This window comes from Acipenser ruthenus, chromosome 11, assembly GCF_902713425.1.
Source record: "Acipenser ruthenus chromosome 11, fAciRut3.2 maternal haplotype, whole genome shotgun sequence".
NCBI lineage: Eukaryota > Metazoa > Chordata > Actinopteri > Acipenseriformes > Acipenseridae > Acipenser > Acipenser ruthenus.
Window position 1 is genome coordinate 26,054,364 of NC_081199.1, and position 71,335 is coordinate 26,125,698.

Consider the following 71,335-nt stretch of genomic DNA (forward strand, 5'->3'; position numbering starts at 1 on the left):
AAGAGAATTCTACAGAGAAAGTATAGGTTAGTAATGATACAGAACTGCATGACTTACACTAGAGTTCTTAACATTATAATTGAGATTTGCAATGAATAGGATTCCTCCACCTAAACTTTATTTCTTTCCCTTTATTTGTATTTTTTTCCATGCTGCACTGTACCTGTCTCACTACACTCAGGTCAGAAATTGCACCCACCAAACACCATGTAAACATCTTAAAGACAATGGGAGGCTATTGATGTTATTGAACACTGGGCTTTAAGACCATCCCCAAAGCTTATTTCACAAACCACAAAGCCACAGCTGAAATGACAACATTTATCCATTGAAAGAAATACTTAATACCTTCTACATTTTCTGAATATGTTTTCTTACCTGTTTAATATCATGTGCTACTGTTGTGTCTGCTTAAATCATTACCTATCAGGCTTCCTAACTAATGTCATTTTTAACCACTGGGTCTGAAAGACACATTTCTGAAGTGTGGTGGTTTTAGAAAAGACCACCTGGGGTGAGCAACTGCAATTTCTGCACCCTCCTCTACTGTGGCAACTGAGAGTGAGTGAATGGAAAATCTTTATACTAAACCCCAGTGTCAGGGGAGGGGCATTGCAGCTTCCCAGCCCTGGTGGCGACGTCACTTCACAAATTCAACTTCTAGAAATGGTTGAGAACTGACGTTAGATACTGTGCCCTGGTAAATAAGGAACTACAATTGAGAATGGTAGAGAACACATAAAACAAGCAATATGTAAACAGGTACAAAATGAAATATTAAGAAAATATTCCTTGTTTCTTCGTACACTCACATCGCCTGGCAACAGCCACGGACTTACCTGAACTGGAAGTGCACAGATGTGTGCAGCCAGACCCAAAAGAATGAAGATGATGGAGGAGCTCATGTTTAAAACACCGCACAGCTACCGCACAATGCAAACTGGACTGCTTACGCTCCACCAGCTGAGGACATTTATACTCTTCTGAGCTGCTTGCGTTACGCGGGAGGGATTTGCTGATTGCACTGGTAGCCTTTCCTTTTCAGACTGGCCAGGCACCCCCCTATACTTACTGAACATTAATGGCTATAACTATACCCTGGTGATGCCCACAGCACACCCAGTAGTTGGTATCCAGCACTTGGATAGATGACAGGCCCCTGGAATTTAGGTGATACCTTTTCCTATATCCTCTCAATGCAGTGCGGCTTGATTAGGGCTCTGGTCAGACTACGTGCAGTCTGCTGCAGATATTAATGATTTTAAAATTAATGTTTTTGATTATGCAATGATGTTCTGAATGGATCAAATGGGCAGCTAATTACATCTTGTCCACTAGGACTCCCCTTCAACATACTACAAATACAAGAGATTGGGAGTAAAAGTTTAATTCCTAAATGCATAACTAAATGAATTATATTAAATTAAAATAGAACAATGTGGGGTTTATTCAGTTGCTTTAAAAGGTAACGTCCGTTTGATTCATTCAAGACTTCCTTCTACAAATATAGACCATCCTTACTGCCCACTGCAATCTTTTGATAGACACTCTTTTTAGATCAAATAAACAGGTCCCCCCCCCCCCCACCACCTGCACAAAAAGTACATTGTGAATCCAGCGTAGTTTACAAATCAATCCGACTTCTTCCAGTTCTCTTTAACATGTTAAAGAGTAAACTAAATCACCACTGGCATAGTATGTTAAATATTACTATATATACTATATATACACTGAATGTACAAAACATTAGGAACACCTGCTCTTTCCATGAAATAGACTGACGAGGTGAATCCAGGTGAAAGCTATGATCCCTTCTTGATGTAACCTGTTAAATCCACTTCAATCAGGTTAGATGAAGGGGAGACAGGTTAAAGAAGGATTTTTAAGCCTTGACACAATTGAGACATGGATTGTGTACTGTATGTGTGCCATTCAGAGGGTAAATGGGCAAGACAAAAGATTTAAGTGCTTTTGAACGGGGTATGGTAGTAGGTGCCAGGCGTGCCGGTTTGCGTGTGTCAAGAACTGCAACGCTGCTGGGCTTTTCACGCTCAACAGTTTCCCATGTGTATCAAGGATGGTCCACCACCCAAAGGACATCCAGCCAACGGCAGGCCAGTGGTCAAAAACGGCTCATTGATGAAAGAGGCCAAAGGAGGCTGACACGAATTGTGCAGAGCAACAGACGGGCTACAGTTAGTCAGCTGACAGTCCAGTACAACATTGGTGCCGAAAGACCCATAAAAGAATGCACAACTCGTCATACCTTGACACGAATGGGGTATGGCAGCCGACGACCTAACAGAGTTCCACTTCTTTCAGCAAAACATAAGAAACTGCAGTTGCAGTGGGCTAAGGAACGAAAACACAGGACACTGGAGGATTGGAAAAACATTGGCTGGTCTGATGAATCCCGGTTCCTGCTGTTTCACGCTGATGGGAGGACTAAGGTATGGAGAAAACCACATGAGTACTTGCATCCATCATGCCGCGTGTCAACATTGCAGGCTAGTGGTGGTGGTGTGATGGTGTGGGGTGTGTTTTCATGGCACACATTGGGCCCCTTGATAAAAGTGGAGCAATGTTTGAATGCCACAGGATATCTGAACATCATTGCCAATCAGGTGCATCCCTTCATGGCAACAGTGTATCCATCTGCTAATGGATTTTTTCAGCAGGATAATGCCCCATGCCACAAGGCTAGGATTGTCCAGGAATGGTTCCACGAGCATGACAGTGAATTCAGCTTACTGCAGTGGCCTGCCCAGTCACCAGATCTAAATCCAATTGAGCATCTGTGGGATGAGATGGAACGAGCTATTCGGAGTAGAGATCCACTGCCACCCAACTTAACACAACTGTGGGAAGCATTGGAGTCAATATGGGCCAGCATCCCTGTAGAACGCTTTCGACACCCAATGCATTCTGGTAAGCGTAGTCCTGCTTCTCTTAAAGGAAAGAATGGTACCTGAGACAGGTCAAACGTACCAGAATGCATTGGGTTGACAGGTAAAACGTACCAGAATGCATTGGGTTGTGAGTTGAAAAGCCTGAACTGTCCCAAACTATCCCAGGTAACACAGGGCCATATGGTCAACTTAACTATACTGTTCACTTTAAACATAAACAAGGATTGATCTGGCAGAAGTGCAGATTCATCAGAACTTCTGGATCTATACTATTTAAGGAGAGTTTTAAACATATGTTTACATGACTTGATGAAACGTTGTACATGCAATCAAACATTACACTTATAAGCAACAAATGTCAGCTTCCAAAGATTATACAGCGTCTGTGCAGGACTCACCCTGCTTTCGATTGTTCTGTACGGGATACTGCACATGTGGTGGTCAAATCCCACTCTAAATATCGGTTGGCCACACCCCACAATCCCTAGGAAAACAACACAAAACAAGTTTGAACCTTTAATAACTTACTCATGCATATAAAATAACATACCAAAGATCAAATGGCTATGTATTTGAAGCACTTTGTAGTATTTGTGTTGTGTAGCTTGTGTGGCAGTTGGCTGACAGTGGCATTAACATTCCTCATTTCTCATCAATTCTCGCCGCCTCATATGGTTTAGCTTTTGAATTTTCTTTCGTTCCCCCAGCATTAATTGTGAAATCACCTTAGATGTGGTAACTCTACGTGTCACTTCAGTGGTTACTCTACATGACACTTCTTGGCTGTGAAATGTTCTGTAATGAGAGGCGACGATTTCTATTTGACTTCATAAGCAAAGCTAAGCTAAACCGCACAGAGTGGACGGAGTGACCAATATGCAACTATTAAGCAACATCAAGAAACATCTAAAACACATTTTGAAAATGTTCGCTGAAATCAGACTGGTGAATGTGATTTTATATAAAATCTTAAATTCAGATTAACAAATTCTTGCATATTCTTTTTCATATAGACAATCTAGAACTGTTTTATAAATATCAATACAAGATAGTATGAGTTGATCACTTCCCTGGAATATAAATTGAGAAAATTCTGAAAGATTTTTACTTCAAGGGAACAAAATTAAATTTCAATTCTAATATAAAATGCCCAAGTGTTGGTAACTGTATTGAGTGGGTTTTAATGTTCTCCCAATTTGGAATGCCTAATTTTTCTCCTTCACCGCGGCGATTCCCCATACAGCTCAGAGACCCGAGGCTCAGTGGGCGTCTTTTTACACCCAGGAACCTGAGAGTGGATGTCTGCAGGCTACCGGCCTCTGGAGGACAAAGACCAGCCCAGCAAATCTCTGCCCCCAAGCTCACTTGGCCTGTAGGGATCACCACAGAGCGGTGAGGAGAAGCAGCCTAAACTGGATCTCACCTCACCAACCTTGGGAGCGCCAAAGCCAACTCGTCCCCCACCCCACCACCTGCTGCTGAAAAGACTCCTATCCGAGTAAACTGCCACAGGATTTAGTAATGGGGTTCGCTTGGGCCGCACTTTGTACCAGGCAATGGAAAAGCAATATCCATTCAGGTCTTTAATGATACATGTTGAATGTATGATGCTCCCAGTTTTCACTCTCACAAATGCTGGGGTCTGGAAAACAGTTGCATCTCCCACTGCTAAAAATACAAATATGAATTAACTAGCCAGTAAAGGTATTTATGAACACATTTTTTCATAGAATCACTTTCAAGTACTTTAAAAGCATTAAGTATATTCTAAATGGTCAATTTATTTGATGTATTTTATGTTTTAAGAAAGGAAAAATAACTGGCAGTTCAGCATGCACATTTTAATTAAAGGAAGAAAGCATGACTAGACAGCGTTTAGAAACAACTAATTGAATGCAATTACCTTTTTTTTTTTTTTATGTGACCAAAATTGTATTTAGTGTTTAGTTTCTAAGGAATTTTGACAATACTAATTTCTGTGCAAGCAAACTAAAATATCCAGAGGAAAAGAAAGAAAAAACCCACATTTCATATTGAACATTTACACTACAATATAATAATGAACAGGCATTTATTTTAATGTTTGACTTAACAGTATCTAATTGACAATTTTATGGCGAATACAATAGTTGAAGTAACATAATAATTGTTAAATCTTAGCTGTCACAAAAAACTTCCTAGGCTAAGGTATGCATCAGGCTGAATAAAATAAAGATTGTTACCTTGTAAAGTGTGAGATATAATAATTAGAACACACTGCATGATGAAGATAAGATGAATGTGAAAGCAACAGTGGGAGTGAATGTTTTAATGAGTGAGGCTTTTCATTTCTCAGTGGTTTGATAATCAGGGGTCTGATTCTATGTTGTGCAATGCCATACACAATGTGAAGACCACTTGACAGATTAAATTATTTCAACCTTTAGTTTTTTTTTTTTAGTTTTTTTTTTTTTTTTTAATCTCAGAAACTACATGGCCTAATGAACAAACTTAAAAGTAAATAAATGTCTTACACAATTTGTGTGCTACCTTAGTTGCCTTTAATTCTGAAAACACACTGTATGGTCAATAGGTAAGAGTTTGCCATCTTCTAACACCCCTGTGTTGCTAAGTTACAGGACCCCCCCAGAATGTTTATTTCCTGTTCTGTATCAGCTGGTGTCAGTGGACATGCCACTTAAAAGTCCAAGCCATAGAAAACAGAGGAGTCAATTATTTTTTTTGGATGAAGACAGTTTTATTGCAGAATCCCACAATGCACTCCTTACTACATTGTCCATGCTGACGTCACTCTGAACAGCGCTACCATTTCAAGCCACTTTCAATCACCTTTGCATTTCTACTCAAGCTAGGCCAGTTGTGGAAAGAGGCACACAGTAGTTAATGATTTGGTAGAGTTAGTCCTCCACACATCAGCTGAAAGGGTATTTCCTGGCAGCCATTTTGAGGCACAGGGTGGACTGTTGGCGACAAGCAATTACGAGATAGAAATTAGAAATTATCCAATAATTTTTGTTTATCATACTAATATTATTCCACATGTAATATTCCAAAATGATTTTATGTAAACAATGATATTCCATTCCCAAGTTTTCAATAACCACAGACATTATGGCAATATGCAAAAGATGGAAAAAGAAATACAAGAACTGCAATATGATCAGTATGTTATTTTTGGTATTCATGGCATGTATGGTATCAGATTGTAGTTTTTTAAGTATACCTTTAGATAGACAGGTCCTCCTCCAGGCATCTGATAATATCCTGGAAATGAAACTCAACATGATTTCTCTCATCCATGTCCTATTATAATCACCCAATCAGACAAGGACAGAGCGAATAACACCAAACCTATGTACAATTGGGTGCAAAACAACCACAATCCCAAGCTGAATAAAAGAGTTGGATGTGGCATCGCCCTCTCATACAAGGGTTTGGCACACATCGCTGTTGTTCTCTGTAGTGGAGTTAAAAGAATCATTGCGGTCATGGAGGAAAAAAGAGAAATATACTAAAGGGGATCCGTTGGCTCCCAAGACCAACTGTTTTATAACCATACACCTGTCTACAGGGACAGTCCAAAACCACCAGGCTATATTGAACACTGTTCCGGATAAGGTAGAAATGTAGTCCACCACAAACCAGTAATCTAATTAATGAGGCATCACCAGCAACGATATGAGAAGATTGTCTGCCTCTAATGCCAATCTCCTTTTAAATACTCCTGGATAGATGGAGTGCAAAGGCCAAAAACAAACAACTGCTAGAAAATACCTTCCAGGGCAAATGTGAGAAATTCCCAGTGTCCTGGGATAGGTATCCACTGTTACTGTGTGTTCCATAGTCCTGATACAAATGTGTGTCTGCTGCTCAGTGTATACTCTTCCAATAGCTGAAATTCTAAGAATTGTGGAAAACAGAGTTAATCACCAATTCACAAACATTTACAGAAATCAGGACCTCTGCTATGACAGACTTGTCTATATTCCTAAAAAGCTCTTAAAATGTGAAATAGAAAAAGTGAAATAAAAAAAGTATTTTCCAATGGTTTACTCTTGAATCGATGTTAGCCTGGCTGTTGTCCAAAGAACCCCAGGGATCTCATCAGAAAACTATTGCCCCTCTGGTTTGATCAACTTTGTCCAGACAGCTGCAAAGCAAGTGGGGGGATTAATTGTTTTGTAAATATACAGAATCTAACAAAACTTAAAAAAAATTTAAAAAACACATGTAAAATATTACACATATTCTTTAAATCTTTGATGAAGCCGTTGCAACCATAAAAAAAAATTCTGATTATAATAAAACAGGCAGAACATACACCAAGCAGATACTTCTACCCCCTCCACACAGAAACCCACTCACAGACCCTCACCTCTGCATTTCTCTTCAGTTCCTTAGACTCCAACTGAATGACCAAAAAAAAAAACAGGAGTCCTACTGTGTGAGAGGCAGCAGAGTTCTAGTGATTGAAATGGGAAAGAACAAGAGGAATCTGTGTCAGACTTTTGAGTATTTTACCGTATTGATCAAACAATTACTTCTGATTGCGATATAGACAAATATAAAATAGGTGGAACTCAGACTTTGAATACTATAAACAGGTGCATAGTAAGCCCCCCCACCCCACCCCCAATACCCTCACTTGTGCATTTCTTCATAACTCCTCGGACTCCCCTGAATTGTCTCAAACCAGGAGTCCTACTGTGCGCGAGGCAGTGGGTGGAGTTCTGAATTCAAGGCAAAAGGAACAGGTGTCAAAACTAATGACACAAAGGGCAGGCTTGAAGACATAATCCAAACATTATTTTACAGCTTGGATTTAAGGAATTGTGAACTTTAAACTAAGGTAGAAAAATCTACAGGAAAAACATATTACCTAGTTACCTATATTACCTATATGTCTGTGAAGTAAAAGCTTTTAAGAATTAATTCCAACTCAGTTTAATAACATTTAGGCAGGGATTCCAAAAATGTACTGTATCCTTCAATAGCTCAACCAGGGATCAGATAAATCAGGGTTCAGTAAAGAAGGACACTGAGCTGCATTCGTATGTGTGACAACTGATTAACAATTCACAAAATTAACAAATTTAAAAAAATTAATACAAGTGTAGGTTCTGATGCCCTCCAGAAAAAAGATTGTGCATAAGCACCTCACTGTGTCGGATCTCAAAGCAAGCGTGGGTGCTGGAAGTCTTCCTGCACTCCTACTGCTGAGATTCCTGACACAGCGGTCCTCACATCCTTCAGCACTCGCTCAGCGCACAGGGGGCTGCTTTCCCCTCCTCCACATGTGGTTCCTGCCCCCATGCCATTGCTGGAGAAGAATAAGGATAGGTGAGCACCAAGCATTTGTAAACAATCTGGATATTATTACAGGTTTGCCAGACATAACTCTTTTGTAACAACAGCTTTCAATGTGAACTAAACCATCTTTGCTTACTGTTCAGTTATTTGCGTTGATTAAGGTATCAATGGATCTCAAATTCAATCATGTTTGGGATGAACTTAAACAACTTCGACATCACTCGAGACACCTTCCAGCACCTTGTGGTCTATGCCACAATGTGTCAAGGCTGTGATCAGGGCAACACACTGATCCATTTAAAAGTATATCTCTGTCAACAGTCTGGCTCAATGCAACTACTACATATTTGTTTCAAGTAGTGTCAGTCCTTACCAGTTGACACCTGGCTTCCAAGGTGGCTGACCAGACTGATGAGCCGATAGGAGCTGCAGAGCTCTCCAGTCTGTGGGAACAATAAACAGGCAGGCATTACCATACAACAATGATGACATATGAACTAGCGCTCTTCAAATCAAAGCACAAATAATACAAAGTTAAATCAGCTTGTTTTTCTACATTGGGCCCTGCACAAACACACACACAATATGTACAACAATGAAACAGGCAGAACGTACACTTTGAATACATAGGTGCTGATCCCAAACAGACACTGCTACCCCTCCTCCACACAGAAACCCACTCACAGACCCTCACCTCTGTATTTCTCCTCAGCTCCTCGGACTCCAACTGAATGACCAAAGAAACAGGAGTCCTACTGTATGTGAGGCAGCAGAGTTCTAGAGATTGAACTGTGAAAGAACAAGAGGAATCCGTGTCAGACATTCATTCCTTTGAGTATTTTATAATACCGTTGTTGACCAAACAATTACTTCTGACTGCGATATGGACAAAAATAAAATGGGTGGACCTCAGACTTTGAATATTGTAAAGAGGTGCATAGTAAGTCCCTCCCATACCCTCACCTGTGCATTTGTTCATAACTCCTCAGACTCCCCTCAATCATCTCAAACCAGGAGTCCTACTGTGAGCGAGGCAGTGGGTGGAGTTCTGAATTCAGAGCAAAAGGAACAGGTGTCAAAAATAATTACACATAGGGCAGGCTTGAAGATATGAACCAAACATCATTTTACAGCTTGGGTTTAAGGAATTGCATGCTTTAAACTAAGGTAGATAAATCAATAGGAAAAACAAATTACCTAGTTTATACATCTGTGAAGTTAAAGTTTTTAAGAATTCTTCCCACTCACAGTTTAATAACATTTAGGCAGGGATTCCAAAAATGTACTGTATCCTTCAATAGCTCAACCAGGGATCAGATAAATCAGGGGTCAGTACTTCAAAAAAGGCACCCTGAGCTGTAGTCACAGTATGTGTGACAACTGACTAACAATTCACAAAATTAGCAAATTAAATTAACTAATACAAGTGTAGGTTCTGATGCCCTCCAGAACTAATGCAAAAGATTGTGCATAAGCACCTCACTGTGTCGGATCTCAAAGCAAGCGTGGGTGCTGGAAGTCTTCCTGCACTCCTACTGCTGAGATTCCTGACACAGTGGTCCTCACATCCTTCAGCACTCGCTCAGCGCACAGGGGGCTGCTTTACCCTCCTTCACATGGGGTTCCTGTCCCTGTGCCATTGCTGGAGAAGAATAAGGACAGATGAGCACCAGGCATTTGAAAACAATTTGGATATTATTACAGGCTTGTAAGACATAACTTATTTGTAACAACAGCTTTCACTGTGAACTAAACAGTGTTTTCCTACTGTTCAGTTATTTGCATTCTTTGTATTTATAAAGGTATCACTGAATCTCAAATCCAAGCACGTTTGGGATGAACTTAAACGACTTCACTCGAGACACCTTCCAGCACCTTGCAGAGTCAATGCCAAAATGTGTCAAGGTTGTGATAAGGGCAACCAGTGGGATGGGCAAACCCAATATTAGGTACATGCTCTAATAAGGTTGCCAGGCAGAGTATGTAGGTACTATATTGTTTCAGGTATGATGACCTTATATCATAGCTATAGTTTTATATAGCTGGTGTAGCAGCATAAAAGGCATCACTTACTTTGGCAAAACATTATTCCACAAAAGTAACTTATGCATGCAGATGGCCAATAAGTGCACTTACTACTATCATCTTTATGAGGAACAATCAGGCTGCATGCACAAGCCTGCTCGCTCCTTTCGGACATCCTCGTATGCCTTCCTGCAATAAAACAGATCCACCCACACGTATTAGCTAACAGCGGTTTAACACTTTGCGGTCCTATGTCGGACGTGGTCCGACATTGCAATTTTCCCTTTTCGGTCCAATGTCGACATCATCAAAAAGCCACAAAAAACAAGTCTCTAGCCGTTTTTTCTCCGGAAAAAGCCGAGAAAACCAATAAAATGACCGAGTGAGAACGATATGAGCGGAGAGAACCCGAAAAAAAGGGGGCGTATCTCATGGATACAGATAGCCCCGGCATCACATAGATAACACGGACATAAACAAAGAAGATAGCTGCTTCTGCATCCAGCGCTCAAAGAATATCACAGACATTTGCAGAGCTTTTTTTTAGATGTTATAGTAATAAAATAATGCCTTGGATCGCACTATTGAGGAGTTTGGTGATAAAACGAGTGATCAGGAGATGATTTATCGGTATGCACTACTATCAAGAGGTATGTGAAAAAAACAGCGAACGAAGGGTGGGGCGGGGCTGGAGATGAAGTACTGAGTGTCCTGTTTATATGCAGTGCCTTTTAAACCTGTTTTACTGTGAAAAAAAATACTTTTAAACAGCGCGTCTAAAATAAACTGTGCGTGTGAAAATAAATTGACCTGACGCGCTGAATAAATGGACCGCTAAGGGTTATTACTATTATTATTATTATTATTATTTATTTCTTAGCAGACACCCTTATCCAGGGCGACTTACAATTGTTACAAGATATCGCATTATTTTTAAATACAATTACCCATTTATACAGTTGGGTTTTTACTGGAGCAATCTAGGTACGACCCTCCAGTCAAGAGTCCAGAGCCCTAACCACTACTCCATACTGCTGCCCTAATACTACTCAGAAACCTGACACACCATGTGTGATAATATACAGGTTATTGATTTTGTGTTTGCTGATTTTTTATTTTCAATCAAGAATACCTGTCTGATGCTTGCATGTGCATACTGTAGTTACAGTGTTTGCCAAGTAAAATTACCCTGGATAAAAAGACTAGAATAAAAGCAAGTTTGGATATAGATTATGCATTCCTTATATTTAAACATGTATCAGTTAGGCAGTAAGTTAAAATATCACAAATGATGAAGAATAATAATATCCCCTAAACAAATAAAACAGAGAGATATTATATATGCAAGTACTTCAATTAGATTGTTAAGCGTTTGACAATACTTAAGTAAAAGCTCCTGCATTTTGCAAACTCAATTCCATCGCCCCTCCTTTTGCAGTCCTTACTTGTGCATATAAAAGAAGATGTATCCGGTACACTTCCGCTTTGCCTGCACAGCCGACTCATCAGTCTCTGAGGCCTTCTCGTCATCATAGGTCAGCCACTTGTCAGCCAGGAAGTCATATACATCGCTGATGTAATGACCTAGGGGCAAAGGGGAAAAGATTTTTCAAATTACTGTAACAACAGGCAGTGTAATAGATAACAATAGATGCAGATATGCCACAGGAATAAATAAATGAGTTCCTCTGAATAGCAAATCCAAACCGCTACACTATTAACTTCATACTTTCAGCTGCTGTAATTCTAGCAGTTAATACAGTGGCATTCGACAGAAATTAGCCCTATGTTAACACTACAGGACATTATCCAAGCTGTTCTGTAAACAGAAAAGTGATCAGTAAGGACTCCATTTTCAACTTCCCAGGTCTTTTGACCAAAAGCAAAACTCTATTTATACAAAACCAGACTGCCAATTACCCAGTAGATCCAAAGTAACCAATATTAAACATGCTGAACCCCAAGAACCAGACCGATCCATTTAAAAGCATATCTCTGAACACAGTCTGGCTCAATGCAACTACATATTTGTTTCAAGTAGTGTCAGTCCTTACCAGTTGACACCCGGTTTCCAAGGTGGCTGACCAGACTGATGAGCCGATAGGAGCTGCAGAGCTCTCCAGTCTGTGGGAACAATAAACAGGCAGGCATTACCATACAACAATGATGACATATAAACTAGTGCTCTTTATATCAAAGCAAAAATAATACAAAGTTAAATAAGCTTGCTTTTCTACATAGGGCCCTGCACAAACACACACACACACTCCAATACTCTCACCTCTGCACCACTCCTCCCCTCTTTGGACTCCACCGTGCTGGTATTCATGGAGTCCTCGTCTACGTCGGGCTCAGTTTCAGTGTGGTTTAAATCTGATAGACCAAGAGAAACACAAGAATGCTAACAGAGATCAAACAGGAATGCTATCTTGCATAGCTCCCAAATAAGATTACTTTAGCTTGTTTAAATGAATATATTTGAACTGTGTAAAGAATTATTGTATTTCAACTCTGTCATCATTAATATATTAAGATAACTATTAAAAAGACTGAAGAAGAAATACAAATGGTTATAAAAGAAGCATACACAAGATTAGTAAACGTGTGCAGTCCTCTTTCCTACATCTGTTTACAGGTATGGAAAAGGGTAAAACCAACCCTTTATGGTTAGAATTCCAAAAGGCAATACAGGATAAACATGCAGTTAACCCACCTTGGAGACTCAGAGCAATTGCTATTCTGAGGAGCTCCTCTTCTTCTTCTCCCAGCTCCTCCTCATCAGCTCCCTGTAGGAAATAACAAGCTGTCAGTGACATTTAATTTGGTCATATAAATCTACAAGTGGCCCAAATGGAATGGCCCAAACAGATATGCAGCGGCAGCCTTGTTTCAGGCTGGACAGTTCAGTTACTATAGAAGTGTAGATGAGCACGGCTGAACAAGACAATTACTAAAGAGAAAAAATACTACTGCTGAGTCGCTATGTGTGTGTGTGTGTGTGTGTCTGTCTGTCTGTTATATACAATTAGCAACATGTCTCCACTTTGTGAATGTGTCCATACATGCATTGTGCCCACCTTCTCAGATCTGTTCTTTTCCAGTGGTTCAGAAACCTGCAAGCTATGCATTTTGCCAGGGTTCCTGCAATAGGCACAGAAGAATAACTAATAATGGCTTTGAAGGTGAGCCAATTTTCTCAACTGAAAAAGATGGCAAACGATACATAGAAAAACAGGGAAAATAATAATCAAAAAGTTTCAGACTTACAAAGCTGTTTCTGCACTGTAGTCCAGGCTGCAAGGAGGCTGTGTGTAACGACTGCAGTGCGGGAGCAGGCTGAGGCATGATGGGATGCACACCTGCTCCTCCAGCTTCCTGTTGACTCCCTGTAGGGGGTCAAAGCTGAACCTCTTCAGGTGGAGGATAAGAACCCTGTATAGGGAAAGGAGGGTGAGCTCGCTCTCTGAACAGCTTCTACAAATCCTGCTCGGATCAACTACCTGCACTGTGTCCCAATTATATAAAGGTACATTACAGGCTTGAAAGAGCTTGATACAGTGACATCTTCTGGTGGGTGGCAACCGGGTAAACTTAAAACATTAATTTATGACCTGTGACACTGTTTTAGACTGTTAGGTAAAGATCAGGCACAGCTGCTCAGGCCCTGTTTAAATCCATGCGGAAGGGTTAAGCCTACCTAGGAAGTCTCCTGAACTTGGGGGCAAGTGTGGAAGAGTTCCCTGAGCACTTATTGCAAGAACGCTCTATATCCTCCACCTAGCCAAAGCAAAATGGAAACTCATCACTGCCTAAAAAACTAAGTTCAATTAACTTAAATCGACAACAAAACTGGCAATGTGTTTGCAACACCTTAGACAATGGAGCTGAATAAGTACTGTACATATTAAGTGTGTTCCTGATAGGAGTTAAGTTTCCTGTTGAAAAATAAATTTGAATCTTTCACTTTATACATGTCTTCTCTACCCCCGGTGTGTGTAGATACAGACCTTGAAGTAGTGATCCAGGCAGTCCTGTATTGAGCATCCCGGGAGCATACTGATGGACAGCATTGTAAAGAGCTCTCGTCTTACACTGAAGTCTCCACACCTTATAAACAGAGAAAGGGGATTTCAAAAAAAGGGATCAAATCAAATTCAAGCTACTGTGAAAATACAAATACTCAATAGTTTACAATGCAAACAATAAAAAAAACTTTTAATGACATCCATGTAGAGTATTAACTGACCCCCTCAGTATCTGTACAGCAATCCAAAGGAAGAGCTGGAGTGCGGCCACAGTGAGGACAATGCTTACCCTGTGCAGGTCATCTTGTACTGCAGCTGGAAGTCCATGTTGGTAATCACAGGACAGGAGTACATGGAAAGGGAGATACCTAGGCTTGTGGCCTGGAGTTCCTCTCCAGCCATGACCAACTTCTCCCCGTCCTCTTTCAGCTGGACAAGGCAATGGTTCAGGAACTCATGGGCATCCTGCAAAGGAAAGACCGTTCTGTCAGTTTGGAGGCAAACCCAAAAAACAAACAGGTCACCAACACACACAATGAATAAGTTTGTGAGGGTCAAAAAAGAGATTGCGCTTTACATTTGTATCTCATGTTTAATCATTTAGTATAATCCTCATTCTTTAAACGCAATGTCAGTACTACAGTGTAATTGTGACTCCCCCAAAAGCTGATATGCGGTCTAAATTGACGCATCTTCAGCACACCAGAACTCAAAAGAAATAGCAGATACCCATTTTAGCTTATAATATGTGATGTAATGTAGAATGTATCCTTCTTGTTAACAATACAGAAACATTTCTTCTTACAGTATTTAAAATGTTTTTTTTTAGAATGAATCAATTTGTGTGTAAAAGTGTAAAAGCTCTTACGTGCTCCGAGTATCCAGAGAACATTACTGCACTGGCAGACACGGCGTCTTTCACCCTCCGCTGAAGCAGTTTTTTTGCTTTACCCCGACACTGGTCCTTTGATGACATCAGAGCAGTAAAGCATCTGTCAAGTAGAAGAAATAGAGAAATAGTTACCACAAACAAACAAAAGCAGTGACAGTTTATGGAAATGTGGCTAGCAAGTTCACAGTGAAGTGTACAGTAAGGGGGATTATTGGTATATGAAACAAGTAACACAGAATTTAATTTTATCACACGTTTAATATCATCTGAACTGTCTGATAAACTCCACTGGATACAGTGGGAAAAACCCACCTAATTCATTTTTGATAGCTAAAGCATCCATTGTATTGAGAATCCTCTAAAATCGGTCAAACTCTTGGCTATTCCAAGTCTGAGTTTATGCTGTATATTAGGTACCTGAGTAGCCCACTCGGTGGCATCCTCCTTAAGAGGCTGTTTTGCCTGAGGAGGTCTGTGTAGAAAGTCTGCACAGAGAACAGGCACTGCAGAGTGGCATTCATGTAGCATGTGAAACCCAGGTTGTACAGCCTAAAATAGGAAAGTCACAGTTCAGTGAGCAATAGAGAAACCATCACGGCACAAATGCTAAAAGAACGAAACTCGTCAAATTCTTTAACAAACATTTCAAGAAGACGTCTTTATCAATGTCCTAGCCCTTGAAATAAGAACTTTATAGGCATTGTCACATGGAACTTTGCCAGTCAATAAAGTTAATGAACTAGAACACAGGGCATGTTCTATGGAATACAGTAGCACAATACAGTACAGTATATAGGACCTCAGGAAGCTTCCTTACCCACGTAATTCCAGTGGGGGGACCTTCACCAGATTGCAGAATATGATGTTGTTATAGGCCGTGCTCTTGGTTTGTAGGAACCTACATGAAAACATACCAGACAATCCATGACCGTTACTACAAATTGTGGGACGTTGTTTAATCTTTATCCTATTCTTAAATGACACTCCTGCCCACTACACATACACAAGCACATGAAGCAGGGCTGGTTATATATCATGATAAAATAGTCATCGCATGTAAGTTATTGGAAAGAACAGAAAATGTAACAGTGGCAGGCCAGGGAATAGTGTTAGATTTACTAGACCATTAACACCCACATGGAAAGATACCCTGTTTACATTAAGAGTTAACAAAAAAGATGTACAATTACCTGTCCAATAAAGAGGAACCCTCCACATGTGACAGTGGAATCACCTCTAAAAGAAAAAAAAAAAAAACACAAACAACAAACCAAGATTATTTTTATATATCTGTGTGGCGGAGTGTCCCGCCCCTATATTTATTAGTGCACTGTTTTATTATTATTTCTATTATTGTTTGCAGCGCGGATAAAAGCGCTGCGTATTTGTTATTGTTTTTGTATTTTTAAAAATCCTGTGAGGATGCGTGACTGATCAGCTAGTGATTTATTTAGCTAGCTGACAGTCACTCATCCTTATTAAACTTGTGCAGACGGTGACCATCTCCCGAGTTAATTCATTGATTAATTGTTACTAATCGGGAGATGGTCACTGTATATAAACCTGCAGCTCTCTACCTGCGGGGAGGGTGTGTTAGGAGTGAGAGCGGAGAGAGCGAGGAGAGAGAAAACGAAACTAAGAAACAAATGATAAGCGTGCTGGTTCACACCAGTACGATAATTATTTGTTTAAATCTTTTGTTTAGTTGGTTTATTTAATAAAACGCTGAGCGCCGTAGTGCTCAGTTCCACCATTCCATTCCTTGTTTGGTTTCCATTTACTTCCTGGTCCGTGACGTCACCAGTCACACTCCACTCAACAGCTGCTCGACCACAATCTGACAAATGTTTTAATTGATGTTTTTATTATCAACGACTGATAATGAAATACTAACAAAGTAATGCTGCAAGGGGTTGCCCACAAAAAGCAGTATCTCAGTGAGTGACAGGAACGCACAGACTAAAGGACTTCCTGTGATATAACTAAATATAAGAGTACAGAAAAAGGCTGTATCTAAGTACCCTGTAGTATTTTAAGAAATAAATAAGCAGGTTAAGATTTAAAATAAGATGGACCTCCTCACCTGAGTGGGTCTCTGCCTTTTTGTTGCTGGTGCTATTAGACACAAACAAACACACAGCATTTTTAAGACTGAAATTAAAGTCAATGAAGCATTATAGTTCATAATAATATTCTTCTAAGCATGTTGACTTGACCCGCTGAGATCAGAGTCGAGCTGTGGATCAGAACTCGTCAGGGCTCTGGCAGGAGAAGTTCATCCTCCTCCTCGCTGCTACAGGGCTCATCACAGTGAGCACTGAATCAGTAGTTTCAAGTCATTTTAAGAGTGGCTACAGAGAATAAAGAAAAGGGTAAATGATCCAGTACCTGGAGGAGTCCACCACAGTGGCGCAGTGATCACCTTTGGTGTCACCATGGGAGATCTCCACCTCATTCCTGCAGGACAAACAGCAATACATCACCTGTCTGATACCTGAGCTGAAAGTCTCTCAAAAACGTATGGTTCAAATCAACTTTCTACTCAGTAGCGGCTCATCAGAAGAGGCACTGCCTACTCAAAAATGTTGAAATAAATAAACTTATTTATTTATTTATGTATTTATTTATATGTAGTATAGCAATAAATACATAGCTTTAACATGGAGGCAGCAGTCCGATCCAAATTCTCCACTCAGTCATCGCTACGCGTTCGAAGGAGGCAGATGCACTCTTGTCCCCTTTGTAGTTATTATTAGCATGTACATTAGCCAATCATATGCTTCCAGTTCTTTAGCTGGCTTTCATGGAACGCTAAGTAAAGCTGTCTAAAAAACTGCCAAAGGGGGATGCCACCTCTCCTCTTTTGCATGTTTTAGCCAATCGCTGGGCGTGTGCCCTTCCACATTGATGACCTCGGATGCTAATACTAACGAGAGTGGAAGGAACGAGCCATGGTAAGAATGTAGTGAATGCCTATGGATTGATTCATTTTAATTTTAATACATTTAATACAAAATTACAATTAAGAGTACTGTTTTTGTTTGTTTCTTCAAATTGAAATGTACCTTGCTCTGGAATTAAAGTTTGGCTGAACTGCTTCCTTTTTATTAAATAGATATGTTTTGTATGTACAGAATGGTATATAATTATTTTGTTGGTCATGTATTTAAGTTTAGTAAATTAAGTTGATACGATGTGCTTGATTTTTGTCTGTCTTTCGCCTGCTCTAACAATTTTGTTTAGAAAATATTTTATGCAAAGTATGTTAAAGTGACGTGGTCTTGAAATCTAAATACTATATTTTTGTTGTATACAGTGCCTTTTTAAACATACACTGGCAGTGTGTAACAGTTAAGTTTATTAGAATAAACTATAATGGGCTACTATTTTTTTTTCTCTGCTGGCTAGTGGAGAAAATGAGTTAAACAGCCGAATTGGGGTAAAACATTAAGAAGATATGAAAAGTGTTGTCAGTCAGAATACAATAATAACATTCTACTGCTGCTGAGGGCTTAAGGGGACCCCTAGCCCTCTGCTTTTTTTCTGTCTCTTCATTTTTTTTGGCCACCAGCCGCCACTGTGTCTACTAAGTATATTCCTACTTTATGCAGTTTTTAAAAAAATTAAACTGTAAAATTTCAGCAAATTTAACAAAGGCAGGTTAAGAATAGTGTTATACTTACTAAGCCATTAACATCCACATGGAAATATACCCTGTTTACATAAAGAGTTGCCGAAAAGGGATTTATAATTACCTGTCCAAGAAAGAGGAACCCTCCACATGTGACAGTGGAATCACATCTAAAAGAAAAAAAACACAAACCCAGATTAATTTTAAATAACTGACACCCGTTTTAATTGATTTATTTAATATCAATAGCCGATAATGAATTGCTGACAGAAAAAAGCTGTATCTAAGTACCTTGTAGTATTTTAAGAAATAAATAAGCAGGTTAGGATTTAAAATAAGATGGACCTCCTCACCTGAGTGGGTCTCTGCCTTTTCGTTGCTGGTGCTATTAGACACAAACAAACACCCAACATGTTTAAGACTGAAATTAAAGTCAATGAAGCATTATAGTTCATAATAATATTCTTCTAAGCATGCTGGCTTGGCCCGCTGAGATCAGAGTCTAGCTGTGGATCAGAACTCAAGTGTCAGGGCTCTGGCAGGAGAAGTTCATCCTCCTCCCCGCTGCTACAGGACTCATCACAGTGAGCACTGAATCAGCAGTTTCAAGTCATTTTAAGAGTGGCTACAGAGAATAAAGAAAAGGGTAAATGATCCAATACCTGGAGGAGTTCACCACAGTGGCGCAGTGATCACCTTTGGTGTCAACATGGGAGATCTCCACCTCATTCCTACAGGACAAACAGCAATACATCACCTGTCTGATACAAGACTGTGAAAGGCTGTAACAGGGAGAGATCTGGACTGGCCGTCTGACGTAGGCACAATGCTGCAGGAAGGGGGGCGGCAGTCCCGTGGGATCTGCCTGCCAGTCATGGCGGTGACACGGAGAGGTGGGGAAGAGGGTGTGTGCGCTTTCCCCTTCTCTGAGTGGCTGGGAGGCGGGTTTTAGTGGGATTGCTGATCCTATAAATGAATACCCTGCTGTTTCCTCAGATCTGCCCCTTTAGACCTGTACAACGAGCAAGCGGTTACGCTGCTCGGCCAGACCAGCTGACGGACGGGAGAAAAAACTTCCACAGAGAATCTGAAGAGATAGAGAGAGTGGGGAATCTGTGGGCAGACCCCGATAGTGTGTTTTAAAAGAAACTTAGCTGAGGAACAGCAGAGAGTAGGACGGAGACCCAAGTCGTATGGGTAGCGGCGACTGGGGAAGTTCATGCTGCAAAGTGCAGCACCTTTATTTTGTAGTTTTGATTATTGTGTTTTATTTTCCCTTTTTCTTTTTGCCTTTCATTTTTATTATTTTCGAGCACCTGCGAGTGCACCTGCAACTGAACTGTGTACCCTGACGTGGTATGTCCATAGGTGGTAGCCAGACCACGGACCACAGCGCCCTCTGCGGGCTAAAACAAATCAGTGCAACTCACAAGAGTAAACGAAATAAAACCCAGCACCTGTGCGGTGTTTCAATTACAACTTCTGTCTCCCGTGTCAGTGAATACCCACACCCTTCCACAAAGGCTCTCAAAAAGTATGGTTTGAATTAACTGTCTACTAATCATATTCCTACTTTATATATTTTTTTAAAAACTGAAACCGTAAAAATGGCAGCAAATTTAACAGTGGCAGGTCAAGAACAGTATTATACGTACTAAGCCATTAACACCCACATGGAAAGATACCCTGTTTACATTAAGAGTTGACAAAAAAGATGTACAATTACCTGTCCAATAAAGAGGAACCCTCCACATGTGAAAGTGGAATCACATCTAAAAGAAAAAAAGAGTCAACCTAGATTAATTTGATATATCTGACAACTGCTTTAATTGGTTTATTTATTAACTAGGGCTGATAATGAAATACCGACAAAATGTAATGCTGGAAGGGTTACCCACAATAATACAAAAGCAATATCTCAGTAAGTGACAGGAACAGACAAAAGCAGGGATGCGGGAACTAGGGGTGCTGGGGGTGTGGCAGCACCACCTAACTTGAAGTACAGGGGTGCTGTGCACCTGCTGTGCAATGATAAATCCAGCTAGTTTCTTGAATCTTATGAGCTTTGTGTGCAGTACACTGCAGCTTTTTACATTGCTTTTGAACACAAACGATAATAGAGCAATCAGCGCTGACTGTCAGAACAGGGGCGGGATAGTTAATAAATGGCACGGTTCCAATCTCACGAGAGTTGGTTAGTAGTTGGAATGCACTAGAAGCTTGTATACAGTAGAAGGGTTATTGAAAATGTCTCAACATTTTTTATTTATTTATTTTTTTAATTGTCGGCGGCACCACATGCTAAAATCAGCTTGTCACAAATGCCGCTAACTGGGGGTGCTGCTTTCTGGAACAAGACTAAAAACACACGTACACAGTGATATTCTGGACCTGCTAGATGTCCATTCCCTAAAAAAAACATCAGCATGACACCGCAGCGCAAGTCAACCTCTGGAGCCTTCTGACTGTCCTTGTGTATAACGACTACTGTTAATAAAACACAACTGTGCAACCTGTTTTTACAAGTAAAAATTTATAAAATGCAGTGGATCATAGCTCAAGCTACTCATCGATTTTGTTTGCTCTAAATGTTTTATGGTAGCATGTTGTAAACACTGTAGCAAGGGCTGTGGTTAAATATTTTTTTTTACTTAAACATATAAACAGGTGCTGATGCTGGCTTCATTTTATTAACATGTTTAACACAATAGCAAACAAATGCATGGCTTTCATTGCATACAGGGGTACAGTTTTGTTCAACGGCTTTCAGCACCCCCACCAGAAAAACTGTTCCAATGCCACTGGACTATTACAGTAGAGAAAAAGGCTGTATCTAAGTACCTTGTAACGTTTTAGGAAATAAATAAGCATGTTAAGATTCAAAATAAGAATGGACCTCCTCACCTAAATAGTTCCCTCCCTCCTCGCTGCTGGTGCTATTAGACACAAACACACACAACATTTTTAAGGCTGAATGAAGCATTATAGTTCATAACAATATTCTTGTAAGCATGTTGGCATGGCCCGTATTCCATTCAGTTATTTCTTAGATCAGACTAGCTGTGGATCAGAACTCAAGTGTCAGGGCTCTGGCAGGAGAAGTTCATCCTCCTCCTCGCTGCTACAGGACTCATCACAGTGAGCACTGAATCAGTAGTTTCAAGTCATTTTAAGAGTGGCTACAGAGAATAAAGAAAAGGGTAAATGATCCAGTACCTGGAGGAGTCCACCACAGTGGCGCAGTGATCACCTTTGGTGTCACCATGGGAGATCTCCACCTCATTCCTGCAGGACAAACAGCAATACATCACCTGTCTGATACCTGAGCTGAAAGGCTCTCAATGAACTATTACTAATGAACAGTTCTGCAAGCCCATTCTGGTAGGGCACAGGCTTATATTACACCTAAAGGTCTTTTATCTGTGTTGGGCTTGACTCCCTCTCCCTTTGCATAGGTCTTTAACTACCTATTTGAACACCTTTACCAATCTGCACAGTAGAATGGATGAAGTGGTACGCTTACCAATGGGAGCCTATCTGTTAGGTTGTAAATGGGCTTGACATAAAAAAGCCACATTTACGCCAAAATGCAATTTGCTATTTTTTTTGGTAAAATAAAACAAGCAACAAACATCTTATTAGGTTAGTAGAAACACTTAGTATAAGTACCAAGTTGGTTTATAATTTGCTTTCGAAAAAAAAAAAATTATGCAAATTGAATTTTGGAGTAACTAGCTGTGATACGTCTGCACCAATCTTCTGTATACGGATTGAAATTTAAACAAAACCTTTGTTTACAGTCATTAAATTCACCAATTGAAAAACAGTAGGGCTATTTAAGAGCCATTCGCAATTGTTCTGAGTTGTTTTTATACGTTACTGAAACTGCTCATCAGTTCTAGTTCCCCACCATAGACAATAATGCAGGTTCGATCAGCCAGTGTCGCCAGCACCATCGACTGGATAGCGTGTATTGGCAGAAAAACAAAAGGGAAATGGCAGCTCCTTAAATGGTGCTGGCTCCTACTCCATAAAGTCACTGTTGCTGATCTAGCCTATCTCACAAACATCTGTGGCAGGCAACTATAACTGCCAAGCAGCTGAATTCAGGTGAAGAGCACCTTATTTAACACTGAGAATGCTTGCAAATATACAGAATGGCAAGGGGACAGAAACAAAGCTACACTTCAATGGCCTCTAGAACACTTCAGATCTGTATCCAGGTCTGGGAATAAAAACTAATTGAACTAAACTAGTAAAATAATCTTGTGCATGTCCACATATATTGATGCTTATTTTAATTGTATTTTTTTACACACATAGTTTAACCAGAACAGTTTAATATGGCTGTATACAAGGGCTTCCCTGTACCTGGTCTGGTTGGGAGTGACTCTCTGAGAACGCCTCAGCACACTAGGGCTCTTGTTCCCTGCCTGCCAGAGAAAAATAACAGGCCCCAGTTTACTCAAAAACACATACAATGTACACAGACACTACTTATAATATTAATAGTGGACTGTACATTAAGACGTTTTGAAGGGCTGATAAAAAAAACTCTTAGGCTAAACTTGTTAGGGTTCATCTCCAATCATATTTCGTTACTATATCTATCTATCTATCTATCTATCTATATAATGCTTAATAATAGTGAAGCCTCTATTTTTAAGAATATTCAGTTAATATAAAACACAAAGTATACCTTCTATAAATGCTTTTACTCTTTTTTATTTAAAAGGTGCAATATAGATTTTTGTTTCAGTAAATCTTTGAAAATGACACTTCATTTCAACAGCTAACAGGTATGCATTACTTTTTACAATTCATAACTTAAAAGGAAAATTATCCTTAAATTGAATATTTTACTTTATTAAATTAAATATTTACTGTTGATACATTATGTGAGAAAATATGACAACATGTAAATAAAGGTACTGTACTAACAATATTTACAGAGCTGCAAGTGTTTGAAAACGATACAAAAAAAACATAACTGATAAACATAATGAAACAACATAATATATTCAATGTATTTCACATATTCACATAAGGTTTTTCTTCCGATAAACGCTTACATATATATTTGTTCAAAGAAAAATAAGAAATCAAAAATAAGAAAATAAAGACTTACCTTTTTCTTACAACAGCAAAAGCATCTCATGATTGAAAATATAATTAAAATATGCCGTCTTTCTCAGTATTAATGAAATTAAATGAAATTGACCTCTCACAGTAAGAACATTGCCAGTTACGTGTGGCATTGTGACAGTAACTACGTGGTTCAAATGACGTACTTTTTATTCTTTTAAAAAACTCACATACACAATTGTTAACACCTGACATCACGACTAGCAACAGGTGACATTTTATATTAATAGTGGACCATATTCACAAACCTAAGGACTGTTTAAACAAAAAAAGGTTTTAAAGGATTTTTTTTAAAGTGTCACTGCCTGTCATTGTGGCGTTAATGTCATACCCAAAGTGTGATTTTCTGTTGAAAAAACTAAGGTCCTAAAATGACTTAATTTGCATTTAATAGAATGTTATTTTTCATCAAACTATACGTATCTGTAGAACAATATCCTTCAACGCCATGCAAATTTAGCGGTAGGTTGGTTGTTCTACCAATGTTTTTAATACATTATGAGGGAACATATGACAACATGTAAATAAAAGTCCTGTACTAACATTATGTAGAGAGCTGCAGGTGTTTGAAAACGATACAGAAAAACATATAACTGATAAATATAACGAAACAACATGACATATTTAATGTATTTCACATAAATATTCACTTAACATTTTTTTTTTCTATAAACGCTTACATATATATTTGTTCAAAGGAAAATAAAAATATAGTGGTAAGATTAAAAAAATAAGAAAATAAAGACTTACCTTTTTTCTTACAACAGCCAGCGGCGACGCGTAGGAGGGGCACGCCTGGTCACGTGCCCCCTACCCTAACATCAATTTCTAATCGTTCTGTTATTTCTTACCATGTGGTCTTTATAACCACTGACACTGGCTTCATAAAGAACATTATATTTTTCGACTTTAATAATTAAATTCTCATTGATGTCCATTTCTCTTATTTCTTGGCAATTTCTGCGTGAACGAGACAGTGATAGTAACAGCCTCTCCTTTGACTCTGTCCGAGTAATGATGTGTTGCGTACAGAAACATAGAAGGCTGGCGCAGACAAACCGCCAGTAACAAGGCAATTCAAACCGTCAGTAACAAGGCAATTCAAACCGCCAGTAACAAGGCAATTCAAACCGCCAGTAACAAGGCAATTCAAACCGTCAGTAACAAGGCAATTCAAACCGTCAGTAACAAGGCAATTCAAACCGTCAGTAACAAGGCAATTCAAACAGTCAGTAACAAGGCAATTCAAACCGCAGTAACAAGGCAATTCAAACCATCAGTAACAAGGCAATTCAAACCGTCAGTAACAAGGCAATTCAAACCGCAGTAACAAGGCAATTCAAACCGCAGTAACAAGGCAATTCAAACCGCCAGTAACAAGGCAATTCAAACCGCCAGTAACAAGGCAATTCAAACCGCCAGTAACAAGGCAATTCAAACCATCAGTAACAAGGCAATTCAAACCGCCAGTAACAAGGCAATTCAAACCGTCAGTAACAAGGCAATTCAAACAGTCAGTAACAAGGCAATTCAAACCGCAGTAACAAGGCAATTCAAACCATCAGTAACAAGGCAATTCAAACCGTCAGTAACAAGGCAATTCAAACCGCAGTAACAAGGCCATTCAAACCGCCAGTAACAAGGCCATTCAAACCGCCAGTAACAAGGCAATTCAAACCGCCAGTAACAAGGCAATTCAAACCGTCAGTAACAAGGCAATTCAAACCGCCAGTAACAAGGCAATTCAAACCGTCAGTAACAAGGCAATTCAAACCGCCAGTAACAAGGCAATTCAAACCGCCAGTAACAAGGCAATTCAAACCGTCAGTAACAAGGCAATTCAAACCGTCAGTAACAAGGCAATTCAAACCATCAGTAACAAGGCAATTCAAACCGTCAGTAACAAGGCAATTCAAACCGTCAGTAACAAGGCAATTCAAACCATCAGTAACAAGGCAATTTAAACCGTCATTAACAAGGCAATTCAAACCATCAGTAACAAGGCAATTCAAACCGTCAGTAACAAGGCAATTCAAACCATCAGTAACAAGACAATTCAAACCATCAGTAACAAGGCAATTCAAACCGCCAGTAACAAAGCAATTCAAACCGCCAGTAACAAGGGTTTCGCAGCCTCGCAAACAATAACAAACTTAAGCAGAAACGTGAGAATCCATTGCATGGACGCCAGACTCTGAAAATTGTGAAAAACCGTGAGTTTCACGGGTAAATCTTGAGACTTGACGTGCATGTATAACAGCAGGAGAGTGTGACGATCCTTCTATTTCAAACGCTCAGGGGCCGCCCAACGAACATCGTAAGATCAACGTGTCAAATCGGGCGTTTCCCAAACACCGTCGTTAGTCAAGTAGTTCGTGAATGGCATCGTGGGTTCACGAGTGGTCTGGTGTAATCGTGAGGAGAGATGCGGTGAAAGCACACATGGGCTGCGGAGCGCAACTTGAAGTGGGGGGGCATTAAAATTAAAATTCTGGTTTAACTTTAGTTTAACAATTCCTGCTTTGAAACAGTAGCCTATATTGCGTTGCTTTGTGTAACAAAAAAAAATTAGGAATTTTATTAAGAATAAAAAATGACCGGTGTTTAATTTTATCGTTTTGAAGGCCAGCCTACCTTAAATTGCAATGGGTAAAATAAAGACGCATAACGTGAGGGCATAAGTAAAACGTTTAGTAATAAAAAGTTTATATAAGATAGCAACACATAGCCTAAATGGTAATATCTGGAAGATGGTATTATCACAATACCTATGGTTACTTGGATAGGTTGAATTGAGACGTCACAGCCAGGGACCGTAAGAAAAAATATAATTCTTTGAACGCATTTTTTTTTCTATTGACCTGCTTAAAAGTGTTCGGGCCATGGCCCGGGTGCGCCCCCGCCCTCTCATTGGCCTCTGAACATACATAAATGCATTGCGAGAACACCCCCCTCTTGCTATATCTGGCAGTATGGCTGCAATTCACGAAATTGTGGAAGTTAACTGTCGCAGACGCCGGCCACACAGTAGATTAGTAAGAATTAATGCCAACATAAGAACAAACTTAAACCTGTTAGATAACCTATACTTAGTGACAGATAAATCATTAGAAGATTCCGTGAGAATAAATCAACTATGCAGACAAGTGTGGTTGTCACACACACACATTTAGAAGATGAGTAAATTAAGTTTTAATCTATTCCTTTACTCAGTCGTACAATATAAACAATCGATTCCACTCCAAACACGTTTTAAATGTAGGCCTATTCTTATTAAAATCACGGAGAAAATATTGAACAAATCGATTATTTTGTGATTGCCTCCCCATCCTTTTCATCACCTTTGCTGGGACTGCACCTTCTGCGATGCACTTAAGGTCGTTCTGAAGATGCAGTTTCACGAGGTGTTTTGGGAAACGCACGTGACGATCGATCGAAGTCAGCTGCAGTCAATCGTGAGAATGATCTTGAAACCTCAAGTACTACCGTTATCGGGAAACGGCCGCAGGTTAGTACAGGTGCAGCGTGGATAAGAGACTCTTGTCTGTAAAGTAGCTCTCGTGATTGTGACAATCTGGCGTAGAACTGTTTGTGATCTAGTAATGTTAGAAAGCTAGCTTAATGTTTACATAAGAATTGTTAAAGTCGGGCATCGGGTTTGAGCGCGGTTTCGCTTGGTTAGTTCGTTTTTCAAGCCACGAGTTGCCACTGACAACAGCAACAGCAAAAGCATCCCATGATTGAACATATAATTAAAATATGCCGTCTTTCCCAGTATTAATGAAATGAAATGTATTTGACCTCTCACAGTAAGAACCTTCAGTTACGTGTGGCATTGTGACAGTAACTACGTGGTTCAAATGACGTACTTATTATTGTTGTTATAAAAACAAACAGATTACACCCCGTACTCACAAAAACAATTTCTTAACACCTGATATCACGACTAGCAACAGATTATATATTTTTTATTAATATTGGACCATATTCACAAACCTAAGGACTTAAAAAAAAAAAAAAAAAGCTTTTTAAGGATTTTTTGAAGTGCCTGTCTTTGGGTGTTTTCATTTTCTGTTGAAAAAACTAAGGTCCTAAATTATTTAATTTGCATTTTAATTTAATGCTGTTTTTCATCAAACTATACGTATCTGGAGAACAATATCCTTCAACACCATGCAAATTTACCAGTATGTTGGATGTTCTACCAATGTTTTTTGTTCATGGAAAATGTGTATGCAGAAATAAATATAATCTTCGGTATTAATGATTATTTTGTTAATTGACCATTTATATGCAGGAATAAATACATTCTCCGGTGATACCTGTATTTACAAAACAACTTCTTAAATAAAAAGATTAAGCGGTAAATGTCCGAAAAGCAATGTATTTCTTCATATTAATTTCGGAAATTTACATTGTTGGTAAATGTTGACCTTTACCGATAAAACTTAAGATTGATCAGATTCGGACATTTACCGTAACACATATAATAATAATAATAATAATAATAATAATAATAATAATAATAATAATAATTGTGAAGCCTGTTTTTTAAAGAACATTCAGTCAATATAAAATAACATATATGCCTTATATAAATCCTGTTTTACTCTTTTTTATTTGAAAGGTGGAATATAGATTTTTGTTATTAAAGGAAATCTTTGAAAATGACAGGTATGCTACTTTTTTAAACTGCATAACTTAAAAGGACTGATCTTTAAATTGAATATTTTACTTTATTAAATTCAATATTTACTGTTGATACATTATGTGAGAAAATATGAGAACATGTAAATAAAGGTACTGTATTAACATGTACAGAGCTGAACGATACAAAAAAACATAGCTGTTAAACATAATATATTTAATGTATTTCACATAAATATTCACATAACATTTTTTTTTTCTATAAACGCTTACATATATGTTTGTTCACAGGAAAATAAAAAATATAGTGGTAAGATCAAAAATAAGAAAATAAACTTACCTTTTTCTTACAACAGCAAAAGCATCCCATGATTGAAAATATAATTAAAACATGCCGTCTTTCCCAGTATTAAATGAAATTGACCTCTCACAGTAAGAACATTGCCCGTTACGTGTGGCATTGTGACAGTAACTACGTGGTTCAAATGACGTACTTTGTATTCTTTAAAAAAAAAAAAATTACGTACACACATACACAATTTGTTAACACGTGACATCAAGACTAGCAACAGATGATATTTTATATTAATAGTGGACCATATTCACAAACCTAAGGACTGTTTAAAAAAAAAAAGTTTTTTTGTTTTTGAAGTGTCACTACCTGTCTTTGTGGCGTTTAGTGTCAAGGTCGGGAAGATGGGATGATTGGGATAATTTCCTGCAATAAATCCCCCATACACTAGATGGCAATGCCTAGTTTCTGTCATATGCCAAAGAACACTACAGCTACTCAAATCACTTTTTTAGCTATTGTTTCTAGGAACATGGGTATAAGAATTTTACTTTATTTCATTATTTTTAGATGTTTTTTTTTTTGGGGGGGGGGGGGGGGAAATTTGCCAGCTTGTTTGCTGAGAAAAAGTGTCTGATTAGAAATTGCCACATTTAAGTAAAGGTCTGTAAATGAATAAGTAACATTTTTGATGGATTTTTAAAGTGTATACTCAGACATAGTGACCAGACAGTGACCTTATGGTCATAATTTGCAGAAAGATCAGGTGTATATATGGGCACAATGTCCACCAGACTTGCTGCTGATTCTCATTAAATGTCTATGTAGAGAAGCAAAATAAATATGAAAGCACACATACTAATATTATTATAATACAGTGAAAATGTAAGCATCTCTATATCTTTGTTTGACGTAAAACAGCTGATTCAATGTAATGTAAGTTTTGTATTGGTTGAACAGCAAAGGGAATCAATTAACCAGTGATTCCTGAGCTTGAAATAAATAAATAGAGCAATGTTCAGTCACCAGGTGGTGCTATCAGTTAAGTACAATTAAAGGTTAAACCAAATCAAGCTGTAATCCACCGTCTACATTTGTTAGCACAGTTATATTTGAATCATCTAACTGTGCTGACACTGTTGGTAGTAAAACCAATACGGTACAGAGCATATTCATTGGCAAAGCTGATACAGTATTACTGTGAAATGTTGCACTTCTCCTGGCTGGATTTAAGACTTACAAAGATAATAGTAAGAAATGTGTTTATTCATGGCATTTGTAGAGTTTATTAATTTTTATTTTGTCGATGGGGCTGGCACCAACTCTCTGGCCAATGGCTGTATTGATGTACTTCTTTGGAATGATGGTTGGCAAACCATCCTCAGAGTAAGCGTACCTGCAGCACAGGAAAGAGTTTGTGGTGAGTCTGTGACACGCTGCGTTACCTCCTCCTGATGGAAAGGTCTGTCTGTCAGAGCCCTTGCTTCAGTTTATGAAATGCATGCTTGCCAGTGTCTTAACTGAGTGACTTTCTAATATTTATTAAATGTACTTAGCATGCCTTGTCTCCGTGATGGCAACCTAACAACTGTTTGGGAATAAGTACATTGTTGCTAACTGGTTATGCTTACAGCAGAATTGTGTGATAAATGCAGGTAATAAATAATCTAACATATCAGAAACTCAATGTAACAAAATACTTCATGCGTTGCTTGCCAGTACAGGTATACTCACTTTCCAAAGTGCATGAGGGAGCCGTAGTCGTATGGAGTGTTGAGGTTGTTAGCCTTGTACTTGTCAAAATTAAACTCATGATCTGATGGGACAGAATGTTACAAACCCCTGCCATTAGTGCCGCTGCTGCAGCATTAAAATAAATACTTGGTCCACATTGTTTCCTAAGCCAGCAGACATGATTACAAACTACATTTTTAGAAGGGGAGCACTTGGGGCTGGATACAATGCTCTCTTACTAAAATGGTGCCCAATTTAAAGCACAAACCACTTATTTTTTCCAAAAAACACTACAAATGTAACAAGTGGTTAACTTCCAAACCAACCAAACTTCATAGTGAGTGTGTAGTTTGATTGCTTTTCACAACTCACAGAAAGGCAGTGAACCAAATTCTGAATGGAAACAGCTACCTTTCAAAACGTTCTCCCACAGAATAGTGATGTATTTATCTCTGTCGATGCGAGACTGTTCATGGACCAGGCCCAGAGCGTGCATCAGCTCGTGAGAGGCGATTCCAGACCACATGCAGCCCGGAGACTGAAGAGATAGGTCCTGAGGGCCTCCATTAACACCCAGGTAGGACCAGCAGCTGCAAGACAAGGAGTTAAACAAGTCAGAGAGGATCTAGTCAGTAGCAGAGAGAGAGAGGGAGAGGCTGGGGGAATGGGTGAGTACCATAGGAGAAAATAACTCCCGCCAGTGTTTGAGGAGATTCAGGATGTCTGGAGAGCCCTTAAGCATATTAAAGTCCTCCGCTGTACTTTTTAAACTGAGTATGAAACACAAACCGGATCCGGAACTTCTTACTAGAACCCAGTCCCTTAAACGTTTTATACTAAACTTGATAGTCTTCCCCTTTTACTTTCTTTAAACATACAGTATATATTCCTCTTTCTTCAACCCTTGTGTTAATATTGGAAACCCTGTCAAACTAGCTGCTTAGTTGCTAATCCTATTCACAATTTGAGACTTCAGTTTGAAAAAGCGGAAGGGCTCACCCGGATTTTGACTGGATGTTCAGGTAGTTGGACTCATGGTTGCGCGGGACAAACCTGATACAGGTACCATTAGCAAGGTCCTCCATTCCAGCCTCTATCATCATTCTGTCTATATCAGCTGCAAGATGACAACAAATATTAGGGCTGATGCTCAAGTTTTACCAAATGGTTCTTAAAAGCAAAACCAGGTGAATACTGAAGAATTTTAGAAAACGCTGGATCACCTGATACCTGGTAATGTGTTAAAGTGGCCACTCCATTCTCCACCTACAGTACAACTTATGTATTACGTTAAAGGTATTTTCTTTTACCTTTTCTTTCATGACTAAAAACACATCATTGGATCTTTATTGATTTGTTTACTAGGTTCTTTATCCCCTGCGGTCATGATTTTTCATTTACATTTTTTTAAACAGTTTCTGTGAACTCTATGGAGTTTAACAAACTTATCCACGCAGTGACTGAAATTGAAATATTAAAACATTGGAATTCAATTGGGAATATACATGAGTTAATAAAACGTCTGCTCTGGATACTCACAGTACTCCGTTGAAAGGTTGTAGGCCACATACACATAGCCATCCACAGATTTTGGCCACAAGCAGCTCTGTGCAAAACACCTCACTGAGCTGCTTTTAGTTGAGACAGCAATATCGCCTTCTCTGAAAGTGGGGCTGTCTGCAAAGGGAGTTACTAAAATGGATAGAGAGTCCTGGTTATTTCAGGTCTCTTCTAGGTAGAGCTACCATAACACACAATGGAATGAGCTTATTTAAAATCATGAAGCCTGATAATGTAGCCAGGAACTACCATGAAACAGAAAACAGTATTGATATTTTAACTTTTGAATTGAGCTGTACTGTAAGTTCAATGCAGGGATGACATCTGTACACAGGATGAGATGAACTGGAATTGTGATGAATCTGTAACTAGATTTATAACGATAAATACATCTTGGGTTTGCATTTTGAAATCACACAGGACACATGTTGTTGACCCTACATTCCCCAAGTTTAACCAGGCTTTGCAAAACACTCATTTTGTTAATGCGCACGCAGAAATACTATCATCATGATGTGTGTATGATAGTCACTTTGAAACACATACTCTGGTATTCATTGGTATCCATAATTTTGTCCATCGCAGTCATATCATCTTCTGCCAAGCGCTCGCCTACATAACAAATAAAACATGTCAGGGCACACTCACCTGGGCAAAGCATTGCTGGCTGTATTGATAACTTATGACATTTACTAAAATATGAGTCTTACTGACTTGAAAATACAGTAAACCCTGAAGTAAGTTAAACCATTGTAATATAGATAATTCCATAGAGAAGGGGTGCGTTGCATAACCCCAGACTGCTAGTAGCAGTTTATAAATACATAATCAGGAACACAGAGACCAGTGCTGACTATCATGGTGCTGGCAATAAATAATGAGCTTGAAAAGATAGATACTGCATTAGAGCCCTTTAGTTAAGACCCCTAGAGTTACCTGAAAAGCCTCTTTTAACCCTCTTGGTTTCTTCATTTAACGCAAGAGAATTCTACAGAGAAAGTATATGTTAGTAATGATACAGAACTGCATGACTTACACTAAAGTTCTTAACATTATAATTGAGATTTGCAATGAATAGGATTCCTCCACCTAAACTTTATTTCTTTCCCTTTATTTGTATTTTTTTCCATGCTGCACTGTACCTGTCTCACTACACTCAGGTCAGAAATTACACCCACCAAACACCATGTAAACATCTTAAAGACAATGGGAGGCTATTGATGTTATTGAACACTGGGCTTTAAGACCATCCCCAAAGCTTATTTCACAAACCACAAAGCCACAGCTGAAATGACAACATTTATCCATTGAAAGAAATACGTAATACCTTCTACATTTTCTGAATATGTTTTCTTACCTGTTTAATATCATGTGCTACTGTTGTGTCTGCTTAAATCATGTGCTACTGTTGTGTCTGCTAATGTCATTTTTAACCACTGGGTCTGAAAGACACATTTCTGAAGTGTGGTGGTTTTAGAAAAGACCACCTGGGGTGAGCAACTGCAATTTCTGCACCCTCCTCTACTGTGGCAACTGAGAATGAGTGAATGGAAAATCTTTATACTAAACCCCAGTGTCAGGGGAGGGGCATTGCAGCTTCCCGGCCCTGGTGGCGACGTCACTTCACAAATTCAACTTCTAGAAATGGTTGAGAACTGACATTAGATACTGTGCCTACAATTGAGAATGGTAGAGAACACATAAAACAAGCAATATGTAAACAGGTACAAAATGAAATATTAAGAAAATATTCCTTGTTTCTTCGTACACTCACATCGCCTGGCAACAGCCACGGACTTACCTGAACTGGAAGTGCACAGATGTGTGCAGCCAGACCCAAAAGAATGAAGATGATGGTGGAGCTCATGTTTAAAACACTGCACAGCTATCGCACAATGCAAACTGGACTGCTTACGCTCCACCAGCTGAGGACATTTATACTCTTCTGAGCTGCTTGCATTACGCGGGAGGGATTTGCTGATTGCACTGGTAGCCTTTCCTTTTCAGACTGGCCAGGCACCCCCCTATACTTACTGAACATTAATGGCTATAACTATACCCTGGTGATGCCCACAGCACACCCAGTAGTTGGTATCCAGCACTTGGATAGATGACAGGCCCCTGGAATTTAGGTGATACTTTTTCCTATATCCTCTCAATGCAGTGCGGCTTGATTAGGGCTCTGGTCAGACTATGTGCAGTCTGCTGCAGATATTAATAATTTTAAAATTAATGTTTTTGATTATGCAATGATGTTCTGAATGGATCAAATGGGCAGCTAATTACATCTTGTCCACTAGGACTCCCCTTCAACATACTACAAATACAAGAGATTGGGAGTAAAAGTTGAATTCCTAAATGCATAACTAAATGAATTATATTAAATTAAAATAGAACAATGTGGAGTTTATTCAGTTGCTCTAAAAGGTAACGTCCATTTGATTCATTCAAGACTTCCTTCTACAACTAGAGACCATCCTTACTGCCCACTGCAATCTTTTGATAGACACTCTTTTTAGATCAAATAAACAGGTCACCACCACCCCCCCCCCCCTGCACAAAAAGTACATTGTGAATCCAGCGTAGTTTACAAATCAATCCGACTACTTCCAGTTCTCTTTAACATGTTTAAAGAGTAAACTAAATCACCACTGGCATAGTATGTTAAATATTACTATATATACTATATATACACTGAGTGTCCAAAACATTAGGAACACCTGCTCTTTCCATGAAATAGACTGACGAGGTGAATCCAGGTGAAAGCTATGATCCCTTCTTGATGTAACCTGTTAAATCCACTTCAATCAGGTTAGATGAAGGGGAGACAGGTTAAAGAAGGATTTTTAAGCCTTGACACAATTGAGACACGGATTGTGTACTGTATGTGTGCCATTCAGAGGGTAAATGGACAAGACAAAAGATTTAAGTGCCTTTGAACGGGGTATGGTAGTAGGTGCCAGGCGCGCCGGTTTGAGTGTGTCAAGAACTGCAACGCTGCTGGGTTTTTCACGCTCAACAGTTTCCCGTGTGTATCAAGGATGGTCCATCACCCAAAGGGCATCCAGCCAACGGCAGGCCAGTGGTCAAAAACGGCTCATTGATGAAAGAGACCAAAGGAGGCTGACACGAATTGTGCAGAGCAACAGACGGGCTACAGTTAGTCAACTGACAGTCCAGTACAACATTGGTGCCGAAAGACCCATAAAAGAATGCACAACTCGTCGTACCTTGACACGAATGGGGTATGGCATCCGACGACCTAACAGAGTTCCACTTCTTTCAGCAAAACACAAGAAACTGCGGTTGCAGTGGGCTAAGGGACGAAAACACTGGACGCTGGAGGATTGGAAAAACATTGGCTGGTCTGATGAATCCCGGTTCCTGCTGTTTCACGCTGATGGGAGGACTAAGGTATGGAGAAAACCACATGAGTACATGCATCCATCATGCCGCATGTCAACATTGCAGGCTAGTGGTGGTGGTGTGATGGTGTGGGGTGTGTTTTCATGGCACACATTGGGCCCCTTGATAAAAGTGGAGCAACGTTTGAATGCCACAGGATATCTGAACATCATTGCCAATCAGGTGCATCCCTTCATGGCAGCAGTGTATCCATCTGCGAATGGATTTTTTCAGCAGGATAATGCCCCATGCCACAAGGCTAGGATTGTCCAGGAATGGTTCCACGAGCATGACAGTGAATTCAGCTTACTGCAGTGGCCTGCCCAGTCACCAGATCTAAATCCAATTGAGCATCTGTGGGATGAGATGGAACGAGCTATTTGGAGTAGAGATCCACTGCCACCCAATTTAACACAACTGTGGGAAGCATTGGAGTCAATATGGGCCAGCATCCCTGTAGAACGCTCTCGACACCCAATGCATTCTGGTAAGCGTAGTCCTGCTTCTCTTAAAGGAAAGAATGGTACCTGAGACAGGTCAAACGTACCAGAATGCATTGGGTTGTGAGTTGAAAAGCCTGAACTGTCCCAAACTATCCCAGGTAACACAGGGCCATATGGTCAACTTAACTATACTGTTCACTTTAAACATAAACAAGGATTGATCTGGCAGAAGTGCAGATTCATCAGAACTTCTGGATCTATACTATTTAAGGAGAGTTTTAAACATATGTTTACATGACTTGATGAAACGTTGTACATGCAATCAAACATTACACTTATAAGCAACAAATGTCAGCTTCCAAAGATTATACAGCGTCTGTGCAGGACTCACCCTGCTTTCGATTGTTCTGTACGGGATACTGCACATGTGGTGGTCAAATCCCACTCTAAATATCGGTTGGCCACACCCCACAATCCCTAGGAAAACAACACAAAACAAGTTTGAACCTTTAATAACTTACTCATGCATATAAAATAACATACCAAAGATCAAATGGCTATGTATTTGAAGCACTTTGTAGTATTTGTGTTGTGTAGCTTGTGTGGCAGTTGGCTGACAGTGGCATTAACATTCCTCATTTCTCATCAATTCTCGCCGCCTCATATGGTTTAGCTTTTGAATTTTCTTTCGTTCCCCCAGCATTAATTGTGAAATCACCTTAGATGTGGTAACTCTACGTGTCACTTCAGTGGTTACTCTACATGACACTTCTTGGCTGTGAAATGTTCTGTAATGAGAGGCGACGATTTCTATTTGACTTCATAAGCAAAGCTAAGCTAAACCGCACAGAGTGGACGGAGTGACCAATATGCAACTATTAAGCAACATCAAGAAACATCTAAAACACATTTTGAAAATGTTCGCTGAAATCAGACTGGTGAATGTGATTTTATATAAAATCTTAAATTCAGATTAACAAATTCTTGCATATTCTTTTTCATATAGACAATCTAGAACTGTTTTATAAATATCAATACAAGATAGTATGAGTTGATCACTTCCCTGGAATATAAATTGAGAAAATTCTGAAAGATTTTTACTTCAAGGGAACAAAATTAAATTTCAATTCTAATATAAAATGCCCAAGTGTTGGTAACTGTATTGAGTGGGTTTTAATGTTCTCCCAATTTGGAATGCCTAATTTTTCTCCTTCACCGCGGCGATTCCCCATACAGCTCAGAGACCCGAGGCTCAGTGGGCGTCTTTTTACACCCAGGAACCTGAGAGTGGATGTCTGCAGGCTACCGGCCTCTGGAGGACAAAGACCAGCCCAGCAAATCTCTGCCCCCAAGCTCACTTGGCCTGTAGGGATCACCACAGAGCGGTGAGGAGAAGCAGCCTAAACTGGATCTCACCTCACCAACCTTGGGAGCGCCAAAGCCAACTCGTCCCCCACCCCACCACCTGCTGCTGAAAAGACTCCTATCCGAGTAAACTGCCACAGGATTTAGTAATGGGGTTCGCTTGGGCCGCACTTTGTACCAGGCAATGGAAAAGCAATATCCATTCAGGTCTTTAATGATACATGTTGAATGTATGATGCTCCCAGTTTTCACTCTCACAAATGCTGGGGTCTGGAAAACAGTTGCATCTCCCACTGCTAAAAATACAAATATGAATTAACTAGCCAGTAAAGGTATTTATGAACACATTTTTTCATAGAATCACTTTCAAGTACTTTAAAAGCATTAAGTATATTCTAAATGGTCAATTTATTTGATGTATTTTATGTTTTAAGAAAGGAAAAATAACTGGCAGTTCAGCATGCACATTTTAATTAAAGGAAGAAAGCATGACTAGACAGCGTTTAGAAACAACTAATTGAATGCAATTACCTTTTTTTTTTTTTTATGTGACCAAAATTGTATTTAGTGTTTAGTTTCTAAGGAATTTTGACAATACTAATTTCTGTGCAAGCAAACTAAAATATCCAGAGGAAAAGAAAGAAAAAACCCACATTTCATATTGAACATTTACACTACAATATAATAATGAACAGGCATTTATTTTAATGTTTGACTTAACAGTATCTAATTGACAATTTTATGGCGAATACAATAGTTGAAGTAACATAATAATTGTTAAATCTTAGCTGTCACAAAAAACTTCCTAGGCTAAGGTATGCATCAGGCTGAATAAAATAAAGATTGTTACCTTGTAAAGTGTGAGATATAATAATTAGAACACACTGCATGATGAAGATAAGATGAATGTGAAAGCAACAGTGGGAGTGAATGTTTTAATGAGTGAGGCTTTTCATTTCTCAGTGGTTTGATAATCAGGGGTCTGATTCTATGTTGTGCAATGCCATACACAATGTGAAGACCACTTGACAGATTAAATTATTTCAACCTTTAGTTTTTTTTTTGTTTTGTTTTGTTTTTAAATCACAGAAACTACATGGCCTAATGAACAAACCTAAAAGTAAATAAATGTCTTACACAATTTGTGTGCTACCTTAGTTGCCTTTAATTCTGAAAACGCACTGTATGGTCAATAGGTAAGAGTTTGCCATCTTCTAACACCCCTGTGTTGCTAAGTTACAGGACCCCCCCAGAATGTTTATTTCCTGTTCTGTATCAGCTGATGTCAGTGGACATGCCACTTAAAAGTCCAAGCCATAGAAAACAGAGGAGTCAATTATTTTTTTTGGATGAAGACAGTTTTATTGCAGAATCCCACAATGCACTCCTTACTACATTGTCCATGCTGACGTCACTCTGAACAGCGCTACCATTTCAAGCCACTTTCAATCACCTTTGCATTTCTACTCAAGCTAGGCCAGTTGTGGAAAGAGGCACACAGTAGTTAATGATTTGGTAGAGTTAGTCCTCCACACATCAGCTGAAAGGGTATTTCCTGGCAGCCATTTTGAGGCACAGGGTGGACTGTTGGCGACAAGCAATTACGAGATAGAAATTAGAAATTATCCAATAATTTTTGTTTATCATACTGATATTATTCCACATGTAATATTCCAAAATGATTTTTATGTAAACAATGATATTCCATTCCCAAGTTTTCAATAACCACAGACATTATGGCAATATGCAAAAGATGGAAAAAGAAATACAAAAACTGCAATATGATCAGTATGTTATTTTTGGTATTCATGGCATGTATGGTATCAGATTGTAGTTTTTTAAGTATACCTTTAGATAGACAGGTCCTCCTCCAGGCATCTGATAATATCCTGGAAATGAAACTCAACATGATTTCTCTCATCCATGTCCTATTATAATCACCCAATCAGACAAGGACAGAGCGAATAACACCAAACCTATGTACAATTGGGTGCAAAACAACCACAATCCCAAGCTGAATAAAAGAGTTGGATGTGGCATTGCCCTCTCATACAAGGGTTTGGCACACATCGCTGTTGTTCTCTGTAGTGGAGTTAAAAGAATCATTGCGGTCATGGAGGAAAAAAGAGAAATATACTAAAGGGGATCCGTTGGCTCCCAAGACCAACTGTTTTATAACCATACACCTGTCTACAGGGACAGTCCAAAACCACCAGGCTATATTGAACACTGTTCCGGATAAGGTAGAAATGTAGTCCACCACAAACCAGTAATCTAATTAATGAGGCATCACCAGCAACGATATGAGAAGATTGTCTGCCTCTAATGCCAATCTCCTTTTAAATACTCCTGGATAGATGGAGTGCAAAGGCCAAAAACAAACAACTGCTAGAAAATACCTTCCAGGGCAAATGTGAGAAATTCCCAGTGTCCTGGGATAGGTATCCACTGTTACTGTGTGTTCCATAGTCCTGATACAAATGTGTGTCTGCTGCTCAGTGTATACTCTTCCAATAGCTGAAATTCTAAGAATTGTGGAAAACAGAGTTAATCACCAATTCACAAACATTTACAGAAATCAGGACCTCTGCTATGACAGACTTGTCTATATTCCTAAAAAGCTCTTAAAATGTGAAATAGATACCTCTTAAAAAAAGTATTTTCCAATGGTTTACTCTTGAATCGATGTTAGCCTGGCTGTTGTCCAAAGAACCCCAGGGATCTCATCAGAAAACTATTGCCCCTCTGGTTTGATCAACTTTGTCCAGACAGCTGCAAAGCAAGTGGGGGGATTAATTGTTTTGTAAATATACAGAATCTAACAAAACTTAAAAAAAAATTAAAAAACATGTAAAATATTACACATATTCTTTAAATCATTGATGAAGCCGTTGCAACCATAAAAAAAAATTCTGATTATAATAAAACAGGCAGAACATACACCAAGCAGATACTTCTACCCCCTCCACACAGAAACCCACTCACAGACCCTCACCTCTGCATTTCTCTTCAGTTCCTTAGACTCCAACTGGATGACCAAAAAAAAAAACAGGAGTCCTACTGTGTGAGAGGCAGCAGAGTTCTAGTGATTGAAATGTGAAAGAACAAGAGGAATCTGTCAGACATTCTTTTGAGTATTTTATAATACTGGTGTTGATCAAACAATTACTTCTGATTGCGATATGGACAAATATAAAATAGGTGGAGCTCAGACTTTGAATACTATAAACAGGTGCATAGTAAGCCCCCCCCCCCCCCCCCCCAATACCCTCACTTGTGCATTTCTTCATAACTCCTCGGACTCCCCTGAATTGTCTCAAACCAGGAGTCCTACTGTGCGCGAGGCAGTGGGTGGAGTTCTGAATTCAGAGCAAAAGGAACAGGTGTCAAAACTAATGACACAAAGGGCAGGCTTGAAGACATAATCCAAACATTATTTTACAGCTTGGATTTAAGGAATTGTGAACTTTAAACTAAGGTAGAAAAATCTACAGGAAAAACATATTACCTAGTTACCTATATTACCTATATGTCTGTGAAGTAAAAGCTTTTAAGAATTAATTCCAACTCAGTTTAATAACATTTAGGCAGGGATTCCAAAAATGTACTGTATCCTTCAATAGCTCAACCAGGGATCAGATAAATCAGGGTTCAGTAAAGAAGGACACTGAGCTGCATTCGTATGTGTGACAACTGATTAACAATTCACAAAATTAACAAATTAAAAAAAACTAATACAAGTGTAGGTTCTGATGCCCTCCAGAAAAAAGATTGTGCATAAGCACCTCACTGTGTCGGATCTCAAAGCAAGCATGGGTGCTGGAAGTCTTCCTGCACTCCTACTGCTGAGATTCCTGACACAGCGGTCCTCACATCCTTCAGCACTCGCTCAGCGCACAGGGGGCTGCTTTCCCCTCCTCCACATGTGGTTCCTGCCCCCATGCCATTGCTGGAGAAGAATAAGGATAGGTGAGCACCAAGTATTTGTAAACAATCTGGATATTATTACAGGTTTGCCAGACATAACTCTTTTGTAACAACAGCTTTCAATGTGAACTAAACCATCTTTGCTTACTGTTCAGTTATTTGCGTTGATTAAGGTATCAATGGATCTCAAATTCAATCATGTTTGGGATGAACTTAAACAACTTCGACATCACTCGAGACACCTTCCAGCACCTTGTGGTCTATGCCACAATGTGTCAAGGCTGTGATCAGGGCAACACACTGATCCATTTAAAAGTATATCTCTGTCAACAGTCTGGCTCAATGCAACTACATATTTGTTTCAAGTAGTGTCAGTCCTTACCAGTTGGCTTCCAAGGTGGCTGACCAGACTGATGAGCCGATAGGAGCTGCAGAGCTCTCCAGTCTGTGGGAACAATAAACAGGCAGGCATTACCATACAACAATGATGACATATGAACTAGCGCTCTTCAAATCAAAGCACAAATAATACAAAGTTAAATCAGCTTGTTTTTCTACATTGGGCCCTGCACAAACACACACACAATATGTACATCAATGAAACAGGCAGAACGTACACTTTGAATACATAGGTGCTGATCCCAAACAGACACTGCTACCCCTCCTCCACACAGAAACCCACTCACAGACCCTCACCTCTGTATTTCTCCTCAGCTCCTTGGACTCCAACTGAATGACCAAAGAAACAGGAGTCCTACTGTATGTGAGGCAGCAGAGTTCTAGAGATTGAACTGTGAAAGAACAAGAGGAATCCGTGTCAGACATTCATTCCTTTGAGTATTTTATAATACCGTTGTTGACCAAACAATTACTTCTGACTGCGATATGGACAAAAATAAAATGGGTGGACCTCAGACTTTGAATATTGTAAAGAGGTGCATAGTAAGTCCCTCCCATACCCTCACCTGTGCATTTGTTCATAACTCCTCAGACCCCCCTCAATCATCTCAAACCAGGAGTCCTACTGTGAGCGAGGCAGTGGGTGGAGTTCTGAATTCAGAGCAAAAGGAACAGGTGTCAAAAATAATTACACATAGGGCAGGCTTGAAGATATGAACCAAACATCATTTTACAGCTTGGGTTTAAGGAATTGCCTAGTTTATACATCTGTGAAGTTAAAGTTTTTAAGAATTCTTCCCACTCACAGTTTAATAACATTTAGGCAGGTATTCCAAAAATGTACTGTATCCTTCAATAGCTCAACCAGGGATCAGATAAATCAGAGTTCAGTAAAGAAGGACACTGACCTGCATTCGTATGTGTGACAACTGATTAACAATTCACAAAATTAACAAATTAAATTAACTAATACAAGTGTAGGTTCTGATGCCCTCCAGAACTAATGCAAAAGATTGTGCATAAGCACCTCACTGTGTCGGATCTCAAAGCAAGCGTGGGTGCTGGAAGTCTTCCTGCACTCCTACTGCTGAGATTCCTGACACAGTGGTCCTCACATCCTTCAGCACTCGCTCAGCGCACAGGGGGCTGCTTTCCCCTCCTTCACATGGGGTTCCTGTCCCTGTGCCATTGCTGGAGAAGAATAAGGACAGATGAGCACCAGGCATTTGAAAACAATTTGGATATTATTACAGGCTTGTAAGACATAACTTATTTGTAACAACAGCTTTCACTGTGAGCTAAACAGTGTTTGCCTACTGTTCAGTTATTTGCATTCTTTGTATTTATAAAGGTATCACTGAATCTCAAATCCAAGCACGTTTGGGATGAACTTAAACGACTTCACTCGAGACACCTTCCAGCACCTTGCAGAGTCAATGCCAAAATGTGTCAAGGTTGTGATAAGGGCAACCAGTGGGATGGGCAAACCCAATATTAGGTACATGCTCTAATAAGGTTGCCAGGCAGAGTATGTAGGTACTGTATTGTTTCAGGTATGATGACCTTATATCATAGCTATAGTTTTATATAGCTGGTGTAGCAGCATAAAAGGCATCACTTACTTTGGCAAAACATTATTCCACAAAAGTAACTTATGCATGCAGATGGCCAATAAGTGCACTTACTGCTATCATCTTTATGAGGAACAATCAGGCTGCATGCACAAGCCTGCTCGCTCCTTTCGGACATCCTCGTATGCCTTCCTGCAATAAAACAGATCCACCCACACGTATTAGCTAACAGCGGTTTAACACTCTGCGGTCCTATGTCGGACGTGGTCCGACATTGCAATTTTCCCTTTTCGGTCCAATGTCGACATCATCAAAAAGCCACAAAAAACAAGTCTCTAGCCGTTTTTTCTCCGGAAAAAGCTGAGAAAACCAATTAAATGACAGAGTGAGAACGATATGAGCAGAGAGAACCCGAAAAAAAGGGGGCATATCTCATGGATACAGATAGCCCCGGCATCACATAGATAACACGGACATAAACAAAGAAGATAGCTGCTTCTGCATCCAGCGCTCAAAGAATATCACAGACATTTGCAGAGCTTTTTTTTAGATGTTATAGTAATAAAATAATGCCTTGGATCGCACTATTGAGGAGTTTGGTGATAAAATGAGTGATCAGGAGATGATTTATCGGTATGCACTACTATCAAGAGGTATGTGAAAAAAACAGCGAACGAGGGGTGGGGCGGGGCTGGAGATGAGGTACTGAGTGTCCTGTTTATATGCAGTGCCTTTTAAACCTGTTTTACTGTGAAAAAAAATACTTTTAAACAGCGCGTCTAAAATAAACTGTGCGTGTGAAAATAAATTGACCTGACGCGCTGAATAAATGGACCGCTAAGGGTTATTACTATTATTATTATTATTATTATTTATTTCTTAGCAGACACCCTTATCCAGGGCGACTTACAATTGTTACAAGATATTGCATTATTTTTAAATACAATTACCCATTTATACAGTTGGGTTTTTACTGGAGCAATCTAGGTATGACCCTCCGGTCAAGAGTCCAGAGCCCTAACCACTACTCCATACTGCTGCCCTAATACTACTCAGAAACCTGACACACCATGTGTGATAATATACAGGTTATTGATTTTGTGTTTGCTGATTTTTTATTTTCAATCAAGAATACCTGTCTGATGCTTGCATGTGCATACTGTAGTTACAGTGTTTGCCAAGTAAAATTACCCTGGATAAAAAGACTAGAATAAAAGCAAGTTTGGATATAGATTATGCATTGCTTATATTTAAACATGTATCAGTTAGGCAGTAAGTTAAAATATCACAAATGATGAAGAATAATAATATCCCCTAAACAAATAAAACAGAGAGATATTATATATGCAAGTACTTCAATTAGATTGTTAAGCGTTTGACAATACTTAAGTAAAAGCTCCTGCATTTTGCAAACTCAATTCCATTGCCCTTTTTTTGCAGTCCTTACTTGTGCATATAAAAGAAGATGTATCCGGTACACTTCCGCTTTGCCTGCACAGCCGACTCATCAGTCTCTGAGGCCTTCTCGTCATCATAGGTCAGCCACTTGTCAGCCAGGAAGTCATATACATCGCTGATGTAATGACCTAGGAGCAAAGGGGAAAAGATTTTTCAAATTACTGTAACAGGCGGCAATGTAATAGATAACAATAGATGCAGATATGCCACAGGAATAAATAAATGAGTTCCTCTGAATAGCAAATCCAAACCGCTACACTATTAACTTCATACTTTCAGCTGCTGTAATTCTAGCAGTTAATACAGTGGCATTCGACAGAAATTAGCCCTATGTTAACACTACAGGACATTGTCCAAGCTGTTCTGTAAACAGAAAAGTGATCAGTAAGGACTCCATTTTCAACTTCCCAGGTCTTTTGACCAAAAGCAAAACTCTATTTATACAAAACCAGACTGCCAATTACCCAGTAGATCCAAAGTAACCAATATTAAACATGCTGAACCCCAAGAACCAGACCGATCCATTTAAAAGCATATCTCTGAACACAGTCTGGCTCAATGCAACTACATATTTGTTTCAAGTAGTGTCAGTCCTTACCAGTTGACACCCGGTTTCCAAGGTGGCTGACCAGACTGATGAGCCGATAGGAGCTGCAGAGCTCTCCAGTCTGTGGGAACAATAAACAGGCAGGCATTACCATACAACAATGATGACATATAAACTAGTGCTCTTTATATCAAAGCAAAAATAATACAAAGTTAAATAAGCTTGCTTTTCTACATAGGGCCCTGCACAAACACACACACACACTCCAATACTCTCACCTCTGCACCACTCCTCCCCTCCTTGGACTCCACCATGCTGGTATTCATGGAGTCCTCGTCTACGTCGGGCTCAGTTTCAGTGTGGTTTAAATCTGATAGACCAAGAGAAACACAAGAATGCTAACAGAGATCAAACAGGAATGCTATCTTGCATAGCTCCCAAATAAGATTACTTTAGCTTGTTTAAATGAATATATTTGAACTGTGTAAAGAATTATTGTATTTCACTCTGTCATCATTAATATATTAAGATAACTATTAAAAAGACTGAAGAAGAAATACAAATGGTTATAAAAGAAGCATACACAAGATTAGTAAACGTGTGCAGTCCTCTTTCCTACATCTGTTTACAGGTATGGAAAAGGGTAAAACCAACCCCTTTATGGTTAGAATTCCAAAAGGCAATACAGGATAAACATGCAGTTAACCCACCTTGGAGACTCATAGCAATTGCTATTCTGAGGAGCTCCTCTTCTTCTTCTCCAGCTCCTCCTCATCAGCTCCCTGTAGGAAATAACAAGCTGTCAGTGACATTTAATTTGGTCATATAAATCTACAAGTGGCCCAAATGGCCAAAACAGATATGCAGTGGCACCTTGTTTCAGGCTGGACAGTTCAGTTACCATAGAAGTGTAGATGAGCATGGCTGAACAAGACAATTACTAAAGAGAAAAAATACTACTGCTGAGTCGCTATGTGTGTGTGTGTGTGTGTCTTTCTGTCTGTTATATACAATTAGCAACATGTCTCCACTTTGTGAGTGTGTCCATACATGCATTGTGCCCACCTTCTCAGATCTGTTCTTTTCAGTGGTTCAGAAACCTGCAAGCTATGCATTTTGCCAGGGTTCCTGCAATAGGCACAGAAGAATAACTAATAATGGCTTTGAAGGTGAGCCAATTTTCTCAACTGAAAAAGATGGCAAAAGATACATAGAAAAACAGGGAAAATAATAATCAAAAAGTTTCAGACTTACAAAGCTGTTTCTGCACTGTAGTCCAGGCTGCAAGGAGGCTGTGTGTAATGACTGCAGTGCGGGAGCAGGCTGAGGCATGATGGGATGCACACCTGCTCCTCCAACTTCCTGTTGACTCCTGTAGGGGGTCAAAGCTGAACCTCTTCAGGTGGAGGATAAGAACCCTGTATAGGGAAAGGAGGGTGAGCTCGCTCTCTGAACAGCTTCTACAAATCCTGCTCGGATCAACTACCTGCACTGTGTCCCAATTATATGAAAGGTACATTACAGGCTTGAAAGAGCTTGATACAGTGACATCTTCTGGTGGGGTGGCAACCGGGTAAACTTAAAACATTAATTTATGACCTGTGACACTGTTTTAGACTGTTAGGTAAAGATCAGGCACAGCTGCTCAGGCCCTGTTTAAATCCATGCGGAAGGGTTAAGCCTACCTAGGAAGTCTCCTGAACTTGGGGGCAAGTGTGGAAGAGTTCCCTGAGCACTTATTGCAAGAACGCTCTATATCCTCCACCTAGCCAAAGCAAAATGGAAACTCATCACTGCCTAAAAAACTAAGTTCAATTAACTTAAATCGACAACAAAACTGGCAATGTGGTTTGCAACACCTTAGACAATGGAGCTGAATAAGTACTGTACATATTAAGTGTGTTCCTGATAGGAGTTAAGTTTCCTGTTGAAAAATAAATTTGAATCTTTCACTTTATACACGTCTTCTCTACCCCCGGTGTGTGTAGATACAGACCTTGAAGTAGTGATCCAGGCAGTCCTGTATTGAGCATCCCGGGAGCATACTGATGACAGCATTGTAAAGAGCTCTCGCCTTACACTGAAGTCTCCACACCTTATAAACAGAGAAAGGGGATTTCAAAAAAAGGGATCCAATCAAATTCAAGCTACTGTGAAAATACAAATACTCAATAGTTTACAATGCAAACAATAAAAAAAACTTTTAGTGACATCCATGTAGAGTATTAACTGACCCCCTCAGTATCTGTACAGCAATCCAAAGGAAGAGCTGGAGTGCGGCCACAGTGAGGACAATGCTTACCCTGTGCAGGTCATCTTGTACTGCAGCTGGAAGTCCATGTTGGTAATCACAGGACAGGAGTACATGGAAAGGGAGATACCTAGGCTTGTGGCCTGGAGTTCCTCTCCAGCCATGACCAACTTCTCCCGTCCTCTTTCAGCTGGACAAGGCAATGGTTCAGGAACTCATGGGCATCCTGCAAAGGAAAGACCGTTCTGTCAGTTGGAGGCAAACCCAAAAAAGAAACAGGTCACCAACACACACAATGAATAAGTTTGTGAGGGTCAAAAAAGAGATTGCGCTTTACATTTGTATCTCATGTTTAATAATGTAGTATAATCCTCATTCTTTAAACGCAATGTCAGTACTACAGTGTAATTGTGACTCCCCCAAAAGCTGATATGCGGTCTAAATTGACGCATCTTCAGCACACCAGAACTCAAAAGAAATTGCAGATACCCATGTTAGCTATTATATGTGATGTAATGTAGAATGTATCCTTCTTGTTAACAAGACAGAAACATTTCTTCTTACAGAAGGTATTTTAAATGTTTTTTTTTAGAATGAATCAATTTGTGTGTAAAAGTGTAGAAGCTCTTACGTGCTCCGAGTACCCAGAGAACATTACTGCACTGGCAGACACTGCGTCTTTCACCCTCCGCTGAAGCAGTTTTTTTGCTTTACCCCGACACTGGTCCTTTGATGACATCAGAGCAGTAAAGCATCTGTCAAGTACAAGAAATAGAGAAATAGTTACGACAAACAAACAAAAGCAGTGATGGTTTATGGAAATGTGGCTAGCAAGTTCACAGTGAAGTGTACAGTAAGGGGGATTATTGGTATATGAAACAAGTAACACAGAATTTAATTTTATCACACGTTTAATATCATCTGAACTGTCTGATAAACTCCACTGGATACAGTGGGAAAAACCCACCTAATTCATTTTTGATAGCTTAAAGCATCCATTGTATTGAGAATCCTCTAAAATCGGTCAAACTCTTGGCTATTCCAAGTCTGAGTTTATGCTGTGTATTAGGTACCTGAGTAGCCCACTCGGTGGCATCCTCCTTAAGAGGCTGTTTTTGCCTGAGGAGGTCTGTGTAGAAAGTCTGCACAGAGAACAGGCACTGCAGAGTGGCATTCATGTAGCATGTGAAACCCAGGTTGTACAGCCTACAATACGAAAGTCACAGTTCAGTGAGCAATAGAGAAACCGTCACGGCACAAATGCTAAAAGAACGAAACTCGTCAAATTCTTTAACAAAAAGAAGAAGACGTCTTTATCAATGTCCTAGCCCTTGAAATAAGAACTTTATAGGCATTGTCACATGGAACTTTGCCAGTCAATAAAGTTAATGAACTAGAACACAGGGCATGTTCTATGGAATACAGTAGCACAATACAGTACAGTATATAGGACCTCAGGAAGCTTCCTTACCCACGTAATTCCAGTGGGGGGACCTTCACCAGATTGCAGAATATGATGTTGTTATAGGCCGTGCTCTTGGTTTGTAGGAACCTACATGAAAACATACCAGACAATCCATGACCGTTACTACAAATTGTGGGACGTTGTTTAATCTTTATCCTATTCTTAAATGACACTCCTGCCCACTACACATACACAAGCACATGAAGCAGGGCTGGTTATATATCATGATAAGATAGTCATCGCATGTAAGTTATTGGAAAGAACAGAAAATGTAACAGTGGCAGGCCAGGGAATAGTGTTAGATTTACTAGACCATTAACACCCACATGGAAAGATACCCTGTTTACATTAAGAGTTAACAAAAAAGATGTACAATTACCTGTCCAATAAAGAGGAACCCTCCACATGTGACAGTGGAATCACCTCTAAAAGAAAAAAAAAAAAAACACAAACAACAAACCAAGATTATTTTTATATATCTGTGTGGCGGAGTGTCCCGCCCCTATATTTATTAGTGCACTGTTTTATTATTATTTCTATTATTGTTTGCAGCGCGGATAAAAGCGCTGCGTATTTGTTATTGTTTTTGTATTTTTAAAAATCCCGTGAGGATGCGTGACTGATCAGCTAGTGATTTATTTAGCTAGCTGACAGTCACTCATCCTTATTAAACTTGTGCAGACGGTGACCATCTCCCGAGTTAATTCATTGATTAATTGTTGCTAATCGGGAGATGGTCACTGTATATAAACCTGCAGCTCTCTACCTGCGGGGAGGGTGTGTTAGGAGTGAGAGCGGAGAGAGCGAGGAGAGAGAAAACGAAACTAAGAAACAAATGATAAGCGTGCTGGTTCACACCAGTACGATAATTATTTGTTTAAATCTTTTGTTTAGTTGGTTTATTTAATAAAACGCTGAGCGCCGTAGTGCTCAGTTCCACCATTCCATTCCTTGTTTGGTTTCCATTTACTTCCTGGTCCGTGACGTCACCAGTCACACTCCACTCAACAGCTGCTCGACCACAATCTGACAAATGTTTTAATTGATGTTTTTATTATCAACGACTGATAATGAAATACTAACAAAGTAATGCTGCAAGGGGTTGCCCACAAAAAGCAGTATCTCAGTGAGTGACAGGAACGCACAGACTAAAGGACTTCCTGTGATATAACTAAATATAAGAGTACAGAAAAAGGCTGTATCTAAGTACCCTGTAGTATTTTAAGAAATAAATAAGCAGGTTAAGATTTAAAATAAGATGGACCTCCTCACCTGAGTGGGTCTCTGCCTTTTTGTTGCTGGTGCTATTAGACACAAACAAACACACAGCATTTTTAAGACTGAAATTAAAGTCAATGAAGCATTATAGTTCATAATAATATTCTTCTAAGCATGTTGACTTGACCCGCTGAGATCAGAGTCTAGCTGTGGATCAGAACTCGTCAGGGCTCTGGCAGGAGAAGTTCATCCTCCTCCTCGCTGCTACAGGGCTCATCACAGTGAGCACTGAATCAGTAGTTTCAAGTCATTTTAAGAGTGGCTACAGAGAATAAAGAAAAGGGTAAATGATCCAGTACCTGGAGGAGTCCACCACAGTGGCGCAGTGATCACCTTTGGTGTCACCATGGGAGATCTCCACCTCATTCCTGCAGGACAAACAGCAATACATCACCTGTCTGATACCTGAGCTGAAAGTCTCTCAAAAACGTATGGTTCAAATCAACTTTCTACTCAGTAGCGGCTCATCAGAAGAGGCACTGCCTACTCAAAAATGTTGAAATAAATAAACTTATTTATTTATTTATGTATTTATTTATATGTAGTATAGCAATAAATACATAGCTTTAACATGGAGGCAGCAGTCCGATCCAAATTCTCCACTCAGTCATCGCTACGCGTTCGAAGGAGGCAGATGCACTCTTGTCCCCTTTGTAGTTATTATTAGCATGTACATTAGCCAATCATATGCTTCCAGTTCTTTAGCTGGCTTTCATGGAACGCTAAGTAAAGCTGTCTAAAAAACTGCCAAAGGGGGATGCCACCTCTCCTCTTTTGCATGTTTTAGCCAATCTCTGGGCGTGTGCCCTTCCACATTGATGACCTCGGATGCTAATACTAACGAGAGTGGAAGGAACGAGCCATGGTAAGAATGTAGTGAATGCCTATGGATTGATTCATTTTAATTTTAATACATTTAATACAAAATTACAATTAAGAGTACTGTTTTTGTTTGTTTCTTCAAATTGAAATGTACCTTGCTCTGGAATTAAAGTTTGGCTGAACTGCTTCCTTTTTATTAAATAGATATGTTTTGTATGTACAGAATGGTATATAATTATTTTGTTGGTCATGTATTTAAGTTTAGTAAATTAAGTTGATACGATGTGCTTGATTTTTGTCTGTCTTTCGCCTGCTCTAACAATTTTGTTTAGAAAATATTTTATGCAAAGTATGTTAAAGTGACGTGGTCTTGAAATCTAAATACTATATTTTTGTTGTATACAGTGCCTTTTTAAACATACACTGGCAGTGTGTAACAGTTAAGTTTATTAGAATAAACTATAATGGGCTACTATTTTTTTTTCTCTGCTGGCTAGTGGAGAAAATGAGTTAAACAGCCGAATTGGGGTAAAACATTAAGAAGATATGAAAAGTGTTGTCAGTCAGAATACAATAATAACATTCTACTGCTGCTGAGGGCTTAAGGGGACCCCTAGCCCTCTGCTTTTTTTCTGTCTCTTCATTTTTTTTGGCCACCAGCCGCCACTGTGTCTACTAAGTATATTCCTACTTTATGCAGTTTTTTTAAAAATTAAACTGTAAAATTTCAGCAAATTTAACAAAGGCAGGTTAAGAATAGTGTTATACTTACTAAGCCATTAACATCCACATGGAAATATACCCTGTTTACATAAAGAGTTGCCGAAAAGGGATTTATAATTACCTGTCCAAGAAAGAGGAACCCTCCACACGTGACAGTGGAATCACATCTAAAAGAAAAAAAACACAAACCCAGATTAATTTTAAATAACTGACACCCGTTTTAATTGATTTATTTAATATCAATAGCCGATAATGAATTGCTGACAGAAAAAAGCTGTATCTAAGTACCTTGTAGTATTTTAAGAAATAAATAAGCAGGTTAGGATTTAAAATAAGATGGACCTCCTCACCTGAGTGGGTCTCTGCCTTTTCGTTGCTGGTGCTATTAGACACAAACAAACACCCAACATGTTTAAGACTGAAATTAAAGTCAATGAAGCATTATAGTTCATAATAATATTCTTCTAAGCATGCTGGCTTGGCCAGCTGAGATCAGAGTCTAGCTGTGGATCAGAACTCAAGTGTCAGGGCTCTGGCAGGAGAAGTTCATCCTCCTCCCCGCTGCTACAGGACTCATCACAGTGAGCACTGAATCAGTAGTTTCAAGTCATTTTAAGAGTGGCTACAGAGAATAAAGAAAAGGGTAAATGATCCAATACCTGGAGGAGTTCACCACAGTGGCGCAGTGATCACCTTTGGTGTCAACATGGGAGATCTCCACCTCATTCCTACAGGACAAACAGCAATACATCACCTGTCTGATACAAGACTGTGAAAGGCTGTAACAGGGAGAGATCTGGACTGGCCGTCTGACGTAGGCACGATGCTGCAGGAAGGGGGGCGGCAGTCCCGTGGGATCTGCCTGCCAGTCATGGCGGTGACACGGAGAGGTGGGGAAGAGGGTGTGTGCGCTTTCCCCTTCTCTGAGTGGCTGGGAGGCGGGTTTTAGTGGGATTGCTGATCCTATAAATGAATACCCTGCTGTTTCCTCAGATCTGCCCCTTTAGACCTGTACAACGAGCAAGCGGTTACGCTGCTCGGCCAGACCAGCTGACGGACGGGAGAAAAAACTTCCACAGAGAATCTGAAGAGATAGAGAGAGTGGGGAATCTGTGGGCAGACCCCGATAGTGTGTTTTAAAAGAAACTTAGCTGAGGAACAGCAGAGAGTAGGACGGAGACCCAAGTCGTATGGGTAGCGGCGACTGGGGAAGTTCATGCTGCAAAGTGCAGCACCTTTATTTTGTAGTTTTGATTATTGTGTTTTATTTTCCCTTTCTGAACTGTGTACCCTGACGTGGTATGTCCATAGGTGGTAGCCAGACCACGGACCACAGCGCCCTCTGCGGGCTAAAACAAATCAGTGCAACTCACAAGAGTAAACGAAATAAAACCCAGCACCTGTGCGGTGTTTCAATTACAACTTCTGTCTCCCGTGTCAGTGAATACCCACACCCTTCCACAAAGGCTCTCAAAAAGTATGGTTTGAATTAACTGTCTACTAATCATATTCCTACTTTATATATTTTTTTAAAAACTGAAACCGTAAAAATGGCAGCAAATTTAACAGTGGCAGGTCAAGAACAGTATTATACGTACTAAGCCATTAACACCCACATGGAAAGATACCCTGTTTACATTAAGAGTTGACAAAAAAGATGTACAATTACCTGTCCAATAAAGAGGAACCCTCCACATGTGAAAGTGGAATCACATCTAAAAGAAAAAAAGAGTCAACCTAGATTAATTTGATATATCTGACAACTGCTTTAATTGGTTTATTTATTAACTAGGGCTGATAATGAAATACCGACAAAATGTAATGCTGGAAGGGTTACCCACAATAATACAAAAGCAATATCTCAGTAAGTGACAGGAACAGACAAAAGCAGGGATGCGGGAACTAGGGGTGCTGGGGGTGTGGCAGCACCACCTAACTTGAAGTACAGGGGTGCTGTGCACCTGCTGTGCAATGATAAATCCAGCTAGTTTCTTGAATCTTATGAGCTTTGTGTGCAGTACACTGCAGCTTTTTACATTGCTTTTGAACACAAACGATAATAGAGCAATCAGCGCTGACTGTCAGAACAGGGGCGGGATAGTTAATAAATGGCACGGTTCCAATCTCACGAGAGTTGGTTAGTAGTTGGAATGCACTAGAAGCTTGTATACAGTAGAAGGGTTATTGAAAATGTCTCAACATTTTTTATTTATTTATTTTTTTAATTGTCGGCGGCACCACATGCTAAAATCAGCTTGTCACAAATGCCGCTAACTGGGGGTGCTGCTTTCTGGAACAAGACTAAAAACACACGTACACAGTGATATTCTGGACCTGCTAGATGTCCATTCCCTAAAAAAAACATCAGCATGACACCGCAGCGCAAGTCAACCTCTGGAGCCTTCTGACTGTCCTTGTGTATAACGACTACTGTTAATAAAACACAACTGTGCAACCTGTTTTTACAAGTAAAAATTTATAAAATGCAGTATTTAAGTGGATCATAGCTCAAGCTACTCATCGATTTTGTTTGCTCTAAATGTTTTATGGTAGCATGTTGTAAACACTGTAGCAAGGGCTGTGGTTAAATATTTTTTTTTACTTAAACATATAAACAGGTGCTGATGCTGGCTTCATTTTATTAACATGTTTAACACAATAGCAAACAAATGCATGGCTTTCATTGCATACAGGGGTACAGTTTTGTTCAACGGCTTTCAGCACCCCCACCAGAAAAACTGTTCCAATGCCACTGGACTATTACAGTAGAGAAAAAGGCTGTACCTAAGTACCTTGTAACGTTTTAGGAAATAAATAAGCATGTTAAGATTCAAAATAAGAATGGACCTCCTCACCTAAATAGTTCCCTCCCTCCTCGCTGCTGGTGCTATTAGACACAAACACACACAACATTTTTAAGGCTGAATGAAGCATTATAGTTCATAACAATATTCTTGTAAGCATGTTGGCATGGCCCGTATTCCATTCAGTTATTTCTTAGATCAGACTAGCTGTGGATCAGAACTCAAGTGTCAGGGCTCTGGCAGGAGAAGTTCATCCTCCTCCTCGCTGCTACAGGACTCATCACAGTGAGCACTGAATCAGTAGTTTCAAGTCATTTTAAGAGTGGCTACAGAGAATAAAGAAAAGGGTAAATGATCCAGTACCTGGAGGAGTCCACCACAGTGGCGCAGTGATCACCTTTGGTGTCACCATGGGAGATCTCCACCTCATTCCTGCAGGACAAACAGCAATACATCACCTGTCTGATACCTGAGATGAAAGGCTCTCAATGAACTATTACTAATGAACAGTTCTGCAAGCCCATTCTGGTAGGGCACAGGCTTATATTACACCTAAAGGTCTTTTATCTGTGTTGGGCTTGACTCCCTCTCCCTTTGCATAGGTCTTTAACTACCAATTTGAACACCTTTACCAATCTGCACAGTAGAATGGATGAAGTGGTACGCTTACCAATGGGAGCCTATCTGTTAGGTTGTAAATGGGCTTGACATAAAAAAGCCACATTTACGCCAAAATGCAATTTGCTATTTTTTTTGGTAAAATAAAACAAGCAACAAACATCTTATTAGGTTAGTAGAAACACTTAGTATAAGTACCAAGTTGGTTTATAATTTGCTTTCGAAAAAAAAAAAATTATGCAAATTGCATTTTGGAGTAACTAGCTGTGATACGTCTGCACCAATCTTCTGTATACGGATTGAAATTTAAACAAAACCTTTGTTTACAGACATTAAATTCACCAATTGAAAAACAGTAGGGGTATTTAAGAGCCATTCGCAATTGTTCTGAGTTGTTTTTATACGTTACTGAAACTGCTCATCAGTTCTAGTTCCCCACCATAGACATTAATGCAGGTTCGATCAGCCAGTGTCGCCAGCACCATCGACTGGATAGCGTGTATTGGCAGAAAAACAAAAGGGAAATGGCAGCTCCTTAAATGGTGCTGGCTCCTACTTCATAAAGTCACTGTTGCTGATCAAGCCTATCTCACAAACATCTGTGGCAGGCAACTATAACTGCCAAGCAGCTGAACTCAGGTGAAGAGCACCTTATTTAACACTGAGAATGATTGCAAATATACAGAATGGCAAGGGGACAGAAACAAAGCTACACTTCAATGGCCTCTAGAACACTCCAGATCTGTATCCAGGTCTGGGAATAAAAACTAATTGAACTAAACTAGTAAAATAATCTTGTGCATGTCCACATATATTGATGCTTATTTTAATTGTATTTTTTTACACACATAGTTTAACCAGAACAGTTTAACATGGCTGTATACAAGGGCTTCCCTGTACCTGGTATGGTTGGGAGTGACTCTCTGAGAACGCCTCAGCACACTAGGGCTCTTGTTCCCTGCCTGCCGGAGGAAAATAACAGGCCCCAGTTTACTCAAAAACACATACAATGTACACAGACACTACTTATAATATTAATAGTGGACTGTACATTAAGACGTTTTGAAGGGCTGATAAAAAAAACTCTTAGGCTAAACTTGTTAGGGTTCATCTCCAATCATATTTCGTTACTATATCTATCTATCTATCTATCTATATAATGCTTAATAATAGTGAAGCCTCTATTTTTAAGAATATTCAGTTAATATAAAACACAAAGTATACCTTCTATAAATGCTTTTACTCTTTTTTATTTAAAAGGTGCAATATAGATTTTTGTTTCAGTAAATTTTTGAAAATGACACTTCATTTCAACAGCTAACAGGTATGCATTACTTTTTACAATTCATAACTTAAAAGGAAAATTATCCTTAAATTGAATATTTTACTTTATTAAATTAAATATTTACTGTTGATACATTATGTGAGAAAATATGACAACATGTAAATAAAGGTACAGTACTAACAATATTTACAGAGCTGCAAGTGTTTGAAAACGATACAAAAAAACCCATAACTGATAAACATAATGAAACAACATAATATATTCAATGTATTTCACATATTCACATAAGGTTTTTCTTCCGATAAACGCTTACATATATATTTGTTCAAAGAAAAAGAAGAAATCAAAAATAACAAAATAAAGACTTACCTTTTTCTTACAACAGCAAAAGCATCTCATGATTGAAAATATAATTAAAATATGCCGTCTTTCTCAGTATTAATGAAATTAAATGAAATTGACCTCTCACAGTAAGAACATTGCCCGTTACGTGTGGCATTGTGACAGTAACTACGTGGTTCAAATGACGTACTTTTTATTCTTTTAAAAAACTCACATACACAATTGTTAACACCTGACATCACGACTAGCAACAGGTGACATTTTATATTAATAGTGGTCCATATTCACAAACTAAGGACTGTTAAAACAAAAAAAGGTTTTAAAGGATTTTTTTTAAAGTGTCACTGCCTGTCATTGTGGCGTTAATGTCATAACCAAAGTGTGATTTTCTGTTTAAAAAACTAAGGTCCTAAATGACTTAATTTGCATTTAATAGAATGTTATTTTTCATCAAACTATACGTATCTGTAGAACAATATCCTTCAACGCCATGCAAATTTAGCGGTAGGTTGGTTGTTCTACCAATGTTTTTAATACATTATGAGGGAACATATGACAACATGTAAATAAAAGTCCTGTACTAACATTATGTAGGAACATATGACAACATGTAAATAAAAGTCCTGTACTAACATTATGTGGAGAGCTGCAGGTGTTTGAACACGATACAGAAAAACATATAACTGATAAATATAACGAAACAACATGACATATTTAATGTATTTCACATAAATATTCACATAACGTTTTTTTTTTTTTCTATAAACGCTTACATATATATTTGTTCAAAGGAAAATAAAAATATAGTGGTAAGATAAAAAAAAAAAAAAAGAAAATACTTACCTTTTTCTTACAACAGCCAGCGGCGACGCGTAGGAGGGGCACGCCTGGTCACGTGCCCCCTACCCTAACATCAATTTCTAATCGTTCTGTTATTTCTTACCATGTGGTCTTTATAACCACTGACACTGGCTTCATAAAGAACATTATATTTTTCGACTTTAATAATTAAATTGTAATTGATGTCCATTTCTCTTATTTCTTGGCAATTTCTGCGTGAACGAGACAGTGACAGTAACAGCCTCTCCTTCGACTCTGTCCGAGTAATGATGTGTTGCGTACAGAAACATAGAAGGCTGGCGCAGACAAACCGCCAGTAACAAGGCAATTCAAACCGCCAGTAACAAGGCAATTCAAACCGCCAGTAACAAGGCAATTCAAACCGTCAGTAACAAGGCAATTCAAACCGCCAGTAACAAGGCAATTCAAACCGCCAGTAACAAGGCAATTCAAACCGTCAGTAACAAGGCAATTCAAACCGTCAGTAACAAGGCAATTCAAACCGCCAGTAACAAGGCAATTCAAACCGCCAGTAACAAGGCAATTCAAACCGCCAGTAACAAGGCAATTCAAACCGCCAGTAACAAGGCAATTCAAACCGTCAGTAACAAGGCAATTCAAACCGTCAGTAACAAGACAATTCAAACCGTCAGTAACAAGGCAATTCAAACCGTCAGTAACAAGGCAATTCAAACCGTCAGTAACAAGGCAATTCAAACCGTCAGTAACAAGGCAATTCAAACCGCCAGTAACAAGGCAATTCAAACAGTCAGTAACAAGGCAATTCAAACCGTCAGTAACAAGGCAATTCAAACCGCCAGTAACAAGGCAATTCAAACCGCCAGTAACAAGGCACTTCAAACCGTCAGTAACAAGGCAATTCAAACCGTCAGTAACAAGACAATTCAAACCGTCAGTAACAAGGCAATTCAAACCGTCAGTAACAAGACAATTCAAACCGTCAGTAACAAGGCAATTCAAACCATCAGTAACAAGGCAATTCAAACCGCCAGTAACAAGGCAATTCAAACCGCCAGTAACAAGGCAATTCAAACCGCCAGTAACAAGGCAATTCAAACCGTCAGTAACAAGCCAATTCAAACCGTCAGTAACAAGGCAATTCAAACCGTCAGTAACAAGACAATTCAAACCGTCAGTAACAAGGCAATTCAAACCATCAGTAACAAGGCAATTCAAACCGCCAGTAACAAGGCAATTCAAACCGCCAGTAACAAGGCAATTCAAACCGTCAGTAACAAGGCAATTCAAACCGTCAGTAACAAGACAATTCAAACCGTCAGTAACAAGGCAATTCAAACCATCAGTAACAAGGCAATTCAAACTGCCAGTAACAAGGCCATTCAAACCGTCAGTAACAAGGGTTTCGCAGCCTCGCAAACAATAACAAACTTAAGCAGAAACGTGAGAATCCATTGCAGGGACGCCAGACTCTGAAAATTGTGAAAAACCGTGAGTTTCACGGGTAAATCCTGAGACTTGACGTGCATGTATAACAGCACGAGAGTGTGACGATCCTTCTATTTCAAACGCTCAGGGGCCGCCCAACGAACATCGTAAGAGCAACGTGTCAAATCGGATTTGTTTCCCAAACACCGTCGTTAGTCAAGTAGTTTGTGAATGGCATCGTGGGTTCACGAGTGGTCTGGTGTAATCGTGAGGAGAGATGTGAGTCGTGAAAGCACACAAGGGCTGCGGAGCGCAACTTGAAGTGGGGGGGCATTAAAATTAAAATTCTGGTTTAACTTTAGTTTAACAATTCCTGCTTTGAAACAGTAGCCTATATTGCGTTGCTTTGAGTAACAAAAAACAAATTAGGAAATTTATTAAGAATAAAAAATGACCGGTGTTTAATTTTATCGTTTTGAAGGCCAGCCTACCTTAAATTGCAATGGGTAAAATAAAGACGCATAACGTGAGGGCATAAGTAAAACGTTTAGTAATAAAAAGTTTATATAAGATAGCAACACATTGCCTAAATGGTAATATCTGGAAGATGGTATTATAATATCACAATACCTATGGTTACTTGCATAGGTTGAATTGAGACGTCACAGCCAGGGACCGTAAGAAAAAATATAATTCTTTGAACGCATTTTTTTTTCTATTGACCTGCTTAAAAGTGTTCGGGCCATGGCCCGGGTGCGCCCCCGCCCTCTCATTAGCCTCTGAACATACATAAATGCATTGCGAGAACATCCCCCTCTTGCTATATCTGGCAGTATGGCTGCAATTCACAAAATTGTGGAAGTTAACTGTCGCAGACGCCGACCACACAGTAGATTAGTAAGAATTAATGCCAACATAAGAACAAACTTAAACCTGTTAGATAACCTACACTTAGTGACAGAGAAATCATTAGAAGATTCCGTGAGAATAAATCAACTATGCAGACAAGTGTGGTTGTCACACACACACATTTATAAGATGAGTAAATTAAGTTTTATTCTATTCCTTTACTCGGTCGTACAATATAAACAATCGATTCCACTCCAAACACGTTTTAAATGTAGGCCTATTCTTATTAAAATCACGGAGAAAATATTGAACAAATCGATTATTTTGTGATTGCCTCCCCATCCTTTTCATCACCTTTGCTGGGACTGCACCTTCTGCGATGCACTTAAGGTCGTTCTGAAGATGCAGTTTCACGAGGTGTTTTGGGAAACGCACGTGACGATCGATCGAAGTCAGCTGCAGTCAATCGTGAGAATGATCTTGAAACCTCAAGTACTACCGTTATCGGGAAACGGCCGCAGGTTAGTGCAGGTGCAGCGTGGATAAGAGACTCTTGTCTGTAAAGTAGCTCTCGTGATTGTGACAATCTGGCGTAGAACTGTTTGTGATCTAGTAATGTTAGAAAGCTATCTTAATGTTTACATAAGAATTGTTAAAGTCGGGCATCGGGTTTGAGCGCGGTTTCGCTTGGTTAGTTCGTTTTTCAAGCCACGAGTTGCCACTGACAACAGCAAAAGCATCCCATGATTGAACATATAATTAAAATATGCCGTCTTTCCCAGTATTAATGAAATTAAATGTATTTGACCTCTCACAGTAAGAACATTGCCAGCTTTTTAATGATTTTTTGAAGTATCTGGGCGTTTTCATTTTCTGTTTTAGAAACTAAGGTCCTAAATGATTTAATTTGCATTTTAATAGAATGCTATTTTTCATCAAACTATACGTATCTGGAGAACAATATCCTTCAACACCATGCAAATTTACCGGTATGTTGGTGGTTCTACCAATGTTTTTTGTTAATAGAAAATGTGTATGCAGAAATAAATATAATCTTCGGTATTAATGATTATGTTGTTTGACAATGTATATGCAGGAATAAATACATTCTTCGATGTTACCTGCATTTACCAATAACCTTCGTAAATCATAACATTAAGCGGTAAATGTCTGAATAGCAATCTATTTCTTTATAATTTCGGAAATTTACATCTTGTTTGGTAAATGTTGACATTTACCGGTAAAACTTAAGATTGGTCAGATTCGGACATTTACTGTAACACATATGCAGATAATAATAATAATAATAATAATAATAGTGAAGCCTTCTCTGTTTAAGAACAGTGTCAATATAAATAAAATATATACCTTATATCTTTTATTTAAAAGGTGCAATATAGATTTTTGTTATTAAAATAAATCATTTCGACAGCTAATGGTATGCATTACTTTTTAAATGCATAAATTAAAAGGAAGACGATCTATGAATTGAATATTTTAGTTTATTAAATTAAATATTTACTGTTGATACATTGTGAGAAAATATGACAATATGTAAATAAAGGTACTGTACTAGCATTATGTAGAGAGCTGCAGGTGTTTGAAAACGATACAGAAAAACATATAACTGATAAATATAACGAAACAACATATATTTAATATATTTTACATAAATATTCACATAAGGTTTTTCTTCCGATAAACGCTTACATATATATTTGTTCAAAGGAAAATAAAAATAGTGGTACGAAATCAAAAATAAGAAAACATAGGCTTACCTTTTTCTTACAACAGCAAAAGCATCCCATGATTGAAAATATAATTAAAACATGCCGTCTTTCCAAGTATTAATGAAATGAAATGTATTTGACCTCTCACAGTAAGAACCTTCAGTTACGTGTGGCATTGTGACAGTAACTACGTGGTTCAAATGACGTACTTTTTATTCTTTAAAAAAATAATTAGGTACTCACATACACAATTTGTTAACACGTGACATCACGACTAGCAACAGATGATATTTTATATTAATAGTGGACCATATTCACAAACCTAAGGACTGTTTAAAAAAAAAAAGTTTTTTTGTTTTTGAAGTGTCACTACCTGTCTTTGTGGCGTTTAGTGTCAAGGTCGGGAAGACGGGATGATTGGGATAATTTCCTGCAATAAATCCCCCATACACTAGATGACAATGCCTAGTTTCTGTCATATGCCAAAGAACACTACAGCTACTCAAATCACTTTTTTAGCTATTGTTTCTAGGAACATGGGTATAAGAATTTTACTTTATTTCATTATTTTTAGATGTTTGTTTTTTTTTGGGGGGGGGGGGGGGGGTGAATTTGCCAGCTTGTTTGCTGAGAAAAAAGTGTCTGATTATAAATTGCCACATTTAAGTAAAGGTCTGTAAATGAATAAGTAACATTTCTGATAGATTTTTAAAGTGTATACTCAGACATAGTGACCAGACAGTGACCTTATGGTCATAATTTGCAGAAAGATGTATTTGTAAATGTACATACTGGTGCTGAACTAGCACTTGTGTCTGTTCACTTCAGGCTGAAGAGGTGAGTTTCAATAGTTGAGAATGCAGACTGCATGACCCGAACGTATGGTACATGCATCTGTAATAGCCATCTTCCTACTACAAATAGCTAGAAAGCAGTGAGAGAGTAACTAGACAGGGTTTCTTGGCCGTGTTACCTAATAAAAACTTTTGTAATAGCCATCTTCCCAGAACTACACAGTGTTTGCCGTATTACTCCAATATATTTTAATACCCATCATACCAGTAAGAATTGACAGAAAATAGTATTTTGTGTTTTTTGCCATTCTCCACTGCAAACTTTATTAGAAGTACTTCTCATGAAAATGTATATTCAACTGCATATTTCACAATAACATATTGATTAAAAGAGGTGTCTACCAAAACACAGTAACATAGTAAATAAAGCGTAGACATTATTGTAGTGGCCTCTAGTGCCTGTCAGAGTAATTGCAGGCGATCATCTCAGTCATCCAAATCCTCCCGATCTTTTTTAGTACGACCAGATTTTCTGTTGAAAAAACTAAGGTCTTAAATGATTTAATTTGCATTTAACAGAATGCTATTTTTATCAAAGTACTACGTATTTGGAGTACAATATCCTTCAGCACTACCAATGTTGTTGTTTTTTTTTGTTAATGTTAAATGTGTATGCAGAAATAAATATATTCTTTGGTATTTTTTTTAAGAACCTTCAGTCAACATAAAATACAAAATATACCTTATATAAATACTGTTTTACTCTTTTATATTATTTAAAAGATGCAATAGATTGTTGGTATTAAAGTAACTCTTTGGAAGAGACGCACTTCAACAGCTATAAAAAGGTATGCATTACTTATTTTAATGCATAACTTAAAAGGAAGTTGCCTTTAAATGGAATAATTTACTATAGTAAATTAAATATTTACTGTGATACATTATGAGGGAAAATATGATAATGTAAATAAAGGTAGGGTATACTAACATGTTACAGAGCTAGTAAACGATACAAAGATCGTATCGTTGTGCGTTTACATTTTTTTAAATATTTTTTATAAACGCTTACATATATATTTGTCCTAAGGAAAATAAAAATGTAGTTGTAAGAAATGAAAAATAAGAAAATAAAGGCCTACCTTTTTCTTACAACAACAAAAGCATCCCATGATTGAAAATATACTTAAATATGCCGTCTTTCCCAGTATTAATGAAATGAAATGTATTTGAACTCTCACAGTAAGAACCTTCAGTTACTCGAGGCATTGTGAACGTGATTTAAATTACGTACTTTTCATTGTTTGGTTTTTTAAACCGATTACGTATGGCATACACAATTTGTTAACACCCGTCTTGACGTCACAACCAGCAACAGATGATAACTGCTCCGCCTTTTGGTCATGTGTCATATAAATGGGTCATTTATATGACCCATAAAGTAGTCTCCTTAACTAAAGCACGCTTTAAGTGTTATTGTTGTGAAACATTTAAAGTTGGTCCATACAGTAAAACCTAATCCAGCCCCGATACAGACTGTTGTTCCAATGACCATGCCTCCCCGTGAAACCATGACACCGGTGTCTTGGCAAATTTCTACCCACTGATATCAGAAAAAAAATGTTGCTATAAAAAATTCAATTGTTGATATAAAAAATAGTACCTTTTATTTTGATATCAACGAGAACTGCTGTAAATGTATTAGGCTATTTTCAATTACGGCTCTTCGCGGGTAGAGTACGACAATGTACCACAATCTGATGGCATACCACTTTCAATGTGACAACGTATTGCTTTCTGACATTACACGGATCATGTTTTGGTACAAATACCACATTCTGACTATGTACCACTTTCTAATACTACACTGGAATCTACAGGATCAACACTGACCAGATGGGGTACTTCCCAAGCTTATTGTGTTGAATCAGGTAGGAAACTTTTTGTTTTTTTCATATTTTTATTATGACAGTTACATACCATTACGATTAATTCAGTCTGCATGAAAATAATTGTAACATTTTACATGTGATAGCTTACCAGCAGTAATGGGCCTGACTGAAGGAGTTAAATCAAATTGTTTCTGGTAATTCCTGGGGTGTTAAAGGTTGTTAGTTAAAGTAGGTGTCAGTGTAGAAATAGTTACATTAAAAACACCAGGGAATAAATAGTGTACACAAAAACATATGGGTGTATAGAACAGACTGCCAAGCCATGTTCTGGATGCTGAGATCACTGGAATCCTGCAAGAAACAGCTTGGGATGAGCAAGATATGCTTAATGGCCTTCTTTTTAGTTACCGTTCTTATGTATTAATTATTATTGGCCTGATCAAGTGCCTGGAAGCACAAAAGGCCATTTAACGTCTGTGTGTCTCATAGCCAAGACGTAAATGACAGAACACAGGGGAACACCTTGATCAACAACTGTGAGCATCCTGAAGAATATGCTCACGCAAATATCTAATGTCTGTAGTAAATATTGAGATTATAAAACTAAATCCACAGCATGATGATTCTCATTTGGTTTTAAAACACGAATTTAGCTGCATTTGCTGAACAGTAGATGCATATTGATCTGCTGTGGTTATGATTCTACACTTGATTTTTTATTTGTACTAAGTTGCAAGCCTACTTAGTCATGGCAATAAATACATGAAATATTTTAATTTATAGGAAGCATTCAATTATGCAATCTCAGAGAAAGGTTTTATATAAGGAAAATGCATTGTTTGTCTTGTATACTTTATATGTTAACTGAATTAAAATAAACAACAACAAAAAAAAAAAACATTTGGATATTTCAAATTATTCTGTAAGTAGGTACATAGAGCATATTAAATCATACACTGTAACAACCTGTTCATACAATTGGTGAGAAATATACAGGTTGCTTAACCTACAGTGACCTGATAACTTAATCAAGAGTCCTAGATACTATATTAGTTTTATTTTTTTCAAGTTAACGTAAACTGGATTTATGTAATTCAATATTGCTCTCTGCAGTTTGTAATTATGGTTTATATTTTGTAGGTGGGGATTTGTTGTGCATGGATGTACAGATGGATTCTCACGACAGTACAGATAACAGAGCACCAACAGCAAAAGAGAGGTACAGGATTTGCTGCAGAGAAGTTGCCCTCCAGATTACTGCAACCTAATCCACTTTTCTTATTTTATACAGTCTGATGTCCCTTACTCTTTATTGTAGCAGAAAATAAATAACTTGCTTGGACACACTGAATCCATATGTTAACAAAACTAGACACAAAATGAAGATCGGGGATCTTTTTTAATCCAAGACTAACATCTAGTAAGAAGTGGAGTCTTGTGATACAATACAAATCTTTTAAATACATGCAGTGACACATTTGCTATAAAATACATTGCAAATATGATATGAACTAATATAGCAAGCTGAATGCATGAATTGGTAAATGGTTGAAATGATCTGTGTAAATCCACTTCATTTCAGACCTGGGGATGCTGAAGCCCTATTTCTTCGTCTTTGAAAAATCCTGCGTATTAATGTCAGTAATTTGAAGCTTTGTTGGGTTAGACATTTCTGTTCTAGCCCTTTCTATAAAGGAAAAATACGTCTTCACACTAGACACTGCGTTGTCTGAAGGTACATCACTATCAGTCATAACATTCAAATGACCAACAATGAAGTTTATACAAGGAAGTACAGATCGGATGTAGTCATTTAATTAGTATGCAGTTGTGATACCAACAATTCAGACCGGATGTTAGTTTGCTTTTTTTATATCATTTGTTTCTGATAAAAACAATTCTATTTTTGATATCAACAATTATATTTGTGATATCAACAATTCTCTTTCTGATATCAACAATTCTCTTTTTGATATCAACAGTTCTATTTCTGATATCAACAGTTCTATTTCTGATATCAACAAATCTATTTCTGATATCAACAATTCTATGTTTGATATCAACAAATCTATGTTTGATATAAAAAATATAATTGTTGATATCAAACATAGAATTGTTGATATCAGAAATATAACTTACGTTTTAAAAGTGGATTTAATATTTAAGTATTAATTACTGTACTACTTCGTAAGCTAAACAATGTATATTGTATCTGGAAATACTAGTTTTTCTTGTAGTGTCTAGTTTATCTTGTAGTGAGCTGAATTCATTGTGAGCCCATTCATTGTGTTTTTCTTCGCATCCAAAGATGGAAGACCATAACAGTCATAACATGGATAACCTTTTTTCTTCAGTTATGTAAGTTCTGCATTTATATTCTTTCTTCTTACCTTCATTCTTATTTAATACAGTTTCTCCCACAGAGTTGAATCTTGGGAGGGCTCAGGAAAATGTGTTCCAGCAACTTAAAGTGAGACTTATCAGTGCAACTATAGCTATTGCTACTATAGAGTGCCTGTTGATTAAGAGAAGCACAGGAAAGGTGTCAGGATTTGATTCAAGAGTCAGGATTTGATTGGAGAAAATCAGACTTTAAATGGAGAAAATCAGGTTTTACGTAGAGAGCATGCTAAGTTTAGAGACCATACCACTGCTGAAATTCGAGAGTTGAGGATTAATATTGATAGGTGCTAACTGTGTAACACAATTTAACGAAGCAATGCGTAGAAATAATGAAGTGAAGGGTGAGTTGGTCAGTGAGAAGGCTGCATTAAAACACAGGGTTGCTGAGTTGTCAAGTGAGAGGGTAGTTTTGAAATAAAGAATTGAATTGAATGAGTTGGAACATGAGAGAGCAATGGTAACGTGAGATAGAACTAAGGCAGATGCCGATGAGGCTGAGTGTTTGCAGCACTGCCTCCCCGAAACCCACAGGCTAGCACCCCTGCTTTTCAATATTCCAGAGATACCTGCAATACACTCGCAGAGGAGTCGGTGCTGTCTCCACAAGACCAGCACCCAAATACAGCTGGCTTTTCAAACGAGAGACACACACAGAACACAGTTATGGTCTGAAGTGACATTCAGTGAACTGTTAAGCATGACTGTAAAAGTTCCACAGTTCGACCCGACAAGAAGACTTCATCGCTATAACTAGAGGTTTTATTAAATCAGCTGGAATTGTAGGAGAGGAGCACAAGTCATTTTTTCTTAAACAAAGTTTACTGCATTCTGCTTGGGTAAATAATTCACTGAAGGAAACGCAAAATAACTTTGAGAAATTATGTCAGGAGTTAATAAAGAAATACTCCCCTTTTTCCAACCCTGTAGCTCTAACTGTGGCTTACAATATTAAATGTAGGGAAAAGGAAGATCCTCGTGATTTTTACTGAGCTTAAGCGCACATACCAAGCAGGTTGTGGTCCAGGTAAGGATAAAATGGTACAGTTCAGACAGTTGTATTTGAATAGCTTACATCCAGTGATAGGACAGTTAGCAAGTTTGGTTGTGAACTCTGCGTCCCCAATGGATGTGATAGTGGGAGTTTCCATAGGAAAGACTCAGCAGCTGCAGATCTGATTTATGCAGTAGCAAGCGATGAGCCGTCCCTGCAAATAGAGGGATCAGAACTGTCAGCCTCTAAAACAAATAAACCACAGTACCCAGTAAGGGAGGCAAGACCTCAGCAGTCCGAGAATAATTACAGTAACAAATCATGGGCAGCAGTGTAGTGTAGTGGTTAGGGCTTAGGGTTTGTTTTTTGTTTTTTTAATAATTTAGTCGTTGCCAATTTTTTTTTTATTATTTTCTCCCCAATTTGAAAATGGGCAATTATTTTTAGGCTCAGCTCACCGCTACCACCTCTGCGCTGACTCGGGAGGGCGAAGACGAACACATGCTGTCCTCCGAAGCGTGTGCCGTCAGCCGACCGCTTTTTTTCACTGTGGACTCACCATGCAGCCGTCGGAGAACAACGCAGCTCTCGGGCAGTTTACAGACAAGCCCGCAGGCACCTGGCCAGCCTACAGGGGTCACTGGTGCACGGTGAGCTGAGGACACGCTGGCCGACCTAACCCTCCCTCCCCCCGGCCCCCGGCGGTGCGCAGCCAATTAAGCGCCACCCCCTGGAAGCTCCCGTCCTTGGTCGGCAAAGGAATAGCCTGGATTCAAACTCGCGACGTCCAGATTGTAGAGCGCATCCTGCAGCCCCCTTGGGCTCTGGACTCTTGACCAGAGGGTCGTGGGTTCAATCCCAAGTGGGGGACACTGCTGCTGTACCCTTGAGCAAGGTACTTTACCTAGATTGCCCCAGTAAAAACCCAACTGTATAAATGGGTAATTGTATGTAAAAGTAATGTGATATCTTGTAAGAATTGTAAGTTGCCCTGGATAAGGGCGTCTGCTATGAAATAAATAATAACAATAATAATAATTCAGCCAATACTGGGAATAAAGGGGAGATACCATAAACAGGTAATTTACCATATTTGTCACCTGGATTTAGGTGTGGATGCTACACTACTGACTAAAGAGATGTTTGACCACTTGAATCAGGTATTAGGATACTCAAATAGACAGGTGAGACTGGCACCCAGCAAGAAGGATTTTCATAGCTATACCAAGGATTGTATCCACCCCCTTGGAATTAGCTGGGTCTGTTTTGAGTTGGGGAACTCGAGTGACCCATCCTGTGTATATTACAAGCACAGCTGTAGACTTGTTGATTGGGGCGGATCTATTGATGAGACTGCGACCCCTGATTGACTGCAGCGTGAAGGTGTTGTGTGCCGGTGTAAAGAAACCAATATCCTACAAGAAACTGGGTTCAATAAAATCAAAATAAAAAGCCTTTATTCCTTCTGTTTAATGTACTACTTTGTTACGTGGTATCCCTGGATTGCTAATCTACCAATACATTTTTAAAAAGTATATTTAGTACAATTTTTTTTTAATTCTGAGCAAGGAGATTAAAAATCCTATACCAAAAAAAAAAAAAATTGTAAATATATAAAAGCTGCATCTTCCTGTTGCAGTCAGTTTTAGTTAACAGAGAGTCTGAAAGGTGCTTCCCTATCCAAGACTACACAAAAGACCTGGAACCTTCCAAGGATCCATCTCAAAAGTTAAGTCATTCTTTCTAGAGAACACATTTTCAACCCAGCTTCCTAATCAATAGGGTAATCCACCTAGTAGTAGTGTTATGGCTGGTGTTTCAGTTATGTTTTAGAAAATTAATTTGTAGATTGGTCAGTATATACCAGTTTTTTTTTTTTTTTTTTTATGAAAATGGGTAGTATGTTTTGAACCTGCAGAAACTTACAACATGGGCAGCGCTTTCACTAATAAGCAGTAATAAGCATGTAAAACAACCTTCTAGTCTAGTTCCCATAAAAGGAAGGTATTTATCATTTTCTTAGATTATTTAAATATCCTGTGGCTCTAGTCAGCATCCGGCAGTGATTTCCAGAGAAAAACAGTTAGCGATTTGAGAAAATGTAGCACTTAAAAACACCACAGAAAAAAAAGCAGTGTCACTATTAATGTGTGATAACATTACAGATTTTCTATAAAATAAGTTTGCAACCTTTTGCCAAAACATATAGGTTACCCTGTCGTTGCATGAGATCAAAAAATGTATATATGACCTGCATCATGCAGTGATGTCATAATACCACATATGATATCACTAGTCACATTTTCTTGGTGTATGTTTTGAAATAGATGTGTATCCGTTAATTAAATCCAATTTGATTGCTGGAAGACTTCTGTTTTTATAAACTTAGTTTTACCTTGGACTGTTCAGTTTAGGACAGGTAATCAACCATGCCATGTTGGTGCTTTTGTAGAAAGGTGAGTTCATACCTTATTATTTTAATGTATTAATTTTTTTAATAAAATGTTATTTTATTAAGTGTTATTTGGATAACAATTAAAAACATAACATGGATGTTTTGTATTTCATATGATACTAGACGTTCTAAAAAAAATAAGATTATTTTTTCAGTTTGATTTAACAAGATTAGAACGAGTCTGTAATCCATACCAAGTTTAATTTCCATATGTAACCATTGCTGAGGATATGCATCCCTTGCAGGTTATATTAACTGGAGACAAGTATCAGAATAGACTATAATGGGACCATTTTAATTAGTTCTATCACATTGTTATCTGCTGCTCATTGTGGTGCCTGGTTTACCCCAGCACACTTCGTTACACCTGACTGTTTCTTTGCTTTCATTATAGCCTTTTTAATGGAAATAATTAGACCTATATTGCTCTGCAAGTCAATGATTGCTAGGTCTTTTGTTTATTCCCCCCGAATATGTGTTTATAAGGGCTTTGTTCTTCTCCTTTGGTAGGTAGCGGTTCAGAGAGTGAGTCCTGACAGTCCTTCACAGACACAGTGTGAAGGGAGCGTTCTTTCACTCCATTCCAGGAGCTCTGAAACCAGGTATGCTTGTATACAGCCATGTTAAAGGGGCAATAAACAAGGCTTTAAAGAACAATCTCATTAGCTTTACTACTTATAAATCCACCAACTAAGCAGACGTTCTGGTTTCTGATTAATAAACACCTTGAGATATTCGTATGGCTTCATATTCGGTACACATCTGCATTCTATGATTCTCTGAGTCAAATTTGAACATGGATATTGTACAAGAAAAAAAAAGCCCTTTGTAGCAGTCATTTTACAAAGCTAATTTCTATCACAGCTGAGAGAAATATTTTGAGGTATAAATTTCAACATCGGTCAGAGGTCATACAAGGCCGGAAGAGAGATACTGTTGTAGAGGTGGGGAGGGGGAGAGGAAAGACTCAGTGCCTTGATTAATACCCATTTAAACCAATATGTTAAAATTGTGGAAGATTTGATGGCAGGTTAAACTGTCTGAAAATAGATGTAATGCAATTTTTAAATGTGTATTTCAAATGATAGGTACTTTAGACACCAA

At 38.8% G+C, this 71,335-nt stretch overlaps 4 protein-coding genes and 3 long non-coding RNA genes across 11 annotated transcripts in view; all 7 read right to left on the minus strand.

Annotated features, from left to right (window-relative positions):
- Positions 1-3,474, minus strand: part of LOC117426716 (hatching enzyme 1.2-like) — a 7,053-nt gene extending 3,579 nt beyond the window's left edge. For 2 of the 3 annotated variants that reach the window (XM_059032686.1, XM_059032685.1), the window contains exons 1-2: positions 840-1,092; positions 1-9 (exon numbers count right to left, since the gene is read on the minus strand). The exon at positions 1-9 is cut by the window's left edge and continues 43 nt beyond it. In XM_059032686.1, coding sequence (XP_058888669.1) covers positions 1-9; positions 840-905 — 75 coding nt within the window. In that variant the 5' untranslated portion in view covers positions 906-1,092. Of the gene's footprint in view, positions 10-839; positions 1,093-3,307 lie in introns of those variants that run through there. The other variant, XM_059032687.1, reaches the window with a different exon arrangement.
- A 2,173-nt stretch (positions 3,475-5,647) lies between these two features.
- Positions 5,648-6,836, minus strand: LOC131739459 (uncharacterized). Its single transcript, XR_009330548.1, has 3 exons — positions 6,684-6,836; positions 6,133-6,173; positions 5,648-5,869 (listed from the first exon to the last, which is right to left on the minus strand). It is a non-coding gene; the product is annotated as an uncharacterized LOC131739459 (long non-coding RNA).
- A 127-nt stretch (positions 6,837-6,963) lies between these two features.
- Positions 6,964-9,855, minus strand: LOC131739460 (uncharacterized). The gene is made up of 8 exons (XR_009330549.1): positions 9,698-9,855; positions 9,183-9,267; positions 8,914-9,008; positions 8,593-8,662; positions 8,066-8,229; positions 7,555-7,639; positions 7,285-7,371; positions 6,964-7,059 (listed from the first exon to the last, which is right to left on the minus strand). It is a non-coding gene; the product is annotated as an uncharacterized LOC131739460 (long non-coding RNA).
- A 1,824-nt stretch (positions 9,856-11,679) lies between these two features.
- Positions 11,680-23,990, minus strand: LOC131739446 (ubiquitin carboxyl-terminal hydrolase 37-like). Its single transcript, XM_059033425.1, has 23 exons — positions 23,921-23,990; positions 23,164-23,225; positions 22,009-22,077; positions 21,697-21,728; positions 20,519-20,564; positions 19,455-19,523; positions 19,146-19,177; positions 18,917-18,962; positions 17,550-17,618; positions 17,245-17,276; positions 16,352-16,397; positions 15,979-16,059; positions 15,579-15,710; positions 15,138-15,261; positions 14,559-14,734; positions 14,252-14,351; positions 13,942-14,021; positions 13,512-13,676; positions 13,322-13,385; positions 12,958-13,030; positions 12,526-12,617; positions 12,299-12,368; positions 11,680-11,828 (listed from the first exon to the last, which is right to left on the minus strand). The coding sequence occupies exons 1-23, from the start codon at positions 23,948-23,950 to the stop codon at positions 11,686-11,688; spliced, it is 1,833 nt and encodes a 610-aa protein (XP_058889408.1). The 5' UTR covers positions 23,951-23,990; the 3' UTR covers positions 11,680-11,685.
- Positions 23,991-29,509: 5,519 nt separating this feature from the next.
- Positions 29,510-36,576, minus strand: LOC131739461 (hatching enzyme 1.2-like). Of its 2 annotated transcripts, none has more exons than XM_059033511.1 (8): positions 36,410-36,576; positions 33,107-33,158; positions 32,717-32,782; positions 32,150-32,302; positions 31,610-31,727; positions 31,022-31,200; positions 30,611-30,692; positions 29,510-30,272 (listed from the first exon to the last, which is right to left on the minus strand). In XM_059033511.1, exons 1-8 carry the CDS (start codon positions 36,443-36,445, stop codon positions 30,140-30,142), a joined length of 819 nt encoding a protein of 272 aa, XP_058889494.1. In that variant the 5' UTR covers positions 36,446-36,576; the 3' UTR covers positions 29,510-30,139. The 2 variants fall into 2 exon arrangements, with proteins under 2 accessions (XP_058889494.1, XP_058889493.1); XM_059033510.1 differs by lacking the exon at positions 36,410-36,576 and adding an exon at positions 33,972-34,072.
- Positions 36,577-38,683: 2,107 nt separating this feature from the next.
- On the minus strand, positions 38,684-45,649 carry LOC131739462 (uncharacterized). 2 transcript variants are annotated; one of them, XR_009330551.1, is made up of 15 exons: positions 45,564-45,649; positions 45,337-45,406; positions 44,728-44,866; positions 43,395-43,472; positions 42,737-42,900; positions 42,276-42,360; positions 42,007-42,101; positions 41,693-41,755; positions 41,169-41,332; positions 40,658-40,742; positions 40,379-40,465; positions 40,028-40,155; positions 39,783-39,908; positions 39,232-39,272; positions 38,686-38,967 (listed from the first exon to the last, which is right to left on the minus strand). It is a non-coding gene; the product is annotated as an uncharacterized LOC131739462 (long non-coding RNA). The 2 variants fall into 2 exon arrangements; XR_009330550.1 differs by having other exon boundaries at positions 38,684-38,967; positions 39,232-39,908.
- Positions 45,650-47,595: 1,946 nt separating this feature from the next.
- Positions 47,596-56,930, minus strand: LOC131739447 (uncharacterized). Its single transcript, XM_059033426.1, has 15 exons — positions 56,901-56,930; positions 56,147-56,208; positions 54,992-55,060; positions 54,680-54,711; positions 53,494-53,539; positions 52,484-52,552; positions 52,175-52,206; positions 51,946-51,991; positions 50,579-50,647; positions 50,274-50,305; positions 49,381-49,426; positions 49,008-49,088; positions 48,610-48,742; positions 48,168-48,291; positions 47,596-47,762 (listed from the first exon to the last, which is right to left on the minus strand). Exons 1-14 carry the CDS (start codon positions 56,928-56,930, stop codon positions 48,247-48,249), a joined length of 792 nt encoding a protein of 263 aa, XP_058889409.1. The 3' UTR covers positions 47,596-47,762; positions 48,168-48,246.
- Between the last annotated feature and the right edge of the window lie 14,405 nt (positions 56,931-71,335).

Excerpts from the sequence above, each read along its gene's own strand:
- LOC131739447 (XM_059033426.1), bottom strand. The coding sequence starts at position 56,930 with ATGAGATGCTTTTGCTGTTGTAAGAAAAAG. Across the intron at positions 52,553-53,493 it reads GGTTCCTCTTTATTGGACAG|GAATGAGGTGGAGATCTCCC; the intron begins GTAATTGTACAT and ends TTTGTCCTGTAG. Across the intron at positions 52,207-52,483 it reads ACTGTGGTGAACTCCTCCAG|CACCAGCAACGAAAAGGCAG; the intron begins GTATTGGATCAT and ends TGTGTCTAATAG.
- LOC131739461 (XM_059033510.1), bottom strand. The coding sequence starts at position 34,037 with ATGAGCTCCACCATCATCTTCATTCTTTTGGGTCTGGCTGCACACATC. Across the intron at positions 31,201-31,609 it reads AACATCCAGTCAAAATCCGG|CTGCTGGTCCTACCTGGGTG; the intron begins GTGAGCCCTTCC and ends CTTGTCTTGCAG. Across the intron at positions 30,273-30,610 it reads TCCCTCATGCACTTTGGAAA|GTACGCTTACTCTGAGGATG; the intron begins GTGAGTATACCT and ends CCTGTGCTGCAG.
- LOC131739446 (XM_059033425.1), bottom strand. The coding sequence starts at position 23,950 with ATGAGATGCTTTTGCTGTTGTAAGAAAAAG. Across the intron at positions 19,524-20,518 it reads GGTTCCTCTTTATTGGACAG|GAATGAGGTGGAGATCTCCC; the intron begins GTAATTGTACAT and ends TTTGTCCTGTAG. Across the intron at positions 17,619-18,916 it reads GGTTCCTCTTTCTTGGACAG|GAATGAGGTGGAGATCTCCC; the intron begins GTAATTATAAAT and ends TTTGTCCTGCAG.